General features: G+C 40.8%; 5 protein-coding genes and 1 long non-coding RNA gene across 7 annotated transcripts; 2 read left to right on the top strand and 4 right to left on the bottom strand.

Annotated features, from left to right (window-relative positions):
* Positions 1-18472: 18472 nt before the first annotated feature.
* LOC111221442 lies at positions 18473-20732 on the bottom strand. Its single transcript, XR_002665092.1, has 3 exons — positions 20571-20732; positions 20186-20272; positions 18473-20053 (listed from the first exon to the last, which is right to left on the bottom strand). It is a non-coding gene; the product is annotated as an uncharacterized LOC111221442 (long non-coding RNA).
* Positions 20733-28439: 7707 nt separating this feature from the next.
* On the bottom strand, positions 28440-36989 carry LOC111221727 (rac GTPase-activating protein 1-like). 2 transcript variants are annotated; one of them, XM_022745251.1, is made up of 18 exons: positions 36887-36989; positions 36603-36658; positions 36408-36516; positions 35679-35881; positions 35265-35413; positions 34788-34857; positions 34580-34633; positions 34293-34370; positions 33992-34109; positions 33674-33822; positions 33373-33537; positions 33183-33278; positions 32809-33007; positions 32515-32620; positions 32237-32369; positions 31950-32058; positions 31620-31728; positions 28440-29991 (listed from the first exon to the last, which is right to left on the bottom strand). In XM_022745251.1, exons 3-18 carry the CDS (start codon positions 36490-36492, stop codon positions 29916-29918), a joined length of 1899 nt encoding a protein of 632 aa, XP_022600972.1. In that variant the 5' UTR covers positions 36493-36516; positions 36603-36658; positions 36887-36989; the 3' UTR covers positions 28440-29915. The 2 variants fall into 2 exon arrangements, with proteins under 2 accessions (XP_022600972.1, XP_022600971.1); XM_022745250.1 differs by lacking the exon at positions 36603-36658.
* A 3956-nt stretch (positions 36990-40945) lies between these two features.
* LOC111221960 (UPF0258 protein KIAA1024-like) lies at positions 40946-44164 on the bottom strand. Its single transcript, XM_022745563.1, has 3 exons — positions 42167-44164; positions 41472-41690; positions 40946-41140 (listed from the first exon to the last, which is right to left on the bottom strand). Exons 1-3 carry the CDS (start codon positions 44162-44164, stop codon positions 40946-40948), a joined length of 2412 nt encoding a protein of 803 aa, XP_022601284.1.
* Positions 44165-46256: 2092 nt separating this feature from the next.
* On the bottom strand, positions 46257-54356 carry evc (EvC ciliary complex subunit 1). Its single transcript, XM_022745379.1, has 20 exons — positions 53977-54356; positions 53740-53853; positions 53484-53570; positions 53047-53270; positions 52849-52933; positions 52591-52689; positions 52310-52438; positions 52030-52191; positions 51702-51918; positions 50741-50889; positions 50343-50441; positions 50036-50248; positions 49711-49820; positions 49329-49530; positions 48965-49183; positions 48662-48797; positions 47141-47243; positions 46907-47033; positions 46695-46791; positions 46257-46606 (listed from the first exon to the last, which is right to left on the bottom strand). Exons 1-20 carry the CDS (start codon positions 54154-54156, stop codon positions 46458-46460), a joined length of 2901 nt encoding a protein of 966 aa, XP_022601100.1. The 5' UTR covers positions 54157-54356; the 3' UTR covers positions 46257-46457.
* A 1589-nt stretch (positions 54357-55945) lies between these two features.
* On the top strand, positions 55946-67435 carry evc2 (EvC ciliary complex subunit 2). Its single transcript, XM_022745356.1, has 21 exons — positions 55946-56122; positions 56239-56295; positions 56452-56638; positions 56780-56880; positions 57053-57118; positions 57276-57410; positions 57626-57765; positions 57936-58260; positions 58344-58583; positions 58747-58922; positions 59337-59496; positions 59651-59827; positions 59927-60237; positions 60402-60576; positions 61753-61896; positions 62025-62252; positions 63921-64153; positions 64251-64338; positions 64493-64668; positions 66543-66644; positions 66872-67435. Exons 1-21 carry the CDS (start codon positions 55946-55948, stop codon positions 67290-67292), a joined length of 3819 nt encoding a protein of 1272 aa, XP_022601077.1. The 3' UTR covers positions 67293-67435.
* Positions 67436-67970: 535 nt separating this feature from the next.
* cytl1 (cytokine like 1) lies at positions 67971-70068 on the top strand. The gene is made up of 4 exons (XM_022745453.1): positions 67971-68426; positions 68530-68574; positions 68987-69133; positions 69231-70068. Exons 1-4 carry the CDS (start codon positions 68280-68282, stop codon positions 69330-69332), a joined length of 441 nt encoding a protein of 146 aa, XP_022601174.1. The 5' UTR covers positions 67971-68279; the 3' UTR covers positions 69333-70068.
* Positions 70069-70466: the final 398 nt, after the last annotated feature.

Here is a 70466-nt window from a genome sequence, read left to right as displayed (position 1 = left end):
GGTGATTCTTTCCTCATTGTCATTCGGCAGTCAGCCGTGTATGAAGGTCAATACTTTGAAGGGGGGCACAAGAAGAACAAGCCAATCAGAGGAGAGAAATGAGATGAACGCGTGATTGACTGGCTTGGGGGAGCGGGGTAGGGGTGGGCAAAGTGGAGATGAGGGCGCCAAATGGAATATGCATACCCAATGAGGAATCAGGAGATGAAAGGGCTGTGTTGCTACGGCAACACACCTGCTGTGGTGGAATATCGGTGTGGTTTCATTGATATGAGGGCTACTGGGTTTTAGGCCATGGGGGTTTGAGTGAGGGAGGGAGGGGGGGGGGGCTCACACATGTTTATGTGTGTGTTGATCACATTCTTGTGTACTTGCTCATGTGTGCAAACAACCTGCCACATACTGACTTGAAATGCACCTGCAAAAACACTGGCTCTTTTAGTTTCTCTCCAACCTCTTTGCTGATGATACAAACCGAACTCAGAAGGATATTCATGAGACATTTAGAGTTATGTTTTATTTTTTATCCATCTCGTTCTTTCTTTAAGTCATATGTCTCTGTTTTGTCTGGCAATAAAATATCTAACATTTTTATATTTAATGCCACAATATCATGAATCTCATGATATGACATAGTATTTAATAGTAGTTTTTGTGGTATTGATAAAAGCTTTGCAGATGCTCTTACAGTTTCATAAGTCCACTTTTATTAGACAGTCTCCAGAGACTGACCTGAGGGTTGAACAGATTGTCCTCTCATGGTCTTGAGTCTGCTAAATAATTGGTCAGATTATCAGAATTGAGTTGTCATTTCCTTGATGTTCCAAGGGTCATAGCCCTATAGCAGATAAAAGAATACACAGATAGATCAAGGATGTGTAATACAACTTATCATACTATGAATCCTGTATGGTTTATTGCTGATAAGGAAATGATACATTTGTTTAGCTTTTTTCCACAGCTATTTTTCTATTTGCCAGCACACTAGCATCATATGTGTCCTATATGAAAAGATAAAAATCACCCATCATAGAAATGTATTATACTGACTGTATTGTATCACAACCTTGGTGGATTGGTTCCATGTATGAAGCAGAGAAATGTCATATTTTGAAGTCTTAAGCATCTTAAGGGTCTTGAATGATGTTGGATGCACACAGATTTCATTTCTGAACCATTTTCAGTTTTGTGCCTCCACCCTTGTCCATATCAATAGCAGAACAACTGATAACAAAAGCAGGTCATCACTAACACAAATGGATAAATGACAGAGAGGAAGAGGTGAAGAATTTTGAATGCCACAAGACAGAAGCAGAGAGATATTAGAAAAATACTCAACTTATTCTTCCTGTGAGGCCATATGGAGAAAAGGCCTCGTCCTCCTCCTCCTCCACCACGTTTCTTCTCTTCTCTCCCTCTCTCATTTATTTCAATTTGTCATGCTTTACTTTTCCCTTAAGAGAGCACGCTTGCTGGTGAGCGACCCCATATAGGCCGCGAAATTGTGTCTGCGCCTAGGCTGTAATGAAACATTTAGATGCAGGGAGAGAGATGGTTGCGCATTAATACAAGTGGTGGTGTTGCCAATGCAAGCCCGGGCTCCAAGCAGCCAACTCAGCTTGCCACTCCAAACAGCATGTTGGTGAGAGATGTCTTGTCTCTCAAGTCAATGCTGTTTTTTCCCCCTCCCCAAGGAGGGGTCAAGGGTTTTCCAGTGGTGCATGATGATTGAGAGTGTTTGTTGACATCTGATGAGGTGATAATGGCGCTGTGGAATGAAGGTCCTGCACTAACATCAATACAGGTCAAAACATGGTCATAGTGACAAAAGTGTAATGCTGTGCAAGACTGTAATGATGCTGGTTTGAGCTGATAGAAATGGTTCAATGGTATGAACCATTTTTTGCACAACAGCTATACTTATAAAATGTATATAAAAGGGACAGTTTGTATAGAGTAAGAACGCATGTCTTCATGGTAGTGATAGCCAGATCGTCAGCTAAATACTGAAAAGGCTCACATGAAATGACTCTTGCAGGTTCTTTCATTTCTGTACACATCCTGCTTATCTACTTTAGATATATTCATACTGTATACTGTCATATACAGGGAGGTCCAAAACCATGGAGACCGCTTTCCCCATTAAGTGGTCTCAGACTTTTATCATTATCAGTCAGTCATCATTATTAATTATGCAGTCATTGCAGCAACACTATCAAAAACAGATGTGCAGCTATTCTATTTTTAACTGCCGTGACAAATATGAAAATAAATGTGTCACTAAGTGAATGTTACTCACTGGAGGTTAATTAAGCTCTGCCAGTCCCAGCTGTGTAACATCTATCCTCGAACCAAAGCCCTCCATAGTCAACACTCCACCACATGTTGCCGCATACCGTATGCTATTAGCTTTGTAGCTGTTAAAATTTTAAAGCAATGCATAATTTGGCTTCAAAAGCATTAGCATTCATCTGCATGCATAAACCTGCTAGGGGGCTAACCTTTGCCTTAGGTTGCTAACTAAAAGAAAAGCAATAGACACAGCTTGCACTTACTTATGTATGAGCGCTGTACAGGTTTTGCTTCATGCAAATAGTTCCTCTCATCTCGCGGTGTAGATCAATTGGAACAGCACCATTAATATATGAATTAACAAATGTTTAACATGCATATCACGTATGAGAAATGTATTATACATATACTGTATATAAGACATTTGTTGACATAGCATGGCTTAAATTTGCTCATCTGTGTTCAAGCATATCAACTGATTGCACCTGTTTTCATCTTCTCTGATGACCCTAAACTGTTATTCCCACCTTGTTTTTTTTTTGTTGTTGTTTTTTTTTTTTTACCCCTGAAGCATGCAACAGCTACACAGCTATTACAATTCACAGCATTTAAACGCAGATGCACTTGTCCTCATATTTATACAGCACTTCCTTTGATACAGATTTTACACATTATCATTCTAAATCCAACCTTTCTGAAATAAAACAAAACCAAAGGGATATCCAGCAAAGTTGACAGTTGCCTCTTTTTTCTTTTTCTTTTTTTATCCGGTGATGGCTGTTGCTTCAGGCATGCACTCTTTTCATTACATGCATAGCTCCAATGAGACTTTGTACATTTTCAGAAGACAGATCTGTGTTTGTGCACATGTGTGCTTTACAGAACCTGGTTAAGGGTCTGACATTGTAAGACAGGAAGAATCCACTTGTGTTATTGAGAGATCAAAGGGAGGAATGTCATTGTGAATTCCTACATCTCGTTGCTATTGGAGCCAATGGGCAGACTGAAACTGTGGTCTGTTGAATGCTGCTTTGAGCTTTGCAAGAAATCGAGTGTTTTGTATGTGTGAGAGGGACAGAGAGACATGTTCAAAGAAGGAGGACTCATACAAAACATCCTTGCAAAAAGCAAAGGGTTATATTAATTGGCCAGCTCTATATATCCACCATCTGGTTCACAAAAAAGGAACTCTCTCTGGTTTATTTAAAGCAATCCAACAGCCAGTGACAAATTCAAGATGGGGTTGGGGGTGGGGGGTGGGGGCGTGATCTTTGAACAAGGTTTAATCATCAGTGTCTCATTTGCTACTTCTGGAATCAAGGAACTGGATGCTACCCAGTCATGACATACGTTAGTGAATGGCTGATCCAGGCTGGCTTGAAAAATAGATTAAAACCTATTAGTTGCATTTGCTCTTAAACAAGATTAAAAGAATCATGCTGCGCTAGTGGCCCTGTGACGCTGTGTAAGCACAATGAGATGTGCATTGAGCTAATGCATGGCATGGCAACATGGCTCAAAATGACAACGATAACATGCAGATATTTACCATGTTCACCAGCTTAGTTTAGTGTGTTGGCATGCTAACATTTTGCTTATTTGCGGAGGCAGATAGGAATGTAATTAGTTTTGCAAGTACTTGGTTTTTTTACATTATGACGGTGTCAGAGGATCACCTACCTTAGTATAATGTATGCTGCAGAGGACATGAGTGTCTGTACTTACTTTCAGTTTCACTGAAAACCACAAATGTCCACCTCATGGTGGCACTAAAGAGGAAAAGTCAGAGGAGCACCAAAGTCAGTAGAATTCATCTAGAGATTCCTCTAGAGATCATGACTGTCTGTACAGAATTTCATGACTATCCATCCAATAGTTGTTGTGATATTTCAGACCAAAGTGATGGACTGGCAGACCGATATTGGCATCCCTAGAGCTGTGCCACTTGCACCGCGCTAAAAAAAACACAGCTCTGAGAGAACACCAGGGAGAAAAGAAATGTACGTGCTATATATTGGTGGTAAACAGCATTAGATGCAGGATACACATTTTTTCTCTCCTGGAGATTGAGGCTGAAGCAGGTAAGGACAAGGTCAAGCTTCGGCAAAAGCACACTGTCTAGCGAGTCCTTTTGTGGCTCATGAAAGAGAGTATCATAATGAAAGGATGGCTGAAACAGAAAAGAAAAAAAAGGGAGATGGAAGTTGAATTAGCATTTGATGAAAGACACCACAAAATAGCTTGTTAGACATTCATCCTCTCACATGACTAATATCTTGGCAGTGGGACAAGCCTGTGTGATCATCACTTGTGTCAGAGTTGTAACCTCGAGCGATAGCAGAACTTATGCTGTATAGGCTTATACATTTGCCTTATAGGTTCCCAGAACCAATTTAAAAATGGGTCACATCTTCCCCAGTAAGTCCATTCATTTGCACTATGCAAGCAGCGCGACAGACTTATGACATAACCATCATGGCTAATGTAATTAGTCTATAGTTATAAAAAGAAAGGCGGTAATGAATTGTTTAATTCTGGAGCGAGAGTAATCCATTTCCCTGCTTAAAAGTTGTATTATCTCCTAGTAACACATCCTCTCAGAGAGGAGACGTTAGACCTGCTTGTTGAACATTGTAAGTGTATGTAGCGTACAATGTGATGGACAAATCCTGCATTAACACATGAACGCACAGTGGTAATAACAGTCACACAATCATGCACATACACACAAGCTAAGAGCATCATAACTCCCTGTCCTGTTGGCCCTGTCAGTCTGATCTCCCCCTCAGGCGAGGAAGAGGGCAGAGGTGGAGGGAATCTGGGTGGGAGCGCCTCAGGTCTTTTACTGAGGGGCCCATATATACTCTTCTGTCCGCTGGAGGGTGAAATGAGCCCAGGTGGAGCATACTGAGCAGGGGCTGGTGTAGCGAGACCAGATAGAGGGCTCTTCCACCTTTAGCCCTCCTGCATGTTTTCCAGCTGATAAATTGCATATCTGGTCTGGGAGTGTGGCGCGGAGACGGTCCGTCAGTTTTTTGAGTTGAGAGGCGCTCAGCTTGTGAGTGTGTAAGGGATGGCGGTGATGCTATTGGTGGTGGCTGTGGGGATGTCAGCTCAGAATTCACTGATTCACTTGCAGCTGATGTTTGCTTGGCTGGCCATGAGTGGCTCAAAATCAATCAGTCAATAAAGTTCAATACAGTAGCAGGAATGAACCACATTCTAACCACTAAGATAAGCTTTTTTAATGGCTGGGTATCAGGACGACATATATTGTGTCTGCTACACAGCACAGACAAGCATTGAATTGCGTATTTTTGCTGGCAAATATAATCTAAAAGCAAATATAGCTCTTTTAGAAATGTGGAGACCTCATTTTGAGGCTACTTTATACAACACAACAAACCGTTAAACCCAGCACTGTTTAACAACCCAATGCATCACCTCTCCCCAAGAGCAAAAACCAACAACTTTCATCAGATTGATTTAGATGCAAATGGTGTACTCACACATGGTGGAAAATGACACTTGTTTCCTATTTTCTTATTTTTCCCCCCTCTGTGCACTGCTTTGCAAATTAAGTGGAGTGTTTGTGACAGCTTGATGCTGGCGGAAGCAACAGCAAGCAGAGCTTTGGATTGCAAATGTTCCCTGAGGGGGCCGGCCCTGGTTTGATATACTTAATAAACTTCAAATCCGACAGGCTGGCAGAGGCAGCACGCCACTGCTTATTTCTCTCCCTTCCCACAGTGAGATATGGGGCCCTGTGGAAATGGGAATGGGGAAAGTTTAGATGCTTTTCTGGAAAGGATCAGCAAAGAAAGGTGTGTGAGTGTGTTTGCATACAATTGTGTCTGGTTGTTACAGAAGACTGAACAATATACTGTAGAGGTAAGGGAGTGTATATATGTGCAGAGCTGGTCTAGTGTTTCTGTCAAATAAAGAAGCATCTACAGGGGGTGCAGAGAAAACAAGCATAATGTAATGCAACCCAAAACAATAGCCCTGCAAAAATCCTACCGTCTTGGAGCTTATACAGTGTATGTATATTGTTATGTTCATTATTTGTTGAGACTTGTGCTTTGAGAGGTGCGCAAGAAGTAAATCAAATTTTTTGGGGTGGGTTCATTATTGTATCCACTCCCTGTGTATTCCTGTTTGAACAAATGTTTATACATGTATGTACATATCTATTAGGTACAATCACTGTATTTTCATTTAAGAGAGCTGCACCGAGAAAAACACAGACGACCAAACTGATTATTTGGAATCTAACAAGGTTAAGAGTCTACAGCCATGCTAGCAGCTCTCTGGGGCTATTATGCAGATATCAACATGCTAACATCCTCTCAATCACAATGCTACCATGCTGATGTTTAGCAGGTATAGTGTTTATTATTATCACCTTCCAGGGAAAACATAAAGTGTAAGTTTATTTAATTGGTTTAGCATGTTAGTGTGCTAAAATTTGCTAATTAGCACATTTTCTCACGCTAACATTTGCTAATTAGCACTAAACACAAAAATACAGGTGAGGCTGATGGGTATGTCATTATTTTAACAGGGTTTTTAGTCATAAGCAAAAGTATTGCATACATTTACCAATTTCATGGTAATCCATCCAGTAGTTATTAAGATATTTCAGTACAAGCCAATAACGTCAACCTACTGCTGAACCAAAGGATTCTTTCTTGGAACCTGAATATCTGTACAACAATTCATGGCAATCCATCCAATAGATGTTGACATATTTCAGTCTGGACCAAGGTGATGGACGGACAGACTAACATGGCCATTCTTGCCTTGCCAGTATGTCTACCAGTATTTGGTATATTATAAAACATTTGAATTTGTCATGATAGTATATGTTTACTGGTTCAAATTATGCATCATCAGTTTTCCTCTAGCTCAACTATCAGGCCGAAATGTCAGCTAAGGACATTGCAACTGTACTGCATTGTAACTTACTCAATGCATGGATGTGATATGATCTGGGGCTTATACCATATTTATCAGTGAACAATTAATAAAATCCATTATATAAAAAAGGTGTTCAATTTAAGTCCAGTTGAATTATATACCAGTGCAGAAATGAAAAGCTTATACATTGTCTGGTTGTCAGCTTCCTTCCAAAGTCTCCTCTACACCTTTCACCAGCTGTAAGAGCTATCAGCATGGCCCATTCCTAAGACAAGTTAAAAACCCACCAACAGGAAAGTGCTATAGCATAATCCTTCAACATCTCTCAGGACTTCTTTTTAATCCTTCCCTAGTAATTTAAAGTGAGAAATTGAATTAGAAGCTTTTCTTGTCCAATAATACAGATTTAGAACAAAGTATCTGATAGAGAGCAAATATGGTAGTCTCCTCTATTCTGACATATCCTCAGAAGTCTAATCTCTCACGTACATGCAGTGTTTGATGTCCAATTAACCAGAATGCACACAACTGAATATCCCATTTAAACCCCATTATCTAGACAAGGGAAATGCTCACAGCTACCTCAGAGTTTCCTGTCAAAATGCCCATGATCTGCATTTCCAATGATGCCAGCCTCTTCCAGACTTAAAGAAGAGATAAGGGAGAGTGCTCAGGAGAGAAAATAATGCTGGCAGTTATGGATTTACATAAAAAGTACCAATCAAAACACACTGAATTTAGAATTCACAGTTCCCATATTCCAGGCAGCCAATGAACACAAACTCATAGATAATAATGAAAATTGTTGCTGTGAGAGACCACCCCATAAGAGCATGCTAAAACTGTTGTAAAATTGACTTGAGACAAAGGAATCACCCACCATGTTTGTTTTATGACTGTGACCCAGAAAGTTTACGCGTCACATCAGGCGTACACTCAGGGCTACTGGCAGCAGATTGGCATGCACTTGCCCCTATTACATACACATGTGGATTTCATATAGATCCAACTAATGCAAATGAGTTGGTTAATTAAAACGAATACATGAATTTATTTGGATGATGCAAAAGCCTTATCCTCTAGTTAGTTAGCTGCATGCAACCTAGGCTAGGTTATAATATCCAGCTAAAGTGGGCCAAACATTGTACATACAATTGCTATACATCAAAATGTAAATTTTAATACATCAGTGAAATGGTAAATATTTTTCTGGTTGGTTCTCTTCAGAAAGACACACCACCTGGAAAATAGCTATTTCAAGCACCAGAAGTATTTAAGTGTAAGTGAAAAATAAATGTTCATGTTTGGATTTAATAAATCACAAATCAAATGCAACCAGGATATAACTCTGTGTTCTATTTGATCCCTTATCTTATCTTTATTCTCATATCGCTGATCTTGTGACGTCAACATGTTCAGCACGCCTTATTAAACTGTGTGTATTTTAGCCACAATTATAAGATACACACAGTTTCAGACTCAAAGGATGCCACTGATTAGTCTTCATTAATACAACAGAATGATGTAAATGGGCTGTAATCTGTCAGTTGACTGTGACAGAAGTTCAAACAGGCAGCAATGATGGATCAAAATTTGATTCTGTCTGTGGGGATAGTGGCACAGTGGATAACTTGTCTGACTACAGATCAGGTTCAACTGTTTGCTAGCTCAGAATAATCTTTATCTGGAAATCACTTGTTGTACATAATGTGTAACAAAGATTTACATGTGATGAAAGCCAAATGATGAGTAAATATCCTTTCAACATGTGCAGAAAGGCTTTACTGTCATCTCTCAAATAAAGCAGTTAATGACATCCACAGATTTTGCCTCCAGTTTAGGCTAAGAAGATGCTCTATCTTCATATAGCATTACACAGTAAAAACATTATGGCCATGAATGTGGATTACACTACCCACTTTATGATTATAATCTTTGAAAACAGAATTTCAAACAAGCAAGTGACCTTTCTGCTCAATGCTGCAGAGCCACTGCAGTGAGAATGTGTCTGAAGTCCGGGTGACGCGAGCCTGGTAATTGTGAACCTCTCTCCCCTTCTCTCCGCTGGCTGTTGTGCGGGGAACCGGCGAGCGTGTGCTGAGGTTGTGAGAAGCCCTACCATTCGCTCTAATAAGCCCCTGTGGGACCTGCATGAACATTGCTGCAAGTACACGCAAGCCGCTTGCAAAGTCAGAGCAGGCAGCTACTTTTGAGGAGGGCGCTTAACAAGGCGAGTGTGAACATTCACGGTTATAAAATAATGACCTAATATCGCACTCCGCACTCTGACAGGTTATTGCCAAACGCAGCAGGGCTACAATAAGATGTCAGATTCAATGACGGTTCAGTGCTCAGTGCAGCACGAGCGCAGGACTGTTGAGATGTGTGTGATGCAAGGTGTAAGGATACTGGTCTGGTACACAACTTCCTTCCGCTACTGGGGTTTCCAAGTGTACGTAATTCAATTACCAGGGAGCTTGACAGAGATGTCCACTTCATAGCAATGTCTGACTCGGCCTTGATTACTCTGAAGCAGTAAAATGCTAGAGTAAAGCATTAAAAAAATGTAAATGAATTTTCTAAAAATACAAATTATGAGTGTTACATGTCAGTACTAAGCTTGTGTAGAGGAAAGGAATAAAGTCGTGTCAAGAGAAGAACTGAGAGGTGCCATTTCCTTTTTCACATTCATGTTGTGCAAGTTCCTGCAAACTTGATTTCTCCAACAAGAGAGTGTTACCTAACCTCTGTTGATACACAAACCTCCACGACAGGATGCTGTGGTCTCCAGGATGGTGAGAAGAATGTCATCAGGTGCTGAAGATGGCACCGCCATGGGGTGGGGGGGGGGGGGGCTATAATTAATTTTCTGGGAGCTTTGGCCCCAGAGCTCCAGAGCCTCTTCCTTTCATTTTGTATCAGGTTCAAGGATCTCCCTCCCTTACAGCTTGTGGTTCTGCTGCGGGGGTCTCCAGCCTTATCTGTAGCCCCATCTTATCACTAGCTTGTCCCTGCAACCTGACTGTGGGAAGATTAGCTCTGCACCTCTTGTCAGCTCCTGGTTTTCAGTGAAGACAGAAAGGAGCCCAGCGTAAGCCAGGATTAAGTTGGTACTATGGGCTTGCTAACCATGTTTTTCTGAGGGGTTTTCTGTAGCTGTGGAGGCAAAGGTAAAGATCAAACCTGTTTAGTTTAAGCTTTCACTTTTGCAAAGTAATTACACAGAGAAGAGCATGAAGAAAGTTCACTTGGGAAGACGCAGTACTTATTTAATGACATCCATAGCCCAGACCATCAATATTAGGTATCTAATAAATATACAAGACAGGCAAGTGTGTTCTGGTTAAAGCTCGGTTGTGACCAGTCATACAGTAGATATGGGTCAGTTGTTGGCTCTAAGCTGTCACAAGAAGAGGGCTAAAAGCAGGAAGTTGAAGGCTCTGATAAAGGGACCTTCTGGGAGAGATCACAAGCTCAGCCAATTAGCAGCTGAAAGGCTGGTGTTGAACTCCAACCCTGCCTGCTGTACTTTTATTCTACAGAGAGATCTCATTTTGTTCATTAAGCCCCATGTTATATACTGTCTGCTGTCTACAGCTTACAATTACACAAGTGTCAGAGGCAGGGCAAGGCCGTAAACGGTCCAGTTACAGTTTCACTGCAGCACTCTGACATTTAGAAGAAGATAATTCCACAAAAATTTTGTAGAAGAAAAAATATGTACATTCTCTTGGAGAGATAAAAATTCAGATGCCTCTCTAACCTCCTTGTGAACCTTTCACCTCAGTACTCCATCTGCACCCAAATAATTATTATATTGACATGCTGTGGATAGTACTAGTTAAATACTATTTAAGTAAATATCAGATTTATTTTTAATGATCTGGTTACAGAATAGTTTATCAGGGCTTATCAAACCTTTAACTCGAAACCAGTCAGCCCTCATTTATAATTAAATCCTGACAGAATTCAGCTAGAGCTGATGTCAGCTGTTTTAATGGTAGCCTCTTTTTTTTGGAGGGATATTATTGTGTATGTGTCAATTAAAAAACCTGAAAACCCAAAGCTGGCTGAGTCCTCTTCTTCCACCAAGAAAAAAAAAAAATCAAAGCACACCCTCCTATCATAAATAACTGCTGATGTTTAGTAAATACACATGCTGAGGCCAATTCCAGTACATTAAGCTGGTGTTTGAACTTTTAATTATCTCCATCCCCCCAAAAAGCAGTTTGAGAATCTGTTTGTTGACTGAGTTCTTTCTATGGAAAATTTTATTACACAAGAATAGCTGAACATATAATCTATTTTCTACTGACACATAGTTCAACTGTATAGACATATCTCTCTCTCAAATTAAATCGAAGGCAACTGGACTTGTATTTGTCTGTGGAAGACGTTTCGCCTCTTATCCAAGCGGCTTCATCAGTTCATCATGTATTGGTCTCTCTAGTCCGCACTAGTCTGACCAAGAAAATGGAGTAGGACCCAGGTATTTAACCTCTTGTGGGTGGGTCCACCAAAGTACCTGTGAAAGTACTGGTTTCACCTGACCATTGTTGTGGTCTCATGTGGACGACCGTCGTTAGGGGTCAGGTGACCCTGTTGTTGTCCCCTGTGAACGACAGTCGTTAGGGTCAGGTGAGCCCCTGGTGGATGACGATCGTTGAGAGTCGTCTGAGGTTATGTTGTTGACTCTCCTGGGTACCGATGAAAGGGCGACATTGTAGATGGGGGATAGATGGTGTCGCAGACCCCCTCCCCTGTTTAGCGATGGCCTCTCCACTTTTACATAGATGGCTTCCTTGACTCCCCTTTCAAACCATCTGTCCTCCCTGTCCAAGATTTTGACATTGCTGTCTTCAAAGGAGTGTGCCTTTTCCTTTAGGTGGGAGTAGACAGCTGAGACAGGGCCTGAAGAGTTTGCCCTCCTGTGTTGGGCCATACGTTTGTTTAAAGGTTGTTTAGTTTCCCCAATATATAGGTCATTGCAATCCTCACTGCATTTGACCGCATATATCAGGTTGCTTTTTTGATTGTGTGGTGTTTTGTCTTTGGGGTGTACCAGTTTCTGCCTGAGTGTGTTACTGGGTTTGAAACATACAGGGATTTGATGTTTGTTAAAAATCCTCCGGAGTTTCTCTGAGACCCCAGACACGTATGGAATGACTATATTTCTGCGTTTATCTTGCATTTTCTCAGCATCCTCCATGTTGGTATTCTTTCTGGAGCGTGTTGTTGTTTTGCCAAAGGTCCAACTTGGATAGCCACAAGTTTTCAGAGCTCCCTTTAGATGTTTGTGCTCTTCTGCTTGGGCCCGAGTGGAGGTTGGTATGTTGTCAGCCCTGTGTTGCAAGGTTCTGATAACACCCAGTTTGTGCTCCAGTGGATGATGTGAGTTAAAGAGAGGGTATTGGTCTGTGTGCATGGGCTTCCTGTATACTCCAATGTGAAGGCTCCTGTAGGAGCCTTCACATTGGAGTATACAGGAAGCCCACGCACATGATGAACTGATGAAGCCGCTTGGATAAGAGGCGAGGAGTCTTCCACAGACAAATACAAGTCCAGTTGCCTTCGATTTAATTTGAGAGAGAGATAACTATGACCTGGACGAATGAGAACATTCACAGACTGTATAGACATATGTAATAACAATGGATGTGGAAGCTGTGGTTACACCACTCCTCCACTTTCAGTATTACTGAAACCCTTTGAGTTGCTCTAGAATAGGTTCCCGTGGGAATAGATATTCATGCAATGATTACATTCAACTTTCATGGAATGATTAGCTGTGTTCCAGTTTAGGAGCCACATCTTTCAGAGGCTGCATTTGCAGACCGATTGCGTCACAGCTGTGCGACTAGACTGTCCCATTTCGAAGGCTCCTTCAAATGCGGCCTTTGTTTCCTTGGCAACGAAGTCTCCGGGTGGAACCTTTGTGGCCCAATCTATCCCAAGAATTATTGCGTGCCGGAAATTAAAGCAAACAACGCTGACAGAGAGTCAGACTATTACACTACACAGCTAACGGTACAACTGTTAAAAACAAGAGCCTTAAAACCTTAAGTTTTTGTGAAAAATAGTTAAATGGTGTCAAGGTTGCTAGGCGATGGGAGCTGCACTTTGCAACGCAATGCTAAGGGCAGGTACAGCTGGTGACACAAAGCGGCCAGACTGTCTCATTATGGATCAGCAGCCCTTGTATTGGGATACTGCTATTGTTTTACAAAAAAATCAATTTGCCCTGCCTCTCGTTATGTTTGTCAGACTTTCCAGTTGACTGTGATGGTGGCAGCAGCCATTTCCAAGTGACTTTCTTCAACAGAAAGTTTGCCCAAGAAGTTGCTAGATTTGTTGCTAGGTGCTTTTTGAAAAAAATGTCAGTAAAGGGAGCTGAAAAGTAGGTTAATCTGATGACAAACATGCTGAGTTGACAATACTGCCTGTTTGCGTCAAATCAAAATCGAAGAGCAATGACCAGTGGGTAAACTCCAACACTCAGTAGTGGAACCTTATCTCTCAGTCAGACGGCATTCGGCTGACCAATGGCGTAACTTCATCAGTCAGTCAGTCAGCGACAGACCTGTTTATAGGGTCTGCAGCTGATGATCCATGTGGGAGTCATAGAAGGAAAGGGGCTGCGATGTTCTTGTATTTTAGAGTAGAGTTGAATGTTTTCGTAAGCTATGATGGACAACCAGTTTTCGGGGACGGGGTTTAGCGAACAGTCAGTTAGAGCCTGATCATTCAGTATATTATAGCATTATGTTATCATGTAAAGATAATTGACATGGAAGTGTTATCATCAGACTTTCTTTTCTGTTTCATTAGCTAGTCTATAATGATGAGAGTTGTCCCCCTTCTACATCTTATCTTTACTTATTTGGGTCCTCTGTGTGTTTGATACAGCATTTTACATCTTGTATATGCAGCAGGGTCTTACTTGTTTGTACAGCACATGTGTGGCTCTGTGTTTGCGTGTGCATGTACTGAGCACACAAGGATATGCACAATCCTGTTATCAGTATTTAAATTAGGACCGTCATGCGTCATTTCAGAATGCTTGACCATCTGCAGGCGTTCTCTCCTCCCTCAGAGGGACTTGGACAGCATGGCAGTGGCTAATAGTCAGCCTGCTGTGTTTGCACAGGAGCACAGTCTGAAATCTGTCATGGCCTCTGTTTATACTTAGGCACTGCACTCGTGTCTCACCCTGCTGACAAGTGTGGGCCTCAGTCTGGTGTAGTGACGTTATGTTCGCAAATGATCCGATTCTTTTCAGCGACTCTGGTACCAGCAAACTTGGTGAGAGCTGTTCTTTTTAGAACAGTAACCTAACAGTAACCCCCACACTCTAACACGCCAATGGGGAAACTCTAACACTCAGCTGACCAATGGTGTAACTTCATCACTCAGCAAGTCACTCAGTCACTTAGTCAGTCAGTCATTCATACAGTCAGGGTCCCTTCAAAGAGCCACAATTCCCATCACTATCTGTGAGCCTGCTCCTTTAGTGTGGTTTTTTTTTAAAACTATAATAGTGTTTCTGTGGTGTCATTGTTCTTTAATGGGTGAAGTTCTAATTTAGCCTGATATAAACACCTAAAATATTTCAGGGACGTTTTATTTTAGTCATATTAGTCAAGAGAAAACACAGTACCACTCTGTAAAAAGTGATTTCAGCAACTATCATCTGTCCAGCTCTGTACCTCCAAATTTAAGTATAACTATAAGATATAGTATAACTATATTTATACTATATTAACTATATTTAAATTTTAATTAGAAAATTTGTATTAAGTCCCAACTTGTTGCATTTTGGTGTATATCATGGACATTCAACATTGTGTTTTTTAAAAAGAAAAATAGTTTGTTTAATTATTTGCTGGGATTCCAGTAAGTGGGAGTGGAAGGCAGGATAAGTTTGGGGTGGGTAATGGAGTTTTTGTAGGGGCAGACTCTTTGTAATGTGTGTAGATATACACAGATCAGAGTACATATTCTTCCATATCTACTCAACATATAAATAAGCAACTGTTTGCTAATACACTTGCCATATCAGCCCTTTTCGGACGTGTGTGTTCAGATAATTAATAATATCATCAGAAAAAAATGTACTGTAATACTGTTTCCTTTTCAGTTCAACAATATTGTGAATTTTTGTTTCATGATCGTAATAAGTTTATGCATACAGTATATTTGCAATTTAGCCTATAAAACCACAGCACTTCAGTGACACTTTGTTACTTTTTTATCCAAAAAAAAACTCTCATAATGCCCCTTCAACAGAGTAAATGACAGCATCATGACGTCATATCAGCTTAAACTGTATGACATAGTTAGGGAGAAATCAAGATAACTACACTGACACCTCACTCATGACAGAAACACTTTTAAAATAGGTTCACATGAAAGCTGGATTTGAAATTTATTAAGTCCATACTGGAGAGGCTGTCTGAATCCAAACCTTTTTGACACAACAGATCAATAGGCCACAAATTGCTACAGGACGACGTGCAGAGTATAGGAAACCACCTGGAAACCTCAGGTTGCTCATAAGAAAATAAAATAAAGATAAGCCTGTTGTGGGTGATAGGGATCAAGAGAGTGGGTTGTAAAGCCACAGTAAAGTAGTAATAATAACAGTATAAATACAAATACATCTCAGCCATCTGAAGGTGGGGTTACTGCTGCACCCTTAGCACCCATGCTTCTTGCGGCCCTGGCTGAGCGACGTCTCAGTGTGGAAACTCCTCAGCACCAGCTGTGTCTTGTGTGTATGGCACATTAACAAACAGCTGTCAGCGACTTTCCTCATTACTCCCAATGGCTTTTCACAAGTTGCAGTGGACACAATAATTGTTAATCAGTGTAGTTGTTTTCTTTTACTTGAAAATTAATTTTGGGAGGTTGAGAGGTGTGTAATGGAGGTTCATGCAGTGCTCAATAATTGGGCGTTGCATCCCAATGTCCCCCCTTAACTTATGGGCCCAACCACATCAAGTTTATCAGATCATAATAGCTGCGTTCGTCTTTGACTGACTCGATGGTCGACATGAACTGCCAGTGACTGCAGGAGCGGAGTATTAAAAGTAACATAAAACATTTTAAGACACTCATTTACATCAGTCTTTTGACACACATGAAATAAAGTGTAGAGCACGTAGAGCAACACGTTTAGAGAGATAACATTTTCTTATTTCTTTCTGTTTTATTGAGAACCATAGACTTGAGCATACTGTCAAAAAAAATGAGGGCCATCATGTTGCCAGGAGGGCGAAAAGAAATGAAATCTGATCTAGGATAAAAAATATGACCTACAAGGGCATTATGTCTTTTACAATAACAAACCCCTGAACTAAACTGTTTTTATAGCTTTGTTGGTGGAAATGAAAACTGTAGTGTTGATGTCCATATGTAAAAAATGAGCTGCCAGAAAGAGGAGAATAAATTGCTCCCCTTTGGGAGAGATAACCATAGGAGATAACGGATCTGAAGTTCTTAGAATAAAAACATAGAACAGTTCATGCGTGTCAGTGAGGCCTTAAGCCAATCAGGACAAACTTCTGTCATCACAGAGGTGGTACCAAGTTGGTGTAGCCAGAGGAGAGCAACTGCACCGCCTGACTTAGAAAACTATAGCTGCCTTGCTCCAGTGAGTTTAAATGTCATGTGACATGGTGACATTCTGCAGAGCCGGCAAAAGTTGGACAAAATTTCTAACCAGCGTGTACACTGTATACTGTGCTCCCAAAAAATTAATGAATGCAATTTGAAGCGATCATTTTTGCAGGACCATAATATTGCTGTTTTAAGTCAAGTCTAATTTCCATTTGTGTTTGACATAATTGAAATCTTACAATATAAAGGGATTTTCCCTCTTAGTGTAAGGATGATTTTTTTTTTCACCATGTCAGCAGGCTTTGACAAACATATTGACACATAAGTCTTTGCTGCAGCCGGGGGAGAAGTGAAACAGATTAAATCCTGGCTAAGACGTTTTTTGTGGGTTTAACTGGACTCACATCCTGTTTAAGAATTTACAGTCAATTCTGTGGGTTACGAAACCTGTACCTGGCCCAGTGTAGCAGTGTCAGCAGTCTCAGTCACACAACTTCTTCTGGGGGTAGTTTTTAGACACACTGTGTTAGTGTCAAAGGTATAATGTAAAAAATGTAAATTATGTATCTGATGGGCTTCCTCTTTTCTTTCTCAGTGAGGTGAGGTAGATTGAATGCTGGATAGTGTGTATATAGACTACATACTTCCCAAAAGCAGCCCCTGAATACATAGAGAATCCGGACATTTTGTTACTGAGCGAACCTTATTTACTTAACATGAATTACAAAATGAGGCTTTGCTATTTTCTTTCTATATGAAAGGCAAACAGCATCACATGGGAAATGGCTCTCAGTGAGTGGAGTGCAGAGGAGCTTTCATGTCAGAAAAAGGATTCTGCTTAGTAATTCAGCACGTTCTTTGTTGTCGTCCAAGCTTTATACATGAATATGAATTAGTAGGAAAATAAAAAGAATTGTGATTTCATGTTGCAAATCTGAGTTTTGTGGTTTTACTTGCTACTAATATCAACATCATTCTGTGTGTATGTTTTCACACTGATGCACAACTATGAGGACAGTGCTTTTCTGAGTGGAAAAACTCGACTTTTGTCTTTCTTGAGATCAGAGTCTTTCTCCGCTGATAGGTTTGTCAGAGGTAAACTGACAGAAACGCGAGCTGCAGGATATTCACTCATCATTTCTCATTAACACCGCTCGTTTTGTTTTAATTAGCCGTTGTGACTGACACCTGTGTTACTGTGACACTGTATTCAGGCTTGTGTTATCCTCCTTCCCAGCTGCTGCTCGCCAATCATCCCAAAGTTGTCTGTTGTCTCTATCCCCCAGGAGAGAACCACATGTGGAAAGCGGCCTTCGCAGTTTGGTGACAGAAAGGGATAAATGTTTGATTATTTTAGTTTAATGACTTTGCCACACAGAAAATGTATAATGTGTCCATGGAAGGAGTGAAAATGTTATCTTTATGCTGGCCTTTATGTGAGTTGAAACGTTAGAAAAGTTTGTATTTCAGTATATTAAACAACAGTTTAGCTGGGTGGCTTTCAGCCTTTTTTCCAAACAACTCAAGTGAAATGTTGTTTTTAAATGCATAACAAAAAGCCACCACCTTAAGTAAATTATTGAAATAAGAAAAACTTGCGACAATGCTCTTTAAACACCATGAAAACACAAGTTCACTGAGGTATTGTAAAAATATCCATTTTTAAATATGTCACATTCTGTAAACTCAATACACGCAATAATTTTCTACATGAAGTAAAAATGATTTATTCAGTTCCTCTTTTGCTTGTGTCTGCGCCTGAATAGTACAAAGTGTGGTTTGAGGTTTGGTAGCTGCATCGCACGGACAATTATTTAGGTGCAGAAAACACCATGATTGTTGTATGATTAATGTTATGCATAAGTTACATAACATTAATCATACAACAATCATACTTTAGTTATTTTATCCGCTTTTTGTTTTTATATGATCAAAATGTTTGTCTCCTTGATGGAGTCTTAAGTAAGAGCAACCAACATACCAAACATAAAAAACAATTATACAGGCCTGCACACAGATGTAAACATTCATTTTCAGATATTCACATACTTTGTATTTATATGTTTGTGCCCATTAAGGCTGCCCCTGACCAAAGAGTTTCCTCGTTGACTGGAAGTCATTAGTTCAAGCCATTAGTTAACTATTTGTCATACATTTATGATAATGATTTAATTTATTTAAATATATTTTTGGGGGGCATCAGGAATCCAGGAGTCCAGGGCTGAGAAATAATGTTGTAAGTAACATTGCTAACTCTGCTGCGTTACAGAAAATTGCCAAACCGTAATACTGAGCCTCTATGAGTTTAAATAAAGTTCATGAACGATGCAAGCTGCGTGTCAGCAACACCGGTAAACGCGGTAATGATTCTATATGTGTTGGAACAACCAGTAAGGACAAAGCTAGAGCAATTGGCCATGCTAATGCTTACATGTTTCAAATGATAGGCCATATTTGGGGTCGGCGAATTATAGGTCAGTGTTTGCCTTGAGAGTTTGCATGTCCTGGGGTCTTCCTTTACCCTCTCAACCTTCCCTCTGGCTGCTAAAAATGGTTAAGAATGAGGTTTTGTTTTATTTTATTTGACGTTACATTTCTTGGTTGTTTTTGAAGATTATATTTTAATCAGATGAAGGGTTTTAGTCACCAGACGTCTGGATCTTAAATTATCACATAAGCAAGCTGAGCAAACGTTATCTGCAGCTCAGCTCACAGCCCCTCCAAGATCTCCTGTCTCCACCGAACAGCATCAGAAAACACTGATTTCTAATGTGAACATATACAGATTGTGAAACTGTGAAAACTAAAATAAATTAAGATAAAAGGTTTAGCTGATCTGCAATTTTTCAGCTCTACATGACATTGTAAATATATACTGTATATATTTCATCAAAATATGGTAGGTGTTGAACATAATATCCGTTTAGCTGATCAGATGTTCAAAAGGTCTCCACTGAACTCCAACCTGTCTCGAGGAGTTCCTCCAGTGAGCCTGACCCAGAGCTTGAGAAGCCGCCCTCCTCAAGCCTGTTTTCATTCAGTTGACTGACCAAGAGGTCTCTCTGTGTTTTCAAGACGTTATATTCCCTCACTATACTCCTCAGCAAGTTGTTGCAGCAGGAACATGCCTGGATTGTGTTCTCTTGAAACTGATCAGTCTGGCACAGTTCTGCTATCATGGAGGGATTGAAAGGAAGCTGTTCTGCATCTTCTTTTGAATACACTGGAAAAACAAAGAAATTGCAGGTTTTAGTTCGCTAAACACTCTGCTCAGGAAACACATAGTATTACAGCTTGAGTTGCCAGTGTGCTAGGGTGTGTGTATTGTGAGGAAAAAATATGGTGCACAACTTACAGGCAAGGCGCAGCGAGATATTAAGAGTGGCCTGTATGACACACAACACTGCTAAAGTTACAATCCCGATTCTGAGGAGTCCTCTCTCTGTGGGTGTCACACATACACATCGTTCTGTAATCCATGACAATGACACTGCTATTAAACCTCTAAATTCTGATCACACATTGATGTAACATGATTGGTCTTTCAATGTCGCCTGATGCTTCATCATTCTAATATTAAATTATCAAGACACTGAAGCAGCGAGAGTAAATTTCACAGAAAACATAAGAAACAATCATTGATGTAATTCCTGAAGAACAAACGATATTTAGCCGTATCCCTCAGCTGGATTTCTTAATGAAGTATTCTTTTTTAGTTTCTATTAACTTACTGCTCTTACCTGCTGGTTGAGTGTTACCACTGTTTGTTTCAGATCCCTGAAGCTCATGTACATTGGTGAAGTCAGAGAGCTCATACTCTTGTGCCATGATGATCTACTGTGAGAGAGTTTTGCCTTAAATTCAGTCTGTACTGTCGATGCTCTGTACTTCTGCTCTGCTAGTTTTTCAGCATATGTTTCAAATAAAGGAAGTTGGTCGATTTGAGGAAATGGTATTTTTTTTATAAGTCAGCATCATAAATTACTAAATTTAGATAGAAATGTATAATGGTATAGTTACTGTAAGTACTGCGTTTGTTCACTCACCGTTCTGTATATAGAAATACTTATTATTGGGTCCATCTGATTTACAACCATTTCAATAAAATTGTAAACATCTCATCAAACCTACATTTAAAATGCTTGAAATCTTCCTGCAGTTCTGAATGTCACAAACTGAAAACAGAACCGGTTTATTAAAGTCCAGGTTGGTCAAATCTTGTGGTAAATTGATCAGCAGCACAGAACATTTAATTTAGTCTGGGGCTGCGATCAATGTTGTGACCCAACAGCAGTCTGTCTGCTGAGTACAATTTGTGTTTGAATCAGTTAAAATGAGCCTTTCACTTCAAATGTGAAATGTTTATTGCATGTTTTTGACATGCAGGTCACATCGTTTATGTCTTGGCAGAGTTAATACTCCTCCTGTTTGTTTATTTCCCACTAGTGGCAGGTAGAAATACGGAATAATTGGTCAGTCATTCGGTTAGTTTGTCTGTGTGGACTTCGATTTTGTCAACAAGTACTGAGCAGATTTTTAGGAAATTTGGTATGGATGTCCAGTTTCCCAGGAGAAGGGTTCCTAATCCCACCATCATCTCAAAAATGTCCACATTTACACAAGAATTATCTAATAATCAAGGCAAATCAAATGGGCAGATTGCCATGAAATTTAATGCAAACTCTTCCCAGATTGGACACTCGGTAGGCTTTCCTCCAGTCTCACCCTCAGGTCAAAATGTCAGCATTTTACATCAGATATTTATTATGTTATTGGCATTTTGTTATTTATACCATTAGTAGGAATAACAACTGAATTTAAAAGAGATGTTTTATGAATAGATAACACAGTCAGTCTCAATCTCTTTTGTTTTTATCTGACCACAAGACCTCACTGTCATCACAGGCAACGCAGCAGGGAAAGTATCATGGCATGATGAGTCGAGCCCAGACATGCTTCAGCAGCTACGTCACCACATGCTTCCTCCATTGCTTGTATAAAAGAGGTATGGACTCATGGGGAATGCATTCATATACCTTCTAAAAAAAACAAGACTGAAATGGAGGCCCTGCCTTTGGCCCTTTTATTCCTCAAACCTTGATTGCTAACTGAAAAGCAACAGGTGTTTGCCCATGTGAGTCAGTGGTGTAATTGGCAGGTTGAATTTAGCAGATTGAATGGAAGTGATTTACATGTGAACGCACAGAGATTCTTTCGGTGAAGACTGTGCCAAAAGGTAGATCTCAGAAGAGGTTTGGTCATTATGTCTCAAATTCCAGTGTTGGCGTACACAATTGACAAAGCTGTAGGTGGTGTTATTCTGTACAAAATACAGCCATGATCCCAAAGCACTGGAAAATGTTCATCTCATAGACACTTTTAAATCTACTAACTCACATAAATGTGAAAATAATTTAGTTGTATAATATTGTCATGAAACATTGCTCTGTTTTTCCCTAATCCAGCATCTAAAGAGGTGGAAAAACCTCTTGTACTGTATCGATATTCAGATATTATGACAAAAATGGACTTCTTGAAAACAATCATCTGAGCACTACAAATTTAGAGACTTTCCATAAAAATGAACTATGTGCTGAAGGATCACAACAAACTGAACTGAAACAAAAAGTTGGAAACAACATAGATATTATATGTTTCAAGTAAACAGAATAATTAAATGTGATGAGTCTTACGACACAGTACTGCGCATTCAGAGCCTATTCACAATTTATTACTTGTGTGCACACTTTTCTCTGCTTTTTCAACAAGAAGATGAAATCACAGGGAACACTGACAATAGAACATTTAGCGACAGGTACCAAACAACACATGCAGGGTGTGATTAAAGGGAGAATGCAAGCACATGGAAACGGCTGTCAAGCTTACGGTTGAGATGAAACCATGAACATGTGAATTACATGTGTGATAAGGCTCATACATAAACTGGTGCCTGTTCAGCTTACATTTATGTATGAACTCTGATCCACCCAGTTTAATATTTTCCCTAGAGGGTGAAATTCCAGGGGAAGAAGATGTTAATACCTGTCACCTGAGCAGGCTGCCACAATCAAAGCAAAACTTTATCAGTTCAAATTAAAGCTTCAGTGGTGCAAATGATACAAATAGTGACAATACTGTACCGCTCCCATATCCTAACAACCACAGGGGAACCGTACATGATAGAGTTGTGGAGATGGGTGAAATTAATGGGTGTGTTCGGCTGCAGAGGAGCTGCTTCATGACACCGAGGTGGATTGCAGGGTGCAACAGTGCATTCTAGTGGTCAGCAGGAAAATCACAGGAAGTGCTGGAGAAGTGTGTTCTGGCTAAAATATTTTTGTGGGGCTCTCACTGGCGGTTCGCATAATAGAAAATATTTTTAAAACTGATCTAAAATTCTGCAAATGATCTTGATGTGTAGCAGCACAGTGTCCTGAGGCGTTCTCATTTCTGATGCTCTCCAGGTTGAGATAAAGCTTGTTTAAGACCGCCTATTGCCTTTTTGATGCAGGGAGGCCCAAATTATTTATACCAGATTACTTGATAATGCTTCACCAATGCTGCTGAACCACACTGGCAAAACTAATTGATAATGCTGGCGGTGTAGTGCTCTTCCACAAGTGAAGCTCATGAAAAGAGACTACAAAAAACTGAGATGAGATTTGGGCTGTGTGGTTTAGAAGATATGAGTATATTGTATACACACGCGCAGTATTTATAGCTGCGTCCATCCATGCTGAAAAAACAATCCCAAACTCAGAGGCAGAGGCCCACACATACCTGCACACATGCTCACTGCACAAATTCACGAGAAAACACTCAGCCATTCATGCACTGAGCCCCTCTCACAGTATTCCATATCATGCACCTGTGCACACACATTCACATTAAATTACATGAATTCAGATGCACTCATGCAGGGACACACACACAAACACCCAGCTGCATTCATACAGGTATTTGTGTGTGTGTGTGTGTGTGTGTGTGTGTGTGTGCGTGTGTGTGTGTGTGTGTGTGTGTGTGCGTGTGCATGCACATGTGAGAGCTCACTTTCAAAACAATACATAAATCATGGAAACAATGGCAGCAGTCAGTGGTGTGCATGTGGATGCACCCCTGAGTGCCTACAGTACACTGCCAGCAGGTCATGATGATGTCACTCTGCCGGCAGTGAACCACCTATCACTGAAGATGTTTATTCTTAGAGGGGTTACATTTAGCCAGGCTAGCAGCTTGGTTCTAGGGCTGGTAATGTTTGTTGGTCAACTTACCACTTTGGTCGAAACTGAAATATCTCAGTACTTATTAAATGGCTTTCCATGAATTTGAAAAAACCTTTATTGGAGTTTCTTGACGTCAAAGTCCACAATTATTATAACACTGCTGTGTGTTGCTGAGGGTTTCTATGTTGTTGTTGTTGTTTTCTGTTTCCTTTTTTATTTTTTCTCTTATCTGATGTGTTTCATTGTTTAAATTCAGTATTGTTGTCGTCTGTTTATATGTGTGAAATACATGTAAAACTAAATAAAAGTTATTGTTTAGAAAAACTGTATTTCCATGGCATTTTGGTCAGACCTTCATGCTCCCCAGAGGATGAATGACAATGGCTTTGGTGATAGTCTTAGTTTTCCACTGGTGCCACTTACAGATGCGACATCTAGTTGATGAATTGGCACATTTTCTACAGACATTCATGAGATTTCCAGTGTGTCTTGATGACTTTGGAGATTCCCTAACTTAAATGCTAGTGACATTGCCATTAAATGTAGTACATGCATTTTTTTTTATGTAACTCCATCATCATGTTGAAATTTTAATTCACAATACTTTGGTTTATGATTAAATGCCTAAAAAACGAATTACATTCCCAGTATCCCCAGCTTCACTTTCAGTTTAGTGCTAATTAGCAAATGTTAGCATGCTAAGATGATAAACTAAGATGGTGGGCATTGTAAACATTACACCTGCTTAACATCAGCATGTTAGCATTGTATCTATGTTAGTGTGTTGTTGTTAGTATTTAGCTTAAAGCATCGCTGTACCTAAACACAGCTTCACAGAGCCACCAGCATGGCTGTAGACTCCTGTTGACACTGCTGCTCTGATCGTGAGCTACACATTAACATTTCCTCTGACACTGACCCAGCTTAGAGGACTTTCACACATTTGTTTTTTTACACTTTGAACTTTTCAAAATTTCTCTTGTATTGTCAGTGTATTTAAAGTATTATTAAAAGGTCTCTCCAACTGTTATTTAAGATTCTTGACAGCCAGCAACATCTTTTTTGCATAATGTCACCTAGTGTTGCAGTGCTCATTCTGAATGCAGAAGCCTTGCATATGTCGTGTCATGGTCTGTTCCCCCCTAGAACAGTGCTTCTCTCTCCTTTGGATGGTTAGATTAGGGATTAGTTGGGTTAGCGTATGGTTAGGCATCATAGAGACAAGTGGTCTGGGTTATGCAATCAGAGGTCAGGCATCAGGTGAGGAGGAAACAATGTGTCTGATTGTTGTCTGTTATGTCTGGGCGGTGGGGGATGGAAAAGGAGAGTGGTGGAAAAGGACGAACAGCAAGTTAGACAAGTTAGAGAGAGACGGAGAGAAAGTGTGTGTTTGGACCAGATGCACAGCAAATCTGTTTATTCTGCACAATTTGGCATCAAACACAACAGACTGCTGAGTGCCTGCTACTGCTTATGGTGCCCCATTAAAATGGAATTTATTGCTGCCTTAAGAGCAAGCCCGAATTACACATTTTTCCTTCTCTGCTCCCTCTTCCTCCCCCTCTCTCTATCTCTAACCCTCTCTCATTTGCACTTTTTCTTTTTCTCCAGTTGTGGCGATGGTAGTGGTGTGGGTTTTTTTTTTTTTCCAACTTCTAGCAGCAACTGTCAGACAAGTCATCACAATGGCTCATTACAGACCAGGTATGTTAAGTACGCCTACCTACCTGTCAGCCATCGCTGTCATCTCCTCTGTCACCTGTGAGTGGCGCTGGAACAGCAAACTGACGATAGCCTGCGCTGTCCACGAACATTGCGGCATCTCATGCAACTATCATTCAGTAAACACTGCACCTCACACAAGGTAAACAATTTTTAGCATTTCATTCCCCTTCACATTCCCCTCAGAGGCCAGTCGTTGGTTGAAAGGTGTGTCATCTGAACATGAGAAGACATTCTTGTCATTTGCAGGCGGCTTATGTTATGTGGCTATTTTTAGAGGACGGTTTAATGTCACATTTGTGCATCCAGATGACAGTGACTGATATATTGTAATAATAATAAGTCTCTGCTTAAGTTTTAGGACATATAACATCATCAGCCTGACAACCTGTTACCCATTTAGTTTACACTCATAACCAGACTTTGAACTTATGCTGTAAAGAGAGCGTGAACCCGGGGCCCACATCTCGCTCCATAAATCTCCTCAGCCAATGATAAATTCATATTTAATGACCATGGCCATCGTCTGGGAAGGAGGAGCATTCTTTCATTATTGCCTCTTTCCCCTGCTGCTTGGTCGAGATAATTGATTTCTCTGTGGTAACAAGGTATCGACCACGCATGGTAGCCGGCTAAGACGGCGGTTCGATTCAAAGGAGGGCGCAGAGGGGAGAGAGAGAAAAAAAAGAAGGAACGAGGGATGAAGCCAAAAAGGAGAGGGCAAGAGCATTAAAAGCCAGGAAGCCAGTTAAAAAAAAAAAAAAAACTCACAGGTGGGTGTAGATTGAACAATGACTCTTGTCTTGTTTTTCAGGGTTTTAAATGCAGAACATAGTTTGGTATTTCAGTGTTGTATGTTTAATTCACCAAATGGAAAGCATATTGATCACACAATCTGTCACATAATTCACTGAAAACGGTGTCAGAAACAAATCTGGAGGACCACTTTTCAAGCACATGCTTAGCCTGCTAAGGAAGCGGCGTGTTTATAAATTTGCAGCATTATACTTTTGTTCCCTAAACCTCACTAAGTGCTCCTTTTCCCCTGCCCATTTTTATGTGATTTGAGAGGCAAATGTGCACGATGCCTGGCCTGATCCACCAGTAAATCTTACAAACTAGTGAGCAGGTTCTGCAACATACAAATGCCTTCCAGCAAGTGGCTAAATATGTAAAACAGTGTATTTTATGTAATAAAATGTACATAGACAAGTAGGCAAACAAGGACATGCAAAAACCATTTGTCTAGTAGTTACATGGCTTTTTGCTTTAACAAACGTATTGATTAGATACATGATCATATGGGTTGATTTGACTGGCAGTTATTGAGTCGACATCTCTGAGGTGCTGCCATTATTGGCCCTGACCTCAAACAGGCAGCGCTGCAGACACCCGCTACATGCTGCATAGCAAGAGCTTGACATGTATAGACTGTATTTTCAATCGGTCAATACCAGCAATAACTGAACCTTATGAATTGAATAATGTATTGATTATATTCAGCTTCCAGAGATGGTAATAGTACTGTTATTTCCTTTGGCATCACTGCTTGCAGTTCACTGTATAAATAGAGGAATTAAATAGTGCTGTTGTTGTTGTGTGTTTACCAGCTTACATTGTAATTTATTTAAGAGCTCTTAATTGGACTAGTTACTCATTTGGCCCTCATTGGTCCCACAGCAGAGTGGAGCTCTATCACGGCACACTGGGGCATGCTGGAATATGGAGCTACAGAGACACACTGTACACAGCCAGCTGTTTGATGTCTGCAGCCGCCGAGCGTATGCTGCACCGTACAGCATAAACACACAATCCCCCGATGAGAGGACAGATCGACACACAGGAGACCTTATTCCAGGCTAATGAACTATTAATGTTGATTTGAAATTCAAACATTTTTGGAGGGTCTTCTCCGCAGTCATTCACGGGTCCGTGCGTGTGCGTGTGTGCGTGTGTGCGTGCGTGCGTGTTCGCGCGAAAGAAAGGAAGCGAGAACTAATTTGGATGAACTCTGCACACCATATTTTCCTTTCTCCCCCAAACAGCTGGGCTTAGATCTCAAAGGGCCTAATGTGGTGCTGAAGCTCTGTATTGAATGAGGCCATATAAAATGTATGTCAATGGGTTCAGCCCAAGTTTAGCTCTTTCCACAGTAACTGTTAATGGAATAACTATAAGATGTATAAATGATCCCTGCTTTAATTCATAATAATGTTGGACCTCATCGCCTGCCCACTCAGCCCAATAGATTATGGAAATAGCTGTAATGACTATTGGAACAATGAGCCAAATTGCATTATCATTCAGTGCCATGTCGGCTTTGGAATAACTGGCGTTGTGCTTTTGCTCTTTCACTGAAGATCTTGAATAATAATGGCCAACATTCAATTTAGACCAGGAAAATGAAGATGAAGAGTGTTAAACATGAATGAATGTTTTAGGCTACATGAATACAGCATTGACATACTCACAGTTAATAGGATAACACTAATCCATAGCCAGGTGTAAGGGGGCTTTTTTTTTTTTTTTAAGTTGAATTGCTGGTAACAAAACCAACACATCCTGTGTGTTTGCCTCACATTCTCGAGGGCCTCATTTCAGCAGGGTTCCTTACCCCCCCATGTCCATCTCATGCATGAACAACACCCACCAAGACAAAGGAACCAGTCTTTTGATGTTTTATTTTTAGCTCAACTATGGACTTTTGTGATCTTACTTGAGCCAAGACAAAGTAATGAATATTAACATTCAGTCCACAAGATCTTGAAAGTGAAAGTAACTACATCAGTTAAACAACGTATCATTAGAGAAACAGAATATATAAGGAATAAATGTACAAGAATGTATAAAAATACATAGAAAACAAAGCAGTGTTATAGTTGACTGACAACTTCAAACTATACACATTTTTTACTGGCAAGCAAAGAACAACTAGATTTGGTTTTAATGAGAATGTACTGTGAATCAGTTCAAACATTTTCCCCCAAATTAACAAATACTTGTAACAGTGTTGTCATCATGCTGAAATCTGAAGTTTCTGATAGTGACAGTGAGAGCAGCAGAGAGCAGACATATGCTCAGAGGAAAGGTTGCTTCTTGTGCATTACTGGTGATGTAACTGTACAAGAAAGCTACTGTGGATAATAATACTTGAAACAGTGACTGTGCATGCCAAATCAGTTTTCACATTCATAAATTAAAGAAGCTCCAGATTTTATTTTATGATCACCACACATGCAAGTCTATGGTTTGGGTGAGGGAAATTATCGACTCAAACTGTCCTAGGTTAGAGTAATAATTTACAGTATTTATTTGTTAATAATAAAAAAGGAGTGTCAGTAATTCTGATTGGTTATGTGCATAATATACAGTAGATACTCTTCATCGGTTAAGGTTTGCATATCAAAAGTGGTGCCACAGCAGCCTCTAGTGGTGTGCTTTCCCAAGTAGAAAATACTTTAACTCAGGTTGTTACATTTATACAGTGCAAAAAGCAGCATTAATCCCATTCATTATCAGTGTATACATTGCAGTATTTTTAAAGTATATAAGTCATGATTGTAATGTCAAACCACACAATCAACATACATATAAATCAAAATGTTAGATGAGGAAACCAGTGTCAGTTTCCAAGACAATGATGAGGAAACCAAAGTCAAAAGACAAAGAAACACTGGCCAATAACACGACTTCTTTTCTCTTTGTCCAATCCAACTGTGTATCCCACGTGTGCTTGTGCATCCCTGTTGCTGTGGTTACAACCACAGGCTCAAAGATGAATAAACACCATTGACTACACAGCTAATGAACATCAATGCCAAGTGTTAATAGAAAATGATGATCCTTGAATCCGTTTCAAATAGTTACAATCACATAGATGTGACCACAGTTTTGGTCAATACTAAAATCATTAGCAATCAAAGATATAAAAACAAAACACTCACATGCAGTAATCTTTTCAGTGAAAAAAATCTGGGTAGAAAGTCTTGGTTTAAAAAAAGAAAAAGAGATCAGTAATAAAGTTATTACATGTTAAAATTGCACAGTAGTTTCACCATGTGATTATGTGAATGTATATTCAGTTATTGCAGTAAGTAGGCCTAACCCCAAAGTACAATATGGGTGAGCTTTTGTCCTTCATTACTTCAGCTGTGGAGAAGCGAAGAAGTTGCCCTGACGGTTAGAGGCAGCCGTTGCTTTGCTCTTGCTCCCAAATCTAAGGATGGAGGGGTTGGTGGGGGCAGACAGTGACATTTTGAGCCTATTAATTGTAATTTTAGATAACAAAAAAGCAAGTACAACTGAAGATGAATGTTTTGAGGAAAACACAGGAATGCAGTCTTCATATGCGAGTTAGCTTCATTTGATTGTTGATGACTTCAGGTTGGATTTTTTAAGTTCAAAGCTTAAAATTGATCTGGAGCTCTTATTGGTAAACACATTCTTTAAGCTCATATATGCAAAAAGAAAAATAGCTAAGACTGGAAACAGGGAAACAGCTAGCCCAATTTTAAAAATCCACCTACCAGAATCTCTAAAGCTTCCAATTCCTTACAGTCTTCATGCTAAGCTATGCGCCTGCAGGCTTCATATTAAGTGCAACGACATCTTGCTTTGGGAAAGAAAGCAAATAAGTGCCAAACTTTCCCTTAAACATTTTTTTCTGAGGAATACTGTGATTTTTTCAAAATAGTTTTCTTCTAATGTAAGAGACCTACATGATATTTGTTTGTTTGTTGGTTTAAAAAAAAAAAAAAAAAAAAAAAAAAAAAAATCAACATTAAGACATACACTATAGTAGCTTTTATATTAATGGCCCTACACACCCTTGGTGCACTCACACAGGTGTTCTCACTTAGCTTGATTAGATCAGATTCTCAGAACTGTGTGGGTTTGGTCACTCTGTGCTTGAGTGACATTTTCTCTCACTCCTGTTAGTTTTCTTGCTCCTGTTAGGGCAGGTAAAATTATAGTGTGTATGAATGTGTATGCATTTTGATGGTCTTGGTGATTTCCAGTATCTCTACTGAACTTAATCCTGAGCAGAGGCTAATCAACCAGAATAAGTGATAACTCCCTGTGCAGGTGTGCAGGGCCTTTAACACCACTTTCTGTTCTATGAAAACAACCATTACTGGTTGATAACATAACCAGTTCAACACAGCCACGTAACTTATCACATTAGGTAAAGCACAGGTGTTAATGTAACATGTATGTATATGTAACATTAACGATGGCTCAGTTCTATTCAAGTGTCCCAGTAAGCCATGGCATTGACTTTGAGGCAGCATGAACAATACTGGGACCCTGAAACCAACGCAGCTAAAGGGAATTCAGCCGCTATTTTATTATTTACACCTGTGCTTTTTGTACATATCAAAATGTAATTTTGTGTATGTCTGTATGTATATGTATAGTGCAGTGTCTATGCAGTGTGTAATAAAATAATTATGATAACTCACACAAATAAGGATGAAATTCAGTTGATAATCCTCTTTAGAAAGGAAAAACTCAAAATGAGCTGTAGGAGAAATGTAACTCTTTTTTTAAGATAATGCTGAATAAAGTTTCTTTTGCAGGGGCTCACAAATTAATGCTGAGCAAGCACTATGAGTCCTGATCATAGTTTTTACTGTCCATATTGGAGACAGCTACCCAAGATAACTTTAATCCAAGTTAAACAAATCAATCATCATCTCCTCATCTTGCTCTCAAACAATAAAAAGGTAGCTGCAAAATATATTTACGTGATAATTTGATATATTATTGGCGACATATGAAGAACGCAGACCTGCTTTATTTCAGTTTGGTAAGTACAGAATGTGAAAGAGTGAGAGAGCTTACATGGTGGTGCTGGAGAGGGTCTGCATCATGCGCTGGGACAGCGAGCTAGAGGAAGGTGTTTTAGTCATCATCTGGTGCTCTGGGGTGGTCACTGGTCCCAGTATGCTCACTGCAGATAAATTAAAGATCAATACAGCCAATTCTGTTATTTATAAATCAAAGACACAATACAAAGGCTCAAAAATTTGAAAAAGTGATTTAAATTTCTTATTATGTCGTTCTCACTACTGAGAAACATGTCTTCTAAAGTAGAATAAAACACGTTGTCTTAATGTTATGCTATTCATTTTGGAATTACTTTCATCATGTTTATAGCTTTCAGTGATTTACCTCTGTGGTCTAGAGTATCAAACTGGTGAGCATTGTCCATGGCTGTATTATCTGGATGGGCAAACTGGCTCCAGTAGCTTGCTGGAATACTGAGCAAGCGCTCTACCACCTGGATAGACAGAGCCAATGTGATCTTTAGTAAAAACTATTCCAAAGAACAAAAACATTGTTGTCAGAGTGAACAAAGACATGTGCAGCCATATACAGTTGAGACTGAAAAATGATGTGCCACTTTCTGAATATAATGGAGAACCATGGCACTTATTCTTTATTCTCATTCTCTTTACCTTTGGTTGTCTATTTGTGTCATGCAGGATGGTCATAGGGTCTGGGTCGGGAACAGCATGACCCACAAGGGTTGGGCCAAAGACCCTGGCCAGGTTGTTCACATCCATTTTGGTATCCACACTCTGAGACACCCTGAGGAAAGGATAGGAGCGGGAAATGAAATTTCACACTGTCCTTTGAACCATGCAAGCTGACCTGCACTGCAGGTTACAACATGCTCCATTCTGGTGTAAACACTGGCTAAACAAAAGCCTTTTTGAAATGTAGTGAAAATTACTTTTGCAGATGAATCATCAGGCAGGCCAGAGTGTCTCGGTTGGGTTGAGGCAGCTCACCAATGGTCTGGTACATCATGGCCAGACTGTTGTCATCATCCTGGATTTCTACAAAAACATTTACACCAGTGATTTAATATGCCTGTGTATGGCTGTTCCCTCTATCCAAAAGAGGTACTTTAAATCACTCAATTTAAATACTTATTCTTAATAACAATACAAAGACCCTGAGACGGATAAAGAACATTGCAGATACAGCAGTCCTCTGTAAGTGATTCTGCAGGTCTCAAACTCACCCGCTGCTGCCATGAAGGCTTTGTTGAGGTGGAAGGTGAGCAGTGGCTCTGGAAGGTTTCTGAGGAAGTCTTTGAGGACACCTGTAATAACGTTGATGTCTTCTACTTTGTTAAGTGCAGGTAGAGTCTTTCCTCTAATCAGCTTTTCCTTCAGCTCTTTCACCACGCGATCATGGCCAGAGACTCTGTACAGGCCAACCTGCCGCAAGGAAAAGATAAAAGAAACCAACTCCATTATTGTCTGCCTGTGATACTGTATTACTACTGAATGAGATAACTACTTAGAGAAGGAATTATCGATTGTAATTGCTCAAGGGAAAGGATCAGAGTATTAACATGAAGGTGAAGGTGACTTTAATAAAGTCTTGTCTTACCTCATGTAGGCCTCTGTGCTCAATCTCCTTAATGCAGTAGATAACCAAAGCTGGGATCTTTGGGGAGGTGACTGGAGCAAAGTCAGCCAGTGTGGCCTAGACCGGGAACACATCATTTTATGTGGGTAACATGAAAGTAATAGAAAATTATGGAGTGGAAACGTGTCTTAAAGAAATGAGAAAAACGTACCTCTGTGTTTTTGATGGGAGTGCTAACAGCTGCGGGATTACAGGGCAGGGGACAGCGCTCACGACACTCAGGATGGGTCACAATCCTGCAATCCTGGCAGCGGAGGTACATCTTTCCAAACTTCGTTCTTCTTCCACAAGGAGCACAGAATTCAGACTTGATCACCTTAGTGATCGAGGGAACAGAGAGCCCAGTGTGAGAAGATTGCATGTCAACAAGGAGAACCAGCTTACAGTGCTGATGCAGGTAGATATGCAGTCTAAATAAGCTAACTTTTAGAATAATAAGTATACAGTCTTACTGTCTTGGGGATGAAGTGGTGCTTCTTTCCTCCTCCATTGGCTTTAGGGGTTCGCAGCTGGGCTTGGAAGTCAGAGACTGGTGTGCTGGGAGCCTCACTCGCAGTCTCAGATTGGTCAGTAGTGGTTGTATCACCCCATGCTGGAGCAACTGTAGATAATCACACGTCAGTCAAATCTCAAAGACAATGGAAAACTCAATATACAAAATAAAATTTTAATTTAAAAACACACATTGTTTTACACTCAGAATCATTGTTATTTTTGTTGTTAGGTCCCATGATCAAGATAAAGAAACAGAAGATCAACAAGCTTCTCACCACTCCTCTTTCTGCTACGTGTCCAGTAAGGCACAGTCTCAATGGTGGAGACCGCTTCGACAGCACCACCATTTACAGGCACAGTGATGGTAGTTTTGGCCACGATAGACTCATTCATCTAAATCATATAAAGAAAGATATTAATGCTCCTTTCAGCAAATTGATGTACATTTAAGTTGGTTTAGAAAAAAAAAAATTTTGACTTTTACTTTCTCTTGGTAGCCATTTTATCTTTGTTATGTTTATATTTTTTACAGGCACACACTGCTATAGGACATTTAGCTGCAGAGGTCAGCATTACCCTCTCTGATGTGCGTCCAGTGGAGCGAGGTTTCTTCATGGCCTGTGGAGGAACCTCACAGAGTTTTCTGGATGAACGCTGTGGATTAAAAGGTAACTTTTGAAAAACACTTTCTCATGGATTGGTAAATGAAAAATTATACAAGAAATGGCGAGACAAGCTTGTGCTGCTGAATACAAAACATGACTGGAACCCATAACTACCTTTACCCGTAACCTGAATCAAATGATGAAAATTACCTTATCACTAATGCAAGCAAAAAAAATTTGAGGTGAGGCATCACTCACTCGTTTCTGCCGTTTCCGTAATCTCACAGTCTTCATCACAGAGGAATCCCAGTCCTACAGGAAAAGTAGAGAGAAAAACAATAGTACTGAAAAAGTCAAGTCATTATTGGTGTCCCTTACTAAACACTGTTGTCCCACTATTGGACCCTCAAATAAAAGGTTCGCCTAAAATATACAATAAATCTCCTAAGAAAACAGATCAGTATACCAGAGAGTCGTCCGTTTGGTCAAAGCTGATGTCTGACAGCAAAGAAGCTGATTCATCGATGGTGGTTAACCTGTAAAATAGATTAAAGTCAGCATTAATCTTTGTCTGAAGTACTTTTTGTGTCCATGGCTATTTGAATCACACAATGCTCTGTTGAATTATAAAAGCTTTAATATAGAAACTAATATTTCACATATTGAATTCTATCCTCTGCAGTGCACAGTATGTATGCTGCACCTATATACGGTACAACACAGTATACAGGTAGTGTATGAACTAGCCAAATGAAGTGCTACAGTCTAGTACCCATAATATAACTGAAAACTCAAAAGACAAGACATCGTGGTTAGTTGAATACCTAAAATCATTATTACTGTCTTACTTATAATTAAAAAAACAAAACAAGAAAAAAAAAACACTGTAAAAGATAATTTTGCGTCTCCAGAAATTTCAGAACCAGATTAGGACGTTTCTGACCTTCGGCTAGAGTTGAGGTTGCCATTAGCAGCCTGTGCTGCCTGGGAGTGCGCACTAAGGAAGGCCAGGGCGGACCGCTGCTCCTCGCTCAGGTGGACACTGTTGTTCTCTGAAATGAGCAGTTCCCGGATCAGCTGTAACTGACGTTCCTGTTACACCCACAAACCAGCAGGTAGACAGGAACAGACAAACACAAACAGACACATCCACAGGTAAGCATTATGTTGTTAGAATGAAGACATGAAGTTTAAAAAATTATCTATGGAGTGAGCTTTACTAAGAAACATGACATTTGCATTATTTAAAGATTAATAATCTAGCTTCTCTACATTTCTATTGGTATATAAAGTGTCTCATACACAATAATGCAAGTAAATGAGAGGCTGTCTAACCCATAAACACTGCTGCACTAACCAGCTTCTCATAGACTGTCTCAGCCTTCTGCCGCCGGCGGATCTCCACATCCACCTGGTTGCGAGCATGCTTTAGTTTGACCTCCAGGGCTCCCCTCTCAGTCTCTGCTTTAGCCAGCATCTCTTTACAAGAAACCAGCTCATCGCCTGCCCGCAGCCACTTCTTACGGCACTCCTCAAAGTTCAGTGCCATCTGGAGGAACTCTGAATAAGACAATGAAAGAAAAAAAAAATGTTATATTGCTGCTGTGCATCATATACTATGTTTCCTTGTGGTGGTGATGTGTATTAGGTCTCCAAAATGCTTTCATTACAGTGGCAATGATGCAATTAACCACAAGACAGAGCACATAAGCACAAGAGTGCTCTGCTGTAAAGTGAGCAAATGAGTAACAGTGCATTCCTGTTATTTAAAATGGAAATGAATGGCATTATCTGGACTATTGACATGGAAATGTTTACTACCCTCAGGCCCTGTCAGACTTAACTCACTAAAACAGAGGCTTTACACTCAGCACTGCTTCTGCATTGTGGTTAATAATTCATTGCACCAAATAACACAGTGGAAATGCAACACGCATCTAGCTTATACCAAGAACAGCACCATGCCACAGCAGACTAGTGTAACTACACTAACGCCTACACAAGCACTTAAACGCCATTATTGTTTCACAGACTGGCTGGGGGAGAGAGGTGGCAAATACCAAAACTCAGTGTGGAAATAACTTACGTGGTTCAATGCCCTCATTCAGACCGTCCACCTGGGCTCTGAGACTCTGGAACTGGTTGTACAGGTTCAGCACTGGCGACTCCATCGTGTCTCACTGCAGCTGGGTTAGCTACAGTCAGATTTGGTTAGATTAGAAGGGAGAACATATGCATGATGATGCTAATTTTACTCATTGTTACTTTGGTGGCTTTTTACATTGTGGTTAGCACTGAATGAGCAGTAAAGCTACACTTCATGTCGGTAGGTTAGCCCTCAAACAGACGAAACGATAACTACATTATAGTACGAACAAACAACGTCACTTATTTTAATGTTACTCATGTTTTAGGCATAAAGTTATCTCAATTCAAACTAACCTCGCCTGTTTTAACGTTTATGCGCCTGTAATGAAGCTGTCGGCACGATAAGCATGCTACTGTTGACATAACCTCATATCGTTACGTTGGACAGAAGGAAAAAAAACCTAACAAAACACTTACTTGTACAATATTTGTCCAGGGAAAGTGTGTCGGATATGTATTCTAACACCGTCCGATGTTAAAAGCAGAGTTTAGGTGGTTTATTCCCACTCCAGCAGGAGCAGCCGCCGCTGAGCCACACCTGTCTGATTAAGTTTGCACATTCTTCTTCAAAGTTCAAAATCAGCGCCGGTTTTCTTCTTCGCGGAGCAATGTGACGGAAGCCCGGACGCTCTATCGCCCCCACACACCCTGAGCTATAACTGCAGCGGGGCAAGCACCCCCCCTCAAGTAACTGAGGGGGTTAGAAGTGTCTCAGCATAAAGAAGTCATGTGTGTAATATTCAAGACACATTTATTATATGACATTATGTATAATTATCACAGATGGCCTCAGGAGTCTTAGAAATACCCATAGCAAGCAGCATTAGCTGAAATTTCACTGTACAGTATGAACAGAAATGAATGCAATATTTTATAAATTGATATATTACTCAGTCAATAAGTAGGTCAATTAAAAAAAATGTGTAGATTTTATGTAATCTTGCATGCATACATTTTTTTAAGTTGACTTACTGAGTATCGTATTCTATTATATATTGTCCAATTTATTACGAGTTGAAGAACTGCATTTTTTTTAATGAAACACTGATTTGATTAACATTAATTCATTCAAAACAAAACTGTGTTAATCTCTCTATTGTCTAATTCATTGTCAATTAATGAACCGTTATATAAATATTAAAAGACTGTGAAGGTCTTCCATACATTACATTATGGATGACCTCCCTAATACATTGATACTTTGTAATAACCCAGTGTATTTCTTCATCTCTTGTATGGAAAGACAGCACAACTGTGCAGTTGATGACCACTCACTGGTTCAAATTCGGTGTCTGTAGCTTAATTAATGTATGGCTGGAGGTTTTTGACCTGAGAGTTGTGCTTAATGACACTTTCTTTCAAATATCTGCTCCCAACTTATTAATTGTGCACAGTAACCCTGTTAGTAATATAGAATTTTTTTTTTTCACACAATAAATAAAAAGGCAGTTTTGCTTGAGGGGAGTCAGGCCAGTATCTGTACCTCCTGCTCTGCTTACTGTGTATCGAAGTATGCAGCACAGCACAACAGTCCAGTCTGTGTGAAATGATAAAATCCTTTGAAACAGTCAGTGACTGTGTCCTGTTGTTGTGGGCCTGGCACATGGGATGCACGCAACAGCATCATTAATCAGCCACAGATGGCATATCTGGGTGTAGCAGCAGCTCTACTGTGCAACATTCAATGAGGGTCACACACACACACACACACACTAAATCAATTGCAAACTATATACATTCATGTGTCCATAGCACATTGGATTTTTTTTTAACAACTCAACAATAGACTCACCGATTCATGCCTGTATGATTTAGCATAATACTTGCTCCCATAACATTGTGTGTGTGTGTGTGTGTGTGTGTGTGTGTGTGTGTGTGTGTGTGTGTGTGTGTGTGTGCGTGTGCGTGTGCGTGCGTGTGTCCTTTGAATACAGCAGATCCATTAGTGTTGATTTGAGATAATAGGATCTGTCAGTCAATATGCGCTGTCTGTCTTTTTCAATTATTCATCGTTGTGTGTACATTTCCTCCAGTCACATATCATTTAACTGCCAGAATTCTCTTTTTACACCAATGACTGTTTGCCCTTTTTTAAGCAGAGTGGACTATTGCTGCTATCTGCAAGCATAATAAACCAAGCACTTCACCGGGAGAAAAATGGGAACAATTAAATTTGCAAAACAGAGCAGTTCCTTTCCAGAGACCTTTTTCCATTCACTGTTTTAAGTGCATGTTTGTAAGGAAGTACCAATTATAGGTCTTAATTTATTATTTATCTGATCAGACAAAATACTGTAAAAGGCACATTTCCACTTTGTCAAGTTTATTCAGACAGGCAACATAAATCAACTTACACCCTGACTATCATAAATCGTCTCACAATCATTAAGTGTTGCACACAACTAACTTGTTCTGTATTACCTGCACGTCTTCTTCCATTTATGTGCAGTGCTTACCTGAATAATGAGTTCACAGATTGTCAGTTGTTTGTCTAAAAGGTGCGTGGATATTGTAACAACAAGAATGCCAAAATTTCAGGAATGAAAAAAGTATCAGAAGGATCTCATGCACAGACGTTTCAGAGGAAGCACCTGCGGATTGTGCTGACTACAGGGTTAGTCAGTGGCACCACTGGAAAGGTAATGGATCCACGAACAGCCTCATGGGGAACACTTGGCAGATATACATCTACTTAGCAGGATGCATTGAAGCAGATCACGCCCTCTGTACATCCTCTGCATATCCTGTACACGAAGCAAAGTAAAGTTTAAAGGTCTGACAAAAACAAAACAAGCATTTTCTGATATGCATAGTTTCTGTGCGCTTAGATCATCATCAGTGCTGGAAAGTGCTTATCTATTGAACAGAAACAAAATCATCCATATCTGGCAATGTCGAGGGAGTGGACACAAGAACGTGAACACCTAAAAAATTGAATGCAATCCAATATATTATCCCAGCAATAAACATTTGTGAAGCTCAAAAAGTTACATTTTTGTCAGGTGCTTCATTTAATTAACTACTCATTTTGATGCTGTTATGTTGCTGATATGTAACCTCGTACGTTACATTACAGCTTTACTTAAGAGTTCAATGAACACCTCTCTTTGTTTCGACAAAAACTGAACTTTTCAAGCTTTACAAAGGTAGTATTTTTTTGTGGTAGTAGTGTGTTGGATTCCACTATGTTTTACAGGTGAACATATTTTGTGTCAACCCCCTATTGATTTTACAGACCGGCACCAAACATCGGTCTCAATAAAATGTTAACAGGTTTTAACAGGATGTTTTTACAAAATGGAATTTGACACCACTGGCAAAACTACTCTCATCATCTGTGAGAGGACGCCAGATGGATGTGTTAGCGCTAAGTGAGTCTGCAGGTATATGGAAAAGCTCTGACCAAGTGAGTACACTGAAAAGATAATGCGCATAGGTGCACTCCGAACATCCCATCAATTGAATTACAAGTAGAATCTCCCACTTAAAGAGTGTTTCCTGGAAAAGGCTTCCTCTTTCCTTCACTGTTCCAGGGCCCAAACATCTTCAACAACAACAACACTTTTATCTTCCATTTCTCGAAACCTGACACTTGGTAAACACTCTGCCCAAAAACCCCAAACACTTCCATGAGCGGTTTAGACAGCTCATAATTTCCAGTTTGAAAAATGGGAGGGAATTCTATAAAAATATTATTTTTATTGATTTAAGCTTGAGCAATATATCTTGTTGCTTAAAGGAAGTACAAGAACATTCAAACTAAAAGAGAATAAAACCGCTCCTGTCCACAGAATCCATTACTATTTATAAAGTGTAGATGTACAACTCTTATGTACTGATAATAACCTATTATTTTACATAGAAGTGAAATAAGCCCTGTAGTGTTCTCAAGGGAACAGCAAAAAAGAGTCAGGCAGTGCTCAAGGCTGAAGCTGATTCACAACACATTTGTAACAGTGTTGTTTCTCAGAGAAGAGCAGACAAAATAGGAAAATAAAAAGAAAGGAATTGACACTTTTGCATTGGCTCAGTATTAGTGGTTTCAACATGTGCTCTCATTTTACACTTATCTAAATTCTTCATCTTTAATAACTTCCTTTAAAGCCACCTGAAATGATTAAGAACAGAAATCATGAAATAAATAACTAAATTGTGAAAAAAAGATTGTTTGGCAATGGGGGGATTTCTTACAATTTGTTGTAACTGCATGAGGGATGGTGATTTCAAAGTAAGCTACAGTTCCTCTTGTTTTTCTGAAGTCACGAATAATGGTGCTATGCATGCAGAGAAGTGTGAGGAATTGCTGTATGGTAACTGGTCACTGATCCAGCTTTAGGATCCTTATGTCACACTCTCTCATTTTCTAATCTCAGTGAGAATAGTGTGAAAGTTCCTGGGTACAGCACGCAGCTGCTGAAAATAAATAAATGAAATTAAATGGAAATAGGCAACAATGTGGGCTGTCTGTGAGGGTCTTCACGAGCCTATGGTGCAAATAGGAATGACAATGATGAGAATGATAGCTACTGCAGTGGCAATGAGTGCAATCAGCTTGCAGATCTTGGCCCGGCGCTGGTCTGCCTCTTTACGCCTGAGCAGAGCATCGTAGCCTGGAGTGTAGATGTCATCCATCCAGAATTCCATGTTGTTGGGGTTAAGAGACTCCTGAGCCTGAGGAACATGTTGTTTACAGAGTTTTAAAGCAGATACAGCAGATATCTAACCTATTAAAACATTGTGAACTCTTTTCTACTATACATCACTAATCTGTGTCACTACTAGCTCTGCTTTCCTTGAGTCTGCAGGATGCATGTATGTTAGGCCAGTTATCCCCAGAAATAAAAAGCCTATCTTACAAGAGAGAAAAGAAATGCAGACAGCATAGTCGATTTAGTCATTTATAGATTAAAACCACAGACTTAATGTAAGAGATAAGAACGGAAACAGAACATAATTAAATGTTTTTAACTATTGTAGCTCTTTAAGAGTCAACTATTTTTACCTGTAAGTCCAAAGGGGAGATTCGTGCCTCTCTGTCATCTACAGTCCAGATGGGTCTACCCCTCCCCTCAGCCGATCTGGCGTCAATGATCTTCCCAGAGGTTAGCCCACCTGTCAGACTGCTGTCTTTGTGGCGGAACAGGGATGAATTAAACACTTGGTCCACCAGGTTGGAGGATTTTTGGGAGAGTAGGTTAGCTGTGCTGCCTGACTGATCTGTCTGGAAGGAGCCAAACAACATAAAAATATAATACTGCATATGCAACCAACATCTATTTTTACCTTCAAAAAGATGTGAGAGGCAAAGTTGTTAATTTAATTGGTAATTTAATTAATTTAACTAAATACCACAATCAAACATGCATATGAATTTGAATGGATAAGCTGTGTTTTTTTGCACTTACGTCTAAACAGTATGTACTATGAAGGTTTAAACCAATATCCCACACAGGGGGCCAACTAGCTTGTCAACTGACCACATAATCACATGTATCTACCCAGCAGAACAAAGTGCCAGCTACAGGCCTGATATGTTTTGTGGTCCCACAGCATGGACACACACCTGGTGCACATACTGGATTACTGTTCAATCTGTTTTGTGAACTGATGCACATATAATGAGAACCCCGTCTCTCATGTAACACTTATGTATCAAGGAAAATATAGAATAAAACGTACACAGTAGATTTACTCTACCTGTCCAGTTTTTCCATGTGAGCCTTTGCCATCTTTACTTTTTGAGAATGACACTGTCCAGTCTCTTGCAGAGTTAGAAACATTCTGCTGTTTGGAATCAGACACACTTTTCTCCTCAGGCTGTGTTTTGGAGGCACGTCGGGATGATGGATCCTTCTTCCCTTCTTTCACCCCCTTAGAATCAGCCTGACCTTTGCTGCTCTCTGTTTGGTCCGGGGGAGAGTTCCATCGGCTCCAGTCCAGACTACTAGTGCTGGTCCCTGGAAACAGATGTCCAGATGCAGAAAGAGGTTGAGGATCTGATGAGTCAGAAGGAGTTATAGGGTGGCTAATAAAGGAGGAGACACCACTGAGAGGCTCCAGCCATCGCCCGCCGCTTTGTCCACCACCGACAGGCTGCTGGATCTTTTCATCCAGTCGCTGCAGAGCAGAGAGCACCTGGGAAATCTCAGCCTTTACATCATTCAGTGACTCCAGTTGTCTTTCTATCTGGCTCATACGGAGTAGCAGCTTACAGACACTGGCCTTCAGCCCATCGTCACTGCTTTCCAAGGAGTGGAAAAGCCTTTGGAGTTGACCTAGGCGACCACGTCTGGCCTCGGGGGTGTCCTGGTTGATGGTCCCCGTTCCATCACTGGGGTGCAGGACTCCTGTGGAGCCACACATGCTTATGTCATCTAAGAAACGAAAGATGGCACTGATGTCATCCTCACCAAACTCAGGGTCATCCAATGAGGTCATGAAAGAGAGGCGATCTGCGTGGACCAGGCTACGGAGGCGCCGGGGGTCCGGTAGGTCTGTCTGGGTTCCCTGTGCCTTGACTGCATCACCTCCACTTGGCAATCCACTATCCCCACTCTCACCTCCCGAGGACCCCAATTTGCTGATAGCAGGGGTTGATCGTCTTGGAAGTTGCCCCCCTTGTGATTCCATCCCCATCCCAATGCTGCCCATGCCTATCCGGTCCTCTAGACTGTGACTCTTGTTGCCCCAGATGGGCCTCGGGGCCTTGGGAGGCTGGAGGTGTCGGGGGGACCACTCTGGGGCTGACCCAGGTCCGAAATAAGTTGAGTCCTGCAGGTCGTCAAGGCTTTCATGTTTAGCCCGCTGCTCTGGCGATTGGTGGACTGTTGTTGGTGACGGGTAAGGATTCGGAATATTTTCAAAGCTGTGATTGTCAAAGCCTTTCTGCCCCGTTTTGGGACTAGGAGACTCACTGCTGACAGTCACCTGGGGTATTAGAGGCGGCTGGTTATGGAAGTCCTTCCTAAAGATGTTTCTCTTCTGGTCAACAGATGATCCCTGTTCAGGTTCAAACACCTCCACAGGTGCGGAATCTCCACTAGACTCACTGTCCGTTTCCAAAGGCAAGTAGATATTCTTCATGACCTCGCTGGAGATTTGACCACTAGGGTACAAGAGTGTTGTATGAGGCAAGTCGAAGGACACAGCCCTCGCCCTGATTGGAGGGGAGGACACAAGTGAGATGGGATCGGGCGGAAGACTCGCTCGCTTGCGGGCAGAGTAATTAGATCTCGGAAACAGCAAATGCTGGTCGATAGGCCCACCACTGGAATCGGAGTGGGAGCGTGCTCTCTCTTGACCAGGAATGTTCAGCTGGTGGATTCCAGGCAGACTGGGGCCTGGGGACTGGTCAACAGGGAGGATTGTCTGGGCTCTCATTGGCTGACTGTCATCAGGAGCCCCACCCGTCATCTGAATAAGATTGAAGATAGTTACAATGTCAGCAGCGACGCCTATGGGTGATAGCCCTTGGCCTCTGGTGGAAACCCGGTCTCTGAAGAGAGTGGCTGGGAAACAGGGGTCCCGGCTGGCAGCAGCAAACAGCAAACTCCTGAGCTCGATGAGATGCTCTAGGTCAAAGCGGGTGCTGACCATGCGGCAAAGGTCCTGGAACGTCAGCCATTGCCTCATATTGGCCAATTCCTCTAGGATCCCAAGAAGGACCCCAGGGTATTCCTGCTGCAGGTTAGCCATGGTTGCTCACCTGAGGGAAAATAAGGCAAGGCAAAGCAAGTTTATTTTTTATAGCACCTTTCAAAATCAAGGCAATTCAAAGTGATTTACACAATACCTAAAAGCCATTAAGACAAGATATAAAATAAACATAAGGCAGTATGAGAAGACACAAACATAACTGCAGGTAGAATTAACATCCTGTATCTAATCTGTTATGTGCATGTAAATCTTAAACACCAGATGTAAATGAAAGATTGCAGCTCTCTTTCTCTGATTTTTTTCTCTCAGATTTTTCAACATTTAATCAATATATCATAATAATAATTATAATGATGATGATATATTAATAGTATGAAGCACGTAGTATGATAATGTATATTAATATTAGATGTTCATAAGAATAATAAACAATAGTAACAAAGCATTATTTGGATACTGTTAAGTGTTACTGTATATTTGTTTTATTTTTATCTAAAAGATTATAGATCATTATTATTGCTGTCATTATATTGCATGTCAATAAATGAAATAAGACGATTATAGCAATAATACAGATAACATTTTTATATAGGCTATAAAATTAACTGTGTAGCAGTTCTTCACTAAATTACAAGTTTCACATAGTTACAATATCAACAGTGTTCAGATTTGATACTGTTTCATAGTCATCATATAGCTGATCAAAAATGTGTGACAGTCAAAATAATTGGTTTTCAGTTCGGATGGGAAAAAGCCCTTTGAATGGGAAATTGCAAAGCGACCTTATTTTTGGCCCTAAAATAACCGATCATCTGATCTGATGACGCCGTCACACTGCGCACATCTTTACCTCACTGGACATTTTTAATTCACTCATTTCCATTAACAGCTTCGGGGCATACTCACCACTTTACTGAGCAAATGTGAGATGTGTGGATGAAAAGGCATATCTTCATTAACTTTAGCCCAAGTAATCGAGTCGTATTTGAAAACGATCTGTAGATAAGATCAGGAGAGGGGATTTCTTTTTTTCTTTTTTTTTTTTTATAGGCGCAACAATCTGTACTACGAGTCCCTTTTTGTGTTAATGAATCAGCTGGGACAGTTATAGTGACGCGACGATGTTGCAAACGTAATTTGGGTTGTAAATATCTTTCTGAAGGTGCAGCTGAGCCGAGGACTATTTCCACTTACCTGAACCTATTGAGAGAGAATCGCAACCGCGCCTGCGTCCATCAACACTGACAAATAAAATCCAGCTTTAAGCCAAAAGCGAGGCCATATTCCAAATAGACCCGGGTCGGCTCATACTGACACACTCCCTTCACGGGCTTCTCTGTTTGTAACAGCGACTAGCCCACAGCCCAGGCAGGAGAGGAGAAAATTAGAAATCAGGTCATCTTCCCACAAGTCCCTGCAGTCCCCTAAGGGACCTCAAAATACATCCAAACGGTTTCCCCTCACCACAGATCAGCGACGACACTTGCAAAGTCAACAGTACATCCACATTTCAAATAGATACATTCGAGGAGGGACACACTGTTGGCAAGACACTCCAGTGTGTATGAGTGGGGCAGGACGAGTAGCATATTTTCTCAGGGTGCCATGGCAGTAATTGGTTATGTGTGCAAGGTGAGCATGCGAATAAAGGACAGATTAAAAATTGATGTTTGCTAATTGACACTCCTAGAACTACAAACTGACATAAGGTCTGGAGCGAGCTGCCTGTTAGATTGATGCTTAGACACAGAAGTATCCGCCAGACTTCAGCCCTCCCAGACTTTTCACCATTACTCTGCATTATCATCCATAAAGGGTTGTACTTAAAACCCCATTAGAGCCGGAGAAGTAGTAGCACTCTGCTACATCGCTGAGTAGTAGCACTCTGCTACAATCAGAATGGACATCTCTAATTCATCGGACAACTCACCGAGGAGCACATCCATCATCTCATGTACTCAGCAGTCAATGGGGATCAATGCAGTGAATGAGCCGTGGTATGAAAAGCAATGTGGGTTTAGATGTAGGACAATAATGTGGTACTCCCAGCTCTGTATACCAGGTGAAAAAAGTACAAAATGCACTCAAAAGATAATTTGTTAAATAATTTAATGGTACATGGCATTTACAATAATACAGACTGATTGGAAAAACTGATTGCTTTTGTCATTATTGCAACATTGTAATAACTTTCTAACAAAACACTCTTTTAAGAGAGGTACCTTCAAAACAGCATTGGTCCCAGCAGACAGGAAGTGGTATTACTCTATAAGGGACCAGAAACTATAAAAAATGAGAGAAGATTTTTACAGGACATTAGTGTGTTAAGATTTCAGCTGAGATGGGAGCCTTGCTCTAGTTTTTTCTTTGGTTTTGATTTCACCACTGGAGCTACAATAGTTGGAGTCAGTGAGGGATTCAAGGCTGGATCTAATGCTGGGTTCAGGGCTAGCAGGTCCAGTATTGTGGTACTCTGATCACCTGTGGAAATACAGCATCAGGAAGGTCAGGAAACAGAGTGGTGGCATTCAGCATACATATTTTTATGCTCCGGGATGAGGCTGCTTACCAGCGTTGTCCTCTTCACCACTGGGTTCTGGTTCTGGACTGTGGAGAGAAACCCGGGCCAAGTCTGCCAAAGCAGTTATGAAACTTTCTTCTGCCTCCTAATGGACACAGCAACACAAACAGTGCTTAAAGGACTTAACTGTGCTGGACTGTAGATATATTCATAAACTCATCATCGAGTAGAGAAATACAGTAGACTTGAAGTATATTAACCTGTAGCTGCATTTTGATCCTTTCCATGGTTTGATCTTGGGCCACTTTCTTCCGCCTCAGTTCCTCATATATCGTCTCCTGTTCCAGATCACACAGCTCCAACACCTTCCTTTTGTGAACTTCAACCCTAATACACACACAAATTAAGAAAAACTCAAAATTATCCTCATGCAATGTAAAATTAACTGAGTAGTCCCCCTCAAAACGTTACTAGCACTTCAAGGCTTGTTGTACCTTTGTTGAAACTCAGCGGAGGTGGGTTTTTTGCCCCAGTTCACCAGCTCCCTCTGCAAGGCCCTTTTCAGCTGACCGCTGCTCTCCTTCCTCTCATCCACCTCTGAAGGAAAAGTTTACAACAGTAAAGTTAACACTTAATATTCTTTGAAAGTAGAGGAGTGTTTGGTATACTCAAAATTGTCACTGTCTCCCAAGTCCAGACTACTACTAGAGTCTGGGTGTCATCCTTGACAGTACACTATCCTTTCAATCCCACATCAGTAACATTACCCGGTCTGCCTACTTCCACCTACGAAATATTAATCGCCTCCGCCCCTCCCTTACCCCCCACACTGCCGCCATCCTTGTCCACAGCCTCGTCACTTCCCGTCTGGATTACTGTAACTCTCTCCTCTTCGGCCTCCCTCTTAAATCCCTCCATAAACTTCAATTGGTCCAGAACACAGCTGCCCGTATCATTACTCGTACCCCCTCCATCCACCACATCACTCCTGTCCTCCAACAGCTCCACTGGCTACCGGTTCAGTTCCGTATTCATTTCAAAGTCCTTCTATTAACATTTAAGGCCATCCACAACCTCGCCCCCCCATATCTGTCCGACCTCCTTCATGTTCCCACTCCCTCCCGCTCCCTCAGATCATCTTCCTCCACACACCTGTCTGTCCCCTCCGCCCGTCTCACCACCATGGGGAGTAGAGCATTCAGCCGCTCTACTCCCCATCTCTGGAACCTACTACCACCCCAACTCAGAAATATCGATTCATTCCCCTATTTCAAATCACAACTCAAAACACATCTGTTTAAAACTGCCTTTTCCATCTGATGCCAATTGCTCTGTCACTTTTGTATTGTTTTTATTTTTATATTTCATTTTTATTGTTGTTAATTAATTAATTAATTCTTAATGTGTTTTAATCTCAATTTGTGTAACTGTGTACGGTGTCCTTGAGTGCTAAGAAAGGCACCTTTAAATAAAATGTATTATTATTATTATTATTACATACTAATCCAAAGCAGGTTTTTAGTGTCTAGTGTGTTCACACTAGAAAAACCACAAAATAAAACGATACATATCAGACAGAATGCAGGCTACATATGGTAGAAATAGACATTTTGATGTTTGGTATTTTTGTATACTAACTTGTAAAACAGTATACTATGATGATTAGTACGTAGTACATACTTTATAGAAGCAGTATGTATTACAGACACAGCTATTGTCTCCTATTTGTCTTTTGTCCACTTAAATCAAACTGCAAACTTAATGAAATAGCAAGTTAGCAACCACAGAGGTTACAACTACTACAGGTTTATTAATTTGGTAAATCAACAATCACAAGTGCCCAGTAATATTTAACTATAATATGGCTTACTAATGAAACACAGTAATCATAGCCTCCATTTGTGGAAAACATAACACTTAATACAAACAGCATTTGTCTTGACAGAGAATATTAACACTAGAATCAGGGTTTACACAGATGTTGACGTGCACACGTGTTGTGATCGTCACCTCACCCCAGTTTATGTTTGACTGATCCTGCTGTAGTTTTTTGGCAACGTCTTGTAGGTTGGAGTAGTAACTTCGGACGTGTGCAGTGAGAGAATCTTTGGTCACGTATACGCTCTCTGACGCAGCCTCTATCAGGTGGTGCTAATGAGTTAAAAAAAAAAAGAAACAAACAAAAAAAACAAAAAAAAAAACAACAATTGTTATTTACTTGGCAAAGTAATCTAAGACGCATACAATAGGAATTTGATTTATGAGGGATTCATCATAATGATTTATTCATTCATCGTATCTTTAACCCAAAACCATACCTTCAAGCTATCGTCCGGTTTCAGAGAGGTCTCTGACTCTGTGGTTTCCATCACCTGTTGGATGGCGTGGCTGAGGGCATTGCCAAGCACCAGCTGTGCATGGCTCTGCAGCAGCTCCACTCCTGTTTCCAGTTCAGAAAGGAACTCCTGCTGGAAGCTGTGACCCACCAGCTGACTCTCAGGACCCAGATGCCTCTCTGCCAGGCTGGCACTGCTATTCTGTGATCGGTAAGAGAGTCACAGTCCAAGTAGGTAGGTGTATATGTACTGAAGATGCCTAAAAATCCAATTATCACTCAACTGAAAGATTTGGTAATGAATTCTCAGTCAAAAGACTGTATTTACAGGTGGAGAATTTTCCCACCTTGAGAGTTGAACTGGCACAGGACTGGCTTTTACTGGGATCTTCAATAAGCACAGCTCTGAAATCAGTCTGAGACAGCGCCTTCAGCTTGGACAGCCTCATCTCCTTCAGCATGTGCAGACAGAAGTGCCTGACCACAAAGCACCGCTGCACTGCCACCAACAGGTGCTCATGTTTCTTCTCTATCAGTTTCCCCACTTGACTGAGGACAGGATCATATTGCATTATTTTACAGCAGCTCATAAAAATGGATTCAGATATAAGTGAATGTGCCCATTCAACTGTAGCTGTACTGGAAATCTACTCCGAAGTGCAAATTTAGCTTTATTTACTTCAGGTCTTTCACAACCTAAAATAATCGACATAAATGCTCCCATCTGACCTGTTGAGTGTGTAGCTCTGTCGGGCCACCATGGCTTGGAGGATCTTCATCTGTTGTTCACTCAGATGTTTGAGACAGGCCTGCACCAGAGCCATCTCCTCACTCCACACCTACAGAAAAAGAGGCTCACTTAGAAACAGTGAAAAGCATTTAGAATAATTAAACTCAAACTACAAATATCCCATGGCAACATAACACATAAAACAACGTTTAAAGATGAAAGTGAAAGAGGAAAGTGAAAAAAGGGAAAGTATTGAGCTGCCACGCACCACTAGAGAAGTTAAAATGAACATAACATGTATCTGATCCACCCCATGGTGTCTACCTGTCCATCTTTATCCAGCTGAGCCCTCATGTCCTCCAGTTGCAGCTTGATAGAGCACTCGGCCTGCTGCAGCTGTGCAACCAGCTCCTGCTCCAGATCCGACCACAACTTCTCACAGTGCTCCGCAGAGAGTTTTGACTGGGCAGGGACCGAGACCAGAAAGATGTCCTTGGCGAGCTCCCCGAGCTTCTTTGACCAGGAGGTACGACATTTCTGAAGAAGCAGGATTTTATGCGTGAGTTGCGGACATAGGCACATACACATGCGACCATCCCCACGATACTATATACAGTGTTGGATCTTTTACCCTCCAAAGGTCACAGAGAGCATCAGCCACCCTGTTCTCCTGCTGCAGCTCCAGATCAGAAATCTGCTGCCTGTGTTTCATCAGCAGCTCCTGGTATACCTGGAAGAAAGTTACAGTTCAGATTTAGATTGCGGTGGATTTGCATGGGCTTTATGTTTTTAATCTTTTTTTAATCTTTTCTTTGTTTCCCTTCATATGCAACCACTTATAGTGAACCTAAGACTAGAGAAGTGACTCAAGAACCAAAAAAGACAATTATAAACCAGAAAGTTGTCATGACTGTATCACATCAAAATTAATTAACTGCAAGGTTCTCCAGCCGGGTTGCTTTGCCTATTTATTATGTAACAGTAATTCCTGTTCTACATATTGACGTAAGGGAGGCAAACTGTTCTGACCTTGGTGAGCTGCTGTAGGTCGCTGTGAGTCTGTATCAGTTCCAGGGCGTGGCTCTTTTCCTTGCTCTGGCTCCTCTGAAGCTTCTTCCGCTTGGACTCTATTTTGCTGCACTTGTCGTCCACCAGCTCCTTGGTCTTCTGTGTGCACTCTGGAACATTACAGTTGACCGGTTGTGTATTACCAAAATAGTTGCTCAGCCAACTGATTGAGTATTGTACAAGTTGTGATTCATATGGCTTGTTCTTGTGATAAATGAATGAAAATAAATGAACAAACTTTTATTATTTCTGTATATAGTTAAATAATAAACAATTATTTTTTACAATCTGCCTCTATTTGTGCGTGGATGCAACAAATAGATAACGTAAAATATAAGTCACCTCATCCATGTGTAGCCAGTTCTCAACAAGAATAATAAAACAAAATAGAACAGTAAAATAATCGAAGAAAGGCAAAGTACATTGCCAGTAGCAACACTGTTCATTTCACCTGTTTTGTGTGTTTTTGATTACACAGTAGGACAGCGGTGAAAGTCTTGTGCTGAAAGATGTTGTATGAGAGTCTGGGATGCAGTAATAGGCATGATAGTCAGTGCTGTCCTGAAAGAACCTGACCTTATTTAAGGCGCTAAAGAGGATTCCCAGAAAATGGTCTATTTTGAGAAGGTACGTCATATAAGTTTGAAAAGTAGGCTAGACATTGTCCACTGCTACCTGCCACCAGAAACTAGTTAAGTATATTTAACACACTTCCACACCATAGTCAGTCTTTGGATAACTGTGTTACTATACTATTTTTCTCTTTTTTCACTTTTGCAATCACCTTCCTTAACCCATAACATGCTTGCTATAAAATGCCAACCATCTTTGTTTTTTGTTTTTGTCTTTTTTCGACCTAATTGTAGCTTGTAGTGAGTTTTCTTAGATGAAACTGAAACCACTTTCGTTTTAGGTGTCTTACCCTCAGTGCACTGTTGAAGGCCTTCGGTCAGAGTGGCCTGAACTTCTGAAAGTATCTTTTCCATGTGGCTAAAGGTCAAGATGTCATCACTCGTCAGCTGCTCCAGTGTTGTGGCTATCAGGCCTTGCCTCAGAGACACTTCCCGCTTTAACAAAGCAGGTTGGGATTGAAGAAGCCCTGTCAGCTCCTCCCACCGCAGCAGCTTCTGCTGTATTCTCTAGGAGAATGAGACATGTTCAACTTTCCCTTTAAACCATCCAGTTCCTCAAATGATGAGGGATGAGATGTCAAAACGATGGTGTGCCAACCAACAGCTTGTGTTGCTTACTTTTAGGTCTGCTTCTTGTGTGCTCACCAGATGATTCTCTACTAATAAAAGAGTTCGGATGAGAGACAGATTCACATCCTGGGCTTCATCTGGAGAGAAAATGCTGGTCTTCCTCAGCAGATGCTGACACAAGTCCTCCACCTGTTTGCTGAAACCTCTGGACTGTAAAAAGACATTCATTTTCCCAATTGAACTCTCACTATAAACAAAGGTTTTCTAATAGACTTAGTATATTATTAGTAGTTGTGTAACTGTTTGTTTTATGAGTTTTTCTCTTCACCGTTTGAAGGCCACGTTCAAGGAGATCTTTCTGAGCTCTCTCAATCTCCTCCAGTGTACAGGGAGCATCATCGCTCTTCTCCCTGGCAGTCTGGCCTGGTGGCAACTGCTTCTTAAGCTCATTTAGTTCCTAAGATAACAAATGACAACATATACTTTCCTGAAAGTCAGTGTTTCAATGCACAGTAAATCAAGAACGCTACAAAGAATGTGTCATGAAAGATACCAACTCACTGTGCAACAAAGAACATATGATGAACACAAAAAGCCATTTGGCTTTACCTTTTCCTGCATTTGAAGAATGTCCTTGCAGAAGTCAGCATCGTTTTTGTCTTTTGGAAACCGGCAGCTGAATATTAGTTTCATCATTTGAAGAAAAATCTATAGAAGCAATAAAAAGAAATAAAGAATAACACACAAAAACAGTTTGAACTTAATACTTACATATATACTGTATATATATATATATATTTTGTGTGTGTGTGTGTGTGTGTTAGCATGTAATAAGTAATAAAACAAAATAATAAAACAAATCCTCACCAGATATTTGTCTTCCTGAAGCTGAGAGCAATGCTGTTGTATATCCTGCAGGGCCAAACAGTAAAGACTGATCCTACCTTCGAAACTGCAGAGATGATAAGAGTATTATCACCGTCAGCAAACTGTTGTTTGTGCATACTTGCTGTAAGGTTAAAGTATATAGTTATGACTTAACGTTTGGAGACCACAGACTCCTACCCTGTTTGTGTCAGTGTGTGAGGGTAGTGAGAGACCCTGGTGAAGCTCTGGTTCTGCAGGCTCCTGGGGACCAGTGAGGAGGAGATAAACTGACTGCTGTCATCGTTGTCTTGCTCTTGGCTCAGAGACTCTCCGTCTGTGGAGGAGGATGACTCCTCATTAGGCATTGCAGGCAACTTGGAGTGCTCATGTAGTGACGGGTTGGATGCTCCGTCTGCTAATGGCTGAAAGATGTAGTGAAAGATTGCAGGGAAACTTTTTTTATACACAGTCTTATCCGGGAGTATAAGTTTGTGTTTGTGACAAGCCATCATACACTGATTACCACACACTATATTCCACCTTAATGAAAGCCAAACACCCTTGGATTGTGGCACATTAGTCTGTTAAATCTACTCGCATTTACAGATTATGTCATTATGTATGCATGGACTTACTCTGTATTTTTGGTTGATGGGATAAACCACCTTTGCTCTGGATGCAAATGCAGCCACATCACTGTTCATGGGTGGCTGCTTCTTCTCCTGGTCAATGAGCAAACAGAATCAAATGGTTAGTGGGAAGTTAATTAGTAAACAAAACGTGTACAACTGTCACTATTGTCATTTCCAGCACTTTAGCATCACTTCACCATCACAGATCTAATCCACCTGGGTAAAGCTAAAATATAATGTACATTAGAGAGAATAATACTTTTTCATTAGTGGTACCACTTGCTGCCTCCTTTCTGCTGTTGCTGACACAGTCACTTTGGTTGTTGTCTAACTCCCCGTCATCAGGCTCAAGCAGCCTCCTTGCATTGTAACCCTAATGAGATGAAACAAGGGAATGTGAAGTCAAAGATGGAATATAATAGATTCACAATAAGGCATCAAGACAGAGACTTAAGTGGGTGGGAGGGAAAAGAGCTGCTGCATTGCGTTTGCTTACTTGTCTCGTCAACAGCAGAGGCTTCATGCAGAAGACATACAAAAGGGCAGCGGCTAACAGTCCCGACAGTCCTCCACACACCGTGGCCCCCGTTAACAGCTCCGTGTATACATACAACGACTCTGCAAAAATTACCGGGACATCGACATGGCATTCCGGTATCTGTTCCTGCCCTGCCATCTCTCTGCGAACTCACCCAACTGTAGGAAAACTAAGTATGTTAGCCATTTGCAGGAGGGGCGACATCAAAACGACAGCCAAAACTCATCTCACCGAGGAAAGTAACTTAGCTCCTGATTTTTTTTTTGTTCACATGTACTTTAAATTTTTTTTCTGGCTGAGTTTACATTTTTTGACATCACCAAGCTACCAATTGCAACAAAAAGAGACCTCTTGCAGCATAAAAATGAAAAAAAAAAAGTTTCTCCAGAACTACAAACTTGGTGTATGTTTTAGCCAATGGGTGGGCAGAGATTTAAGACGAAGTCCCAGCTGGCTGGTTTTAGGGCGGAAAACAGATGCATTTGCCTTCAGTATTAAAGCACAATAATGATCCATGGTAGAAAACGAGTGAAGTTCCCTCAATAATAACATTGACGCAAATACAGACAGAAGTTTTTGAATAAAACCCGGTTTCTTAGTATATTTATAGTTATTTTTTAAGTAGCCACCATTCCAACCATCACACAGGCTCGCCTATGTTCTTTTAATTTGAAAGCTACAACCGGAAACAGACTGCACTTTGTTTATCTTAACGCTCCCTGAGGAGGTGCCCGTTCCTGCAAAGTTTTGGAAATGTTTGGTGGAGTAGCGACGGTGATTATGGACCCTGTATTCGTGTATAAATATTTGAAACGGCGTCTGTAGTTTCTTCTCTAATATTAACATACGACTAAGATGTTGTTGTTCGACAGAGACGCTGCTGCGGTTAATATTTCTCAAGAAAAAGCTGTAGAAATGTTTTCACCGCGGCGGATTTTAACAACATCCAGACAAAATGCAGCCAGTTAGCTAGCGGCTCTCCTTTGTGAGAGCGGCACACCAACTTACTGATGCTTCATGTACACTTTAACGCGGCTAGGGTCACGATACTGTCGTGTATATTGAATATCCAAGCGTCATGTTTGTTCCCCCCTTTATATTCCCGCCGGTGTCATGATGTGACCCGGCGTGAAACGCGGCGTGCCGGTGTGTGGGAGCACAGTGCAGGATGTCAGCCTTGTTGTAACGGTACATCTCAGGACACATCATGGTACACAACCTCACCACCTCCTCCTTTCCCGGAGATACAGGAGGTGAGTATAGTGGTAAAAATCAGTACTCTTTCCATGTCATTAGCACAGAACTAGTGTAACTTTAGTCCCCAGTCTCTCCTCCCCAAAGTGTAGTCTCTGTAGTAGATAAGTTCCTACAGCTACACATCCCATTTCCCAGTTCTGGTGTGTATCCTGAAAATTGCACAGAGATGATCTTATTTTGTCGTAACCTTATTTTCGAAACCAATACATAGACACTGCCACATACATTGTGTAATCAGATGTTTTAGTGTTGTAGAGGTACCCTTGTAAGTCCTGTAGGATGCCACTGGATAAAGCTATTTAAGGTTATTTTTCGATCGTAAACATATTAAATGTGTAATGATTGCCTTCTTTTTCCACTGTCAGAGATTCTCCAGTATCCATGTAATGCAACATGACCCTGGTGGGAGAACAGCAGAGCTGATACTGTTAAGGATGGATGGTTTGTTTTTGTTGTTTGTTCTATGTGAAAAGGAGTTTAATAATTGTACATATATATAACTAATTGATGGCTGAATACTGTCTGGTTATGCACCTCTGACAATGCTGTGTACCAACAGATGATCTCAAGATAGATACAGTTCCTGTTTATTTATTTATTGCCAGTTTCAGCCTCAGTTATTGTACTTTACTGAGGCAGGTCAAACACCCTATTACATCTGACAAGTACAATGGAAATCAAAGGGCCCATGGTGTTTTCTGCAGAGGCCTCCCTGTCTTCTTCAGCTCCGGCTGGTCCATGGGGGCACTCCTTGTACTCATCATTTACCTACATGTCAAACATTGTGCACCCCCGGGTCCGCAGAAGCACACTCACCAGATTCAACCCAGGCCACATTCTGCCTCAGGTGGGTGTCTACGTTATTACTAAAACATTCTTAAGATTGAAATTTTAAGAATGATTAGTTAAAGGAATATGATGTTGGAAATAACTAACTATACAATGCTGTTAATGTTTTTGCAGGTTCAGAGTGTGGCACCTCCGTCTGCATTTGGGGTCAAATTTCACAAGTGTGCACAGGTACATCCACATATTGTTTGAATACAGCTCATTTTACCTATATGCATTTAATTCCAAATATATATATGTTGTACCCAACCATCTTTAGTCTGTAAACAAACATGAAGAATTAACCGTCCAGTGATTAATTCTCCTCTTCAATCACATGGTCACCAGGTGAAGCGTGACACTGATCCCCCTCAGCTGACATTCTTCCTGCTGATTCACAACATGGGCCCAGTCGGCGGTACCAACCTGTCTCAGGTGGCTATCCGGGACTCCCTTTCTGGAATAATCCCACTAAAAACTGAAGGCAGGATGGTGGAAAGAGGCTACCAGACATTTGCCATTGATTCACTGTCTGGTAGGTCTGGGAATGTCAATGTTTAAAAAAAAAAAAAAGAAGATGGTTTTTAACCCAAACAAGTCTGGTTTGAACTATTGTTGAGTTTTTTTCAATTAGCTGTACCCTAATAATAGCATGTTATTGTATTTCATTCTTCAGCTGGCTCTCAGATTATTGTCAATTATACTGCTGACATAAGGAGTCATAAGAGTGAAGTCCTGGACCTTCCAGCTTTTCTCACCTTCTCTAATGCCTCACAGGTATTTTCTGTAACCCCATTTTCCCTCTTTTTTAACTTGAAAAGCAGCTTCTTGAATTGACAACTCTGTAAAAAACAAAATAATACCTGTTTTTAATTTCACAGCACAAATATTTAGCAAAATAAGAATTTTCTTTCTCATTACCTTAAGTTTTGTTTTCTTGACTCCACAGAATGATGTCAGTATGTTTGGTCCGCTAACAGCTAATCTAACACTGAGGGTGAACTCCACTGACAGGGTAAGTTGAGGGCACATACATTATACCTGTACTGTTCCTCTACTGGAAACACACCTGCACCTGTAAGCATCACATGTTTGTTGTTTTCAGTTTGTGATTTGTCATATTCACAGAACAAATTTAATATGAATTCTGATGTCTTTGTTCATTATTTTAGATCTATCCTAACCACGGTGTCCATTTTGCTGGATTTGTTGCTGGGTTCTTTGTCACTTTGGTGCTGCTGTTGCTTGGGTTTCTGGCCATGAACCTGATAGGCCTCAGAACCAGGCTGAGCCTTCTTCAGCAAAGGGTATTGCATACATTAAAAATCGATGTGCTTTGTTCTAGTTAATCGTAATGACAGACTTATCGAACATCATACATTTGTTATTGTGTATCGTTATAAAGGTGTTTTTATAAAAGAGAGGGTGAGAACTGCTTTCTCTAATTAATACCAACCTATTTTGCGAGTTGATTTAGTTCAGGTACATGTTACTATACTCTACGTATATTTTCTTGGCTCAGAGAAAAAGAAAGGATTCAGACCCAGAGTATGCAGACTGCAACATGAGTGAGACAGTTAAAGATGAGGCAACATTTGAAGACAAGATGGTGGACATCATGGTGCTCGAGGATCCCCAGAACATGTACCAGGCTTTGGAGAAGTGAGTAGACCAGTCAAGAGGGAGTTAGATTTTTTTCTATTAGGTTTGATGTCCTTTAATGGAGCAAAAATGACCAAAGGGAGAAATTAGCAAATGTGTAAATGCATTAATGTGTATTCTGAACCATAAACCACAACAGTTTACTCTGGTTTGCATTTTATCCCCATAAGCCTTGAAATGTCTACACTGCTGCGCGCCACCAACAACCTGGAGGCCACCCGCATTCAGATCTACAAGGATGTGATATCCTCCCTGCTGGGCGGCCTAAGGTCCCGGGGCCAGGCCAGCACCCAGGCCCAGCAGAGGCTCCTCAGTGTGCTCCACGGACAGCTGCTAGGCATGGAGGGGCGGCTGAAGGAGGAGCGCGGGGCCCGCATGGCTGCCCTGGCTGGCCAGTGTAACCTGGAGACTCGGGAAGAAATGGAAGCAGAGCACCGCAGGGAAGCAGCTGAGAAAGCCCAGGCCGAGCTGCTGTGCCAACATGCAGACCAACAGGTAACAGTAATGAGTAATTTGTGGGACTAATTGCGTTGTGTATTTTTCTATGATCTCACTTGAACTTTTTGTAATGTTACTAGGAGCTCCTCCAGTGCAGTGTCCTCCTGGAGAAGCTGCACAAAATGAGCCAGAGTCAGCTCCAACGCATCCTGTTGGTCCGACATGAAGAAGCCTCAGCGAAGGTCCAGAGGCAGATAATCGAGTGGCGCCGGGTGGAGCTGCACAAGATCTTCTCTGAGGAGCTGGAGGAGGCCACCAGGATGGGCGAGTTGGAGAAGACCACAGCCAAGAGTCTTCAGCATGATTATTTTACCTGTCAGGTGGACAACCAGAGTTGATTTTCAAACTGTTGACACATGTATAACCATGACCATTTGAATGTCATTCTCTATTAATGCATTTGACATCTTTACCTTTTTAGTAATTTCCATTTGTGGTAAAACTAATCACTAATAATGTGATAATGTGACATTTTTTGTCCAGGATCAGCTAGAAGAGGTTCTGGATGTGGTCCTTGCCAATCAGCGCTATGTTCTGGCTGAACGGCATGCACAGAGGAAGTTCCTGGTGCACAGCCTCCACAGCCTCAACAGCCTGATTTCTGACACCTTCTCCAGCACCTCCAGCAACTTGGACAGCTGGTTCACGCACATCAGGAGGTTAGTAATCATTGTAGGATACACTCTGAGCTTCCAGAGCAATGTAAACATTGTTTCCACATCTTGATAATCTTAAATTTAAAGTGGTTCCATTTTTGAAGTGAAATATATAATACAAATATATATTTGACAACATCTTTAAAAAAAAAAAAAGAATGAATGCACTGTATCTTGAAAACATCAGTGTGTAAGTAATGATACCAACCTCAAAGTGAAACTCTCAAAATATGAGTGTCCATAGTTTCATTAAAAAAAAATAAATACAAGGAAAATACTTCTCTGGCATCTTTTTCTTTTTTACATTATATCTCACTTTGTTAACAATTTAATCTCACTAGTAGCCATAAACATGAACATAAGTAAGCTATACTAGAGCCACGTTTCAACCTGGCATGCTGTCTTCTTCTCCACCAGAGGGAGCACAGTGCCTGCAGAGCAGATAGACCAGCTGCAGGAGAAGGCCCAGAAAGAACTGGTGATGGTGAGGCAGAGACTGGATGAAGCACTGAGCCAAGAGAGAAGAGCCATGCGCTGTGGCCTGATTAAGAAGAGGAGGGAGCTCATCTCTGAAATGGTGAAGAGAACATGCGTAGTTAGGGTCTTATTTGAAACAACAATTAACTAACTAACTGCTATATACTTGTGTATTGATACTGCGAAACCTGTTGCTCATCTCAGTTCTTAGTTAATATAACACTGTTATTCAATCCTGTTCCTACCTATACCAGCTGAGGGTCCACAAGCAGAGACAGAAGGATCTGTCGGGCCTGTCCAAGAGTCTGGAGGGAAGGATAGAAGTAGCCCAGAACCTGCACTGTTGGCAGAACTTACTGACGGCTCACAGCTTGGAGCTAGCTGAGCTCATCAACAACCTGGATGAAGAGGCTACTGCTGATATCCGCAAGGTGCCACTTAAACAGTACACATTCATGACATAATCACTTAAAACCCACACACAAGTAAAGCATTGAGGTTGATTGATTGAGCTTGATCTACCTCTTTAGGTGACCATGCGTGTGATCCAAGGTGCCATAGCAGAGGTCAAAGCCATTCAGCCTTCTGCAACCCAGGCACTGCTGACATCCTTGCCTCCAGGGACGCAGCGCTCTCTGCTGCAGGTAGAACCAGAGCAAGGAGCAGGACAGGCCCAGGGACAAGGAGCGAGCGCTCTTCTGCAGGGCCAGGAGAGGCTCCACCAGGAAGGCAAGGCAGCTCTACGCACCCTGAGCTGCACCAGGGAGGCACTGAGGGAAGCCATGGAGAGAGAGCTGCAGGAGCAGAGGGAGATCAGGGAACACTACAGAGCTTTCTTTGGGTCAGTGATACTGTGTAATGACAAAAGTCTCATCAAATCTCATTTCAGGGAATTTCTACATGCCTTATTCCGCATTATTAGATGAAAGTGCTCCAACACAGCCATGTAAAGTCTCATGGTCAAACTGTTTATCCCTCATTCTTCGTTTTCCCTTTCTGTCCCAGGTGTTTGTGTTCGTCTCAGCTGACTCTGTCTGAAGATGACAGGCTGAGGATGAAACTGGAGTTCCAGAAGTGTCTGTCTGTGATGGACCGCTGCCTGGTGCTGCCCCACGCTGCCTCCAGAACCAAACTCCACACTTCCCTGGCATCTTGGAGAAAGGACAGTGAGAAACAGATGGTAAACATATAATCACACAATACTGAATTCAGGTTTTATTCTCTTAAAGCCCCAATATGTATAATTAGATACTTTCTGACTGTGGTGACAGAAAAGACACTTTCTCTTACCTTTTTCAGAGCTTTAGAAACTTCAGCTGCAAGTGCTCTGAATGGGAGACATTTATCAAATCATGCGTCATTTCATCATTGCACTTAACATGGTGCTGGGAAATAACCCCAGACGTTTGTGCATGCTTGTTTTATAATTAAGCCTTAGATCTTTTTCATTAAAAGCAGTTTGACAACCCAATTCGAGTCAGTATTCACCTAATGCTGTAAATTGTACATCTAACCTGGTGATTAATTAAAATATTAATGTTTACATTAATAATGGACTCCAAAGCAGTTAAAAAAAAGTAATGCAATTTTAATTGAACATGAACAACAATTTAGATATGCATCTCAAGAAACAATAGGTGAGTAATGAGCGTTACTATCGTATCCTGGTGCACCAGCTACAGTGTGTACCAGGAGGTACACACGGGTGCTTCTTCTATCGGCTTCTTCTTAAGCACATCTTATGTATGGATTTGCTTTTGTCGAGCTCTTCACTGTCTAGGTTATAAATACAAAATGCAACCACACATTTACCTTTAGACCTGTGCCTTCAGTGGAGTCTGCCATGTTTTTGTCTCTCGTGTGACCAGATCTGATTGTGTGAGAAGGGGGGTCACACAGAACTAACAGGGCTACAGCTTCACACAGGAGACTGTAAAACGCATATATTAAAAGATCAATTTAGATTTTATAAATTGGTAATGGATTATTCAATTAAAGATCAATTTGATCTGAGAATTAATTTTTTTTCAACCCATTCCTAGTCTTTAAACCCTACTTCTTTTACTTTGTTTAAATCTGCTCTTCATACAGTTATGAAGGTAATCCAGACAGGAACCCATGTGAATTAAACTACAGGAGATAATGGTGCATTTAATGTTTTCTCATGAATAAGAATTGGAGAATGGCAACCATCAGTGCAAACCACACTGTGATCAGCCTCAATTGTGTGGCCGCTGGATGAGTATTCAGAAATAATAAAGGGCTCCACAGAGCGGTTTCATTTGTAATCGCATCATAGTGCTGCGGTTGGAGTAATTTCCCAACCACCTTATGGATATTGTGGTTTATTTTGCAGACAAATATGCAGTCGAAGGGGAAAACCAGCAAGGCCAGACAGAAAACAGACACATCTGACCTGCTGCTTTTCCAGAAATGGCTTGAGGACAGGATCCAACTGTTTGAGAAGGAGAAGGAGATGGAGAGCAGTGTCATGAACAAGGTGAAGGAGAGGTGGCAAAGAGGACAGAGGAGCTGTTTTTTCGCTCCAATGACATAAACTGTCGGTCATTTTTTAAGTGCAGGGAGTGTTTTTAATTTGACAGCACTCATCTGTTCTAATTTTGGCAGGTGTTAGAGGAGATGCAGAGGGAGAGAGAGGATGATCTTCGCTCTCAGGCGGATAGCCTGGCGATTCAGATGGCTACCATCCACTACCAGAAGGCTGAGAGGAGGACCAAAGTGTTGGAGACCTCCAGAGCCATGCTCACCCTGCACGGCCTGCTCATTCAACAGCTCAGAGAGAGAAAGAGCCTGGAGAGACAAGACATGGCCCAGAGTATACAGAGCCACTGCTTGGTAGGCAAAGCTTTACTCATTGTTAACCCATGTGTTGTACCACTACATGGCTGGAAGGCTGTTCGTAGGCTTTTGAGACATATCATACAGTTCAAACCAGAGGTGTGGACTTGATTCACGCTCAGGTTTGATTCAAGAATTTAATTTAGTTGAAAATAATTATATTGAGCCTTTTGACTTGAAAATACTTAAAATTCTTAACACCAAAGCCCAAATATTTAAACCTATGTTATTTAAAAAGTGTGCCACAAATCGGTTTATTACCTCAATCAACTAACATTAGCAAGAGGACAATTAATTCCCCACATCCCCTTTTGCATCTACTGTAGAGACCCCTCCTTAGTTTTTCTGTACTGCAGGCAATGATCAAAACAGACGAGAGTGTTGTGGCTTCCCTCCCTGACTTGTGCTTTGATGTTCACCCGGAACAAGACGACAAGTAGTCTAAATCAGGTGGTTATGTGCCTCAGTCTGCTTACATTACAGCAGCAAAATAGTAAAGTAACATAATGTTAACATTACTCCCTTCATTGACAGTGAATGATTTCACCTGGGTTGCGATCCAGGTGGTGTGTTTTGAGCCTTGGCCCTAAACACAGTCAGTGCATCAAAGATTGATATGCGGCTGGGTAGACAGTTAGTAGTCTAATCTTGAAATCAATAAACAATCAGAAATGTCTAATGTTAGCTCGCTATCTGTTATTGATGGATTGTCAACAGTAGCCTAATGTCCCTGCTGCTCCTAAAAAACATTGATATACGTTGATGTTACTGTACACACACACACACACACACACACACACACACACACATAGAGAGAGTTGTTGATAATGTGAGTAATGAAGGGTAGTTTCATTTGGCATTTGTGTAGGGATGTTAGCAGTGATTGCGGTATTCAGATCCTTTACTTCTGCATAAATAAAAATATGCAAGTATAATCAGGACATGTATTTGAAGTGTTAGAAATATAAGTACTCAATGCAGAATAATGATCCCTGTCACTGTTAGAAATATATATTATGATTAGATTATTATTACTCATGCATTAATGTAAAAGTGGGATTTCACTGCTGTAGAAAGTGGAGCTCATTTTGAACTATTTTGCATATTTGTATGTATTTGTACTGCAACAAATGATCATTGTTGTTATTATTAAAATAACCTGCTAATTATTTACTCCATTAATTGATTGATTGTTTAGTTTGTAAAAATGCTGAAAATAGTGCGAAATGCCATTAAAATTGCCCAGAGCTCAAAGTGACACCTTAACATGACTTGATTTGTCCAACCAATGGTCCAAACCTCAAAATGATTAAAATACGTTAAAATTACTCAAATAATTAAAGGGATAATCAGCAAACAATGAACTTGCTCTAACTGAGAAATGTACATTTTATAAAATATTCATGATTTGTGTAAGTAGAAAATATAATTACCCTGCTGTTAAAATGGCATTATGTTCAAAGAGCGCTAATGACTTGTTTAGGACTCGAAACTCAAAGTTTTGGACTTCGGACTTGACTTGTGACTTTTAAACTAGACTTGAGACTTGGTCTCAACTCAAACTAATGTGTGATTTAATCTCCATCCTCATTTTTCCCCTGAGACATTAGCTTTCTCACTAAACTTTGTAGACTTTTTATGGGGATAATCTGACTCTTACTACAGGGCCTAGAGGAAGCAGAGCAACAGCTTCAGAAGGAGAGGACAGAGTTGGACAGCCTGGAGGTGTCTCAGGCCAGAGTCGAGTCAAATAAAGCATGCAGACAGGACTCTGATGACAGGGAGGAGGACAGTGAGGAAGGACGAGCGTTTCAGCTGCAGCAGGATTGCAGGATGACGTCTATCCTCCAGGAGGCTCTCTACAAGTGTGATCAGGTCATTGCACTGTTGGCTGAGAGGTGAGCTGTCGTGTCAGTGCTACCTCAGAGGTAATGAGGAATTTTGTGGGTTGACGCAGGCCATTAAATTTTAGTGTTGAAACTCTGGTATTTTCAGGTTGCAAGAAATGACAGCCAAGAATCAAGTCATGGAAGATTTAAAAGAACAAATGGAGCTCAAGAGACTTTATGCAAACTGCGACCAGGTCAGGCTGTATTCAAAGCTTTTTTTTCCCCAGTAATATCTTGAATACAAACATAGTGATGGCATGGAAAAATGGAGGGGAATTCCTCACTTCTGTGTGCATGCCTGTGGAAGTAGAGGAAATCTGTGGCTCCATGCCTTTCTCTTCATTCCAGGATCTGGAGTTTGCATCTCACTTGGTGAAGCAGAGTCAGGTGTCTGCAGAGGTTCTCCTGGAGGCCCTGCGTCTCCTCCTCCCCACCCTGCCTGAAAGCGAACTCCTTTCCATCACTGACGCACTCTGCCCCAAACAGCACCCTGTTTCATCGTCGGCAGAACAGGAACAGACGGGGTAAGAGCCAGGTTCAGGATTTATTCTCTGGCAAACATTCTTGTAAAAGTGTAATTTACATAGTGTGGGGTCACAGTAGGGAAATGTGCGCTAGTCCAGTATCCAAATATTGCTCTTTTACTTAAAATGGGGCAGATGGGATATAATTTGTTTAGTTAACATTATTATCTGTTTGGCTCTTCTAACTGGCAAAACAAGTCTTAAGCTTGGTTCCCAAATAATATGCATGAGCCACCAGAAGCTTTTGTATGCAATAGTCCTCTGCTTCATGTTCTCTTTTTCTTTTTTCCCTCTTTTTTTTTATTGGAAAAAAAACAATAAAACAACTTGAATACAGTGAAAAGGTTTGTGCCCCGAGTGTGCAGCCAGAGTCTCAACAATTCAAATTCTGTGCTTTTAAGAATGTAGTTTTCTAAGTGAAGTCACTGATTAAATACATTTCCACAGCAGCTGGCTGAAGCACAGCCTTCTCCAGGCATTGTCTTCAATTTAAATAACAAATATTGTCTGAACACAAGGGCCATTTCCCTGAGCCAAGATGGAGAGGTAAATGATTTTACTCATCATTTAATTTCCCTTTCTTCCTGATACTCTGGAACACTCGCGTCTTGCCCCTGCTGAGTTTGGATTAGTTTGCTGATGAATAATGTCTCATGCATGAAGTCTCTTTGGATCTGAGCCGTCTGGCCAAAGGACAAGGGAATGAAAATGCTCAGTTTGGAAGAATATGCAAGACATGTGTTTTCCTTTTTCTTTTTCAGCACTATTGTTTCTGCTTATTTTTGTTTGCGGAGTAGCATTTACCCATTCTTTAAGACTCTCAAATGACTGTATGGCTATAAATGAAGTGATCTCTGACAACACAAAGACATGTCAGACAGCACTTTATGTGAATGGCTCAACTGAAAGAGAAAATACACGGTCACAGAAACCGAAAGGAGACAGAAAATTGACCACGTACCTGCACTGAACAGGCTGCATTGTGAAAGTGGTATATGTAAGTTGCTGTTTATTTTTTTACTTATTTGAACTGAATTTTTGAAAAATGCAAACATGCGGCCATTTCTGCCTGTTTGTGGACAAAAATCAACCTGGTCTTATTAGTGTACTTTGCTAATTTGGACACAAAAGTGAATATATCAAGTTTGAGTTATATCAAAAAACATCCATCTTCAAACTTTCCATCGCTTCTTTCATCCACTGCTGTTCTTTGCCATGCTGCTCCATCGTATTCATTTTGTCCTGGTTTGTTGCCTCCCAATTTGATCAGTCACTTTACTTCGTCTAAAATGTATAGGTGAGTGTGCGCAGAAGTAGTGCGTGTTGTATTTCATCCATGTGTAGCTAATCAAACATCGGGAGCTCCTGAAATACCCTGAATGCAATGCAATCACACATATTACCAAGCCCTGATGACTAAAATTACTTTGACTTTTGTGCTCACTGTGCTCAGTAGACTGGTACTGTGTGTTACAGGTACTAAAAAGCATAAGCATGTCATATGAACCAAATGGTGCATATGATTGACTGTTACTCTCCACTATCCATTGAACATGCTTTTTAAGCAACACACGGTTCTACAGTTTGTAGGCAATCTTAAATATTAACATTTATCTCACTAAAATAATTACCTTGTGTGAATTTGAAGTCGTCAGTATTTTTGAATTAATTTGACAACTCAAAATGCAGCACTCTATTAATGCAAGATAAATGTGTTTAACTTTCTTTGACTTTAATGAAAAACGTGTGATAGCTAGGGGATCACTGTCCATTTTTTTTTTTTAATCAAACCTTTTTTAATCAAAGCTAGCATTGTGTGCATAGACTGTATCACAGTTACCAGCCTCATAATATGTTCATGACTTTATGACCAGGTGTGCTCTGGGGTGTAATCGACTTCTTCCTGTCAGACTGAGGGAAGACGTGGTGCATAAAAATATGCGAAATATGCCGAGCTGCACTGTGGACAGAGAGAGGTAAGCTCAACACATTTCTGTATTTTGCTACCAGCTGCCATACAGTGGCTTGATGGTGAGACTAATTTGTAGTTCACTGGTCACCAAGTATCATAGACAGATCCGTTTATTGAAGTGAAATAAGCCTGTCATCAGAGGAGTTACATGGCTGGGCAGCAGTGACCACATGCATGAGGCAACCCTCTATTCCCACTAACAACAGCTCCTTTGTCCTCCAAATCCCACAGAGTCCAGGAAAAGAGGCAGAGTCTGATGGAAAAACTGCTCCCCAGATCCCGTCTTCTGCTTCCAAGAGATGTTGAACCACGGCTGCCTGAAGAGAAAGGAAGGGAGGACAGTTTCACCAAAGCACAACAGCCTATTTATAAATCAACCGTAGCTGAAGACACGGTAATACAGCATCAGAGTGACTCTGCAGAAGGAAAGGTTGGGGCCACAGTGAATGAAACATTGCACAGCTGTTCAGGGGATTACATGACTTCAGCCTCTGCCAGCTCTGCACCGGGCAGCCCTGCAGCTGGAGGAAGGTTGTTTGTGTTTCGCGATCCACCTGAATCATGTGACAGTGTGTCTGTCCCCAAGAGAAAAAGGAAGAGGAATTTCCTCAATCTGAAGAAAGGCTCAGTGGCCCCAGCAAACCTATCTTGAGATTTACAGACTTTGTGTTTTGCAAGGTTTTTTTATGATGAAGATGATGATACTAAAATACAAAATAAACCAGTAGTTTCGCTGTGTAGCAAAAAAATAGCACATTTTCTTGTATGTAGCATCTGGCTTTATTTTTGAGTAAAGGCAGCTGACTTTAACTGTTTCCAGTTATTTCTTCTCATGACTTCAGATTGTTAATAGGCAGAATGATTTACAAGGTTATACATAAGTGGTTGACTCACTGGTTATTCTTCTTCCTCGCTCATGTCTTTAACTGGCATCTTTTACATAGTGGAAAAGTCCTCAGAGCTACAGGCTCAGATCTTATAGGCTACACGTCACCTTTCAGTTTACTGGGAAAAGAAGAGACTAAAAATAAACCCTTCTGTTCTTAAACATCCATGCCAAAACTGCAGGTATTGGTTCATTGCTTTGATGGTTTGAGGTGAGGATTGTACACCTCCCTACACTCAAGATACACAACTATGTTTTAAAAAAAAAATCCAAATCCAACAGTTAAAATTGATAAGAAAAAAAAAAGTATTTTTACTTTGCCAAACTAGCCTGGACTCCAACTTTATGAACATCGTAACTCCCCCTGAATTATGCCTTGTTTCTTTTGACATGTACAGTGTTTGACTCCCATCGGTAATTCATAGCTGACATAAATATCCCGCTTGTAGCCGCAGAACTGGCTTGTGAATGTGGGGGGAAAGCTGCACAAAGTTTGGCTGTTATCAGCAGCAGAAGATCAGTCATCCCTGGCATTTGGAGCTCGCATGAACAGATTTTCTCTTCAAAACACAGCAGACCCCAGATGTTTTCCTCATACTTGCTGCGCGTCCACGTCATCGTCCATGTTTTTTTTTTTCTACGCCATCCTTAAAACTGCAGCAAGTCCTCCTCTTTACTATTTGAAACAGCGTTGGTTGTACAAGCAGCTGGAGGCAAATACCGATCAGCGGCAGCGCAGTGTTACATCCCGACATGAGGCTGGGACTGGCCACTGTGGTGTGTTTCTTCAGCTTTGTGTGGTTGTCGGAGTGCGCGCCTCCGACCTGCTACTCCAGAGCGCTCGGCCTGAGCAAAGAAGTCATGGCTCTGCTGGATAAAATACACACTTATCACCGCACGGTAAGCACTATGACGATGATTGCATAGTCACATTGTGCAGACAAGGCTGTGTATGACTGGTGCTCAGTGCTGTGTATTCTAATGATGATCTTTGACGTTGCAGAAAACGTGCGCTCTGATCTTCCCTACCATCTTCCTTGACGTGCATGTAAGTTGAAAACAATGGAGTAATGCATGGCATATGGGGACACAGGGGTGCAGGAAGTGGTTTTAGGGGGGTTTCCATGAAATTAGGATAACCACGTTCAAAGTTAGATATTAAACGCAAAGGGAGTTGATTTATTAATTCAGTTCAAACTTGATAAAATAAATGTTAATCAGGATAGTTTTTTATGTCTTTGATCAAATCTTATCTGTTGGGGATTAATGACTTGTTTGTATGATGAATGTCTGTGAAATGAGAATATGAGGTACAAAAAAATGAGTTTACTTGACTACATGAGTGTAATCTGTACAGCAAAATCTTTGATAATCTGAAAACAAGAATTCACCAGAATATTTACGACTACTGTCAAGTTGACACTGGGATTAATTTTGAAAGTCCCCCCCCCCCTCTCTAGAACTCATGTGTCACCACCAAGCTCCGTGACTTTCTCTACGTGGTGCTGAACCATCCCGACCAGCACTGCAGAGAGCGTCCCAGAATAGTGCTGCTCAAACGTAAAATCCAAAACTTGTACTCCATCATCACCAGAATTTGTTATCGGGTGAGAAGATCTCAAAAGTCTGCAGTTTTTTCAATGTCAACGTTCTTGTTTTCATGCATGAGTGACTTGACCACATGTCTTTGTTTTTCTTTGGCAGGACCTGGTGTTTTTCACAGATGACTGTGAGGCCATTGATACTGGCCACACCAGACCTCACTATGCAGAGGACAGGCTTCAGCTTCTGCAAGAGGACAGATGAGCAACACACAGAGCAGACTAGACATACACTGGTCTATCATATTCATAAAAACACATATCAGCAATATGTAGGAATGCAGCTACAAATACATGTATAATATGTACCACAGCCAATACTGTGTATTAGATGCATCATATGGCAGGCCACACAGTGCTGTTACATACCTTACCTAGTTGGCTCTGTGTTAGCTGCAGACTCATGTTAGTGGACATGTGTGGTTACATTACAGCAAGGAGGGCAGAACTTTCCACAGGAAATTTGCTGAATGCCAACCATGCCGATGAAAACCTTGAAATAATAAAGCAATAAGAGATGCTTGTGAGCCGGGCTTTAACCGCTGCTTACTTAGCAGGGCTGATCAAAGCTCTGTGTGTCATTAAGACAAATATGTTGTGTTGCTATAACCCTTGGTCGGACTAATGTGTCTTAAAGGAGCACTATACAGCATTTTGTAAACATGAGTTGAACATGGTGGTTAAAAACGTTATGTAAGAAATATATGTCATAAGCATTTCCTCGGTTGTACAGTATGTTCCCTCAGAAAACTCTCACATAGGAGTGTTTTTACTTGTCGCTGCTGCTTAGAGTGAAGCTCAGTAAAACTCATATTTTTATGGCCTTAAACACATGCATATGAACTAATAGAACCCCCCCCCATGTCATAGACATTATTAGAATCTTGTGCCATTATGTATACTTAATGATAATCTCTATACAGTATGTCTTATATTATTAATAAAACTCCTCTTAATGTATGTAGGTCTATGTGTTTTTATTTAGTTGTTGATTTATTCTCTAAAATAATTTTTAAGTTTCTGCCAGTATGAACTCTTATTGTCAGTCCTGGACTAAAATACAACTGTATTTCAAGTAACCATTGTTTAAGTCACAGTACAAAAGCATTTCCTCCAAAAAAAACAACTACTGGTGGTTATGTTTGGAATATGTGATTGATGAACTGTGAGCGAACAATGTTGCTTTGCGTAGATCATGGTTTCCACTTTCTTTTACATTTCGCTGACAAAAATAACTCAAAACATTAACTGTCCCAATGAGGAAATATAGCTCTGTGCTTTTTGGACAAATACAGTAAATAATGTTGCTGTTGCCATTGTTTTGCATGCAGTTTTGTGA

The sequence above is a fragment of the Seriola dumerili genome, unplaced genomic scaffold (assembly GCF_002260705.1).
Source record: "Seriola dumerili isolate Sdu_G_001 unplaced genomic scaffold, Sdu_1.0 BDQW01000088.1, whole genome shotgun sequence".
In the NCBI taxonomy this organism is placed as follows: Eukaryota; Metazoa; Chordata; class Actinopteri; order Carangiformes; family Carangidae; genus Seriola; species Seriola dumerili.
This window is presented reverse-complemented; position numbering and strand designations above follow the sequence as displayed.

Bases quoted from the DNA above. Each gene is read 5' to 3' on its own strand.
- LOC111221727 (XM_022745251.1), bottom strand. From the start codon at position 36,492: ATGGAGTCGCCAGTGCTGAACCTGTACAACCAGTTCCAGAGTCTCAGA. The intron at 34,634-34,787 runs GTATACTGATCT...CTTTTCCTGTAG, and splicing joins ACCAAACGGACGACTCTCTG to GACTGGGATTCCTCTGTGAT. The intron at 33,279-33,372 runs GTACGTTTTTCT...TTCCCGGTCTAG, and splicing joins CTCCCATCAAAAACACAGAG to GCCACACTGGCTGACTTTGC.
- LOC111221960 (XM_022745563.1), bottom strand. From the start codon at position 44,164: ATGGCTAACCTGCAGCAGGAATACCCTGGGGTCCTTCTTGGGATCCTA. The intron at 41,691-42,166 runs GTAGAGTAAATC...GGCTCCTTCCAG, and splicing joins CACATGGAAAAACTGGACAG to ACAGATCAGTCAGGCAGCAC. The intron at 41,141-41,471 runs GTAAAAATAGTT...CATGTTCCTCAG, and splicing joins TCTCCCCTTTGGACTTACAG to GCTCAGGAGTCTCTTAACCC.
- evc (XM_022745379.1), bottom strand. From the start codon at position 54,156: ATGGCAGGGCAGGAACAGATACCGGAATGCCATGTCGATGTCCCGGTA. The intron at 49,531-49,710 runs GTCAGATGGGAG...TCCTGTCCTCAG, and splicing joins CAGAGCTACACACTCAACAG to TCAAGTGGGGAAACTGATAG. The intron at 47,244-48,661 runs GTGAGGTGACGA...CTTTTCCTTCAG, and splicing joins TCAGTCAAACATAAACTGGG to AGGTGGATGAGAGGAAGGAG.
- evc2 (XM_022745356.1), top strand. From the start codon at position 55,946: ATGGAAATCAAAGGGCCCATGGTGTTTTCTGCAGAGGCCTCCCTGTCT. The intron at 58,261-58,343 runs GTAACAGTAATG...TAATGTTACTAG, and splicing joins GCCAACATGCAGACCAACAG to GAGCTCCTCCAGTGCAGTGT. The intron at 64,669-66,542 runs GTAAGAGCCAGG...CTTTATGACCAG, and splicing joins GCAGAACAGGAACAGACGGG to GTGTGCTCTGGGGTGTAATC.
- cytl1 (XM_022745453.1), top strand. From the start codon at position 68,280: ATGAGGCTGGGACTGGCCACTGTGGTGTGTTTCTTCAGCTTTGTGTGG. The intron at 68,427-68,529 runs GTAAGCACTATG...TTGACGTTGCAG, and splicing joins TACACACTTATCACCGCACG to AAAACGTGCGCTCTGATCTT. The intron at 68,575-68,986 runs GTAAGTTGAAAA...CCCCCTCTCTAG, and splicing joins CCATCTTCCTTGACGTGCAT to AACTCATGTGTCACCACCAA.